Source organism: Jatropha curcas, chromosome 9 (assembly GCF_041381405.1).
Source record: "Jatropha curcas cultivar XTBG-Jc1 chromosome 9, XTBG_Jcur_1.0, whole genome shotgun sequence".
NCBI classification, from domain to species: Eukaryota; Viridiplantae; Streptophyta; class Magnoliopsida; order Malpighiales; family Euphorbiaceae; genus Jatropha; species Jatropha curcas.
In genome coordinates, this window is record NC_143159.1 from 24,537,967 (window position 1) to 24,610,055 (window position 72,089).

Sequence of the window (72,089 nt, forward strand, 5' to 3'; positions counted from 1 at the left end):
AAATTAATATAAGAAGAAGACAAGCACATAAAGACACACTGAAGATGGCTAAATAATTAAATTTTTCATTAAAAATTTTATAGCACTCTAAATTTTCCGAGAGATGTATTATGTGAATGTCATTTTTAAAGTCCTCAAAATTTAGGGTTTTCACATTGAATTCTTATTTCTTTTACATTTTTTATTCATTAGAAGTTATATATTCGGAATAATAATATATGTTATAGTTCTCTTCTTTAAATTTATTATAAATACTTTAATATGAATTGAATTGGAGATTGAAACATTTAAATGCAGCTTCAACTTTAATCACTGTCTTAGAGGGTGAACATAAATTGGTTAAAAATCAAATCAATAATAATTATTCACTTTGATTAGTTTAATTATATTTTTAAGTCGTTTTAATTTTTGATTTTTTGGCTCAATTATAGAAATAAACTAAATTTTCGCAAAGTCGAACCAAATTATTTAAATTGAATCAATTTAATTCTATTCAATTTAGTATATACTTTGATTTTTGACTGTGTAGAAAAAATATAATGCAATTTTCGGATTACCGGATCGGTTAGGTTGAAAATTATTTTCACAGCAAAAGAAGAACTAATAAAAATTATATTGATAATCGTTTAAAAATGTTAAAAATCTGCTTTTTCTTTCGTGGAGAAAATATCAAACTTTGTTATAATCATTAAAAACTAAATAAGTGGTAAGCAAATATTTTAATACGTGATATATAGTCAACGGATGATGTGATTAAAAACCGAAAATACGTAAATTCACCCTGAAACTTTTACCAAAAAAATCTTAAGGCCTCCTCAACTTTCAAAGTGATTTTATAGCACCTTAAATTTTATTTTTTATAATAATTTCATACCTTATCATACTCACAGAAAGTTATACTGGACAACGAGTGTCATGATGTGTACAATTACACCCTAAGTAATCAGATAATCAAATTCCAAGACCTTTAAGATGGATAAAGCTAAATTCTATGAAAAGAAATTCAATTAAAATATAAAAATACAAAAGAAATTGAAATAATAAAAATATCAGCCAAAAACAATTGAAGATATGAAATCCAAAATAGGCAATATTGCCCTTTTAGTAAAAATATTGCTGCCACTTGTTTTGCCTCCTCCATGAGGAACAAACAAAATAAATAAAAAGGGGGAAAGAGAATATCAAATTAGTTAGGATGAAAAGTTAATCTAGGAAGAAGGTTTTTATGAAAACCTTCGTCTCTTAATCAGATTTTTCATGAAAATCAGTTCCTAAAACCATGCAAAGCCTCAATCTTTTGTTGAAGTATTTGTTGCGTTTTATCAAGAATTGCAGAGAATTTTTTGATTCCTAAATCAAAAGTTGTAGCAATATTTGAAGAGAAAACGTGAATTTTTAGAAAATTGAGACATTGAGAGACCTTGAGAAAGAAGAGTAAACGAACAATTGTTGTAGAGGAAGAAGGGAGAGAAATTTTCTAAGAGAGCAGAGAGAAAAAGGTAAGTTAAAATAATGTTTTTAATTAGTTTAATAATAGAAATATATAATTTTAATTACTTAATTAAGCACTTATCTAATGTGTATAGATGTGTTATTATTACAAAAAAATAAAATTTAAGATTTTTTAGTAAAAGTTGAAGGAAAAATTTATGTATTCAACGTGTGTTAAAATCAACATTATCGAATTTATAATGACTTGGTCCTGCTTTATAAATTAGGAATAGTTTGACGTGTCATTGTGATATGTAAAATGTTATAAATCCAAGTACTAACGACGTTCATTGCAGCGTCAACTCCTAATTAATTAACATAGGTACAGTTATTTATTCATAGGGATCCAAATCAAAACCTTTTGATCCACTTAAATATTTATTTATTACTAGTACATAACGAGAGAAAGAGGAAGAGAAAAAGGAAGAATAAAATAAAGAAATTTGTTTGTATAGAAGAGAAAGAAAGGGCTCGACAATTATGTAAGTAGGTATACATGTGTTCCTTCTTATCACATTAACGCTCCGTTTGGTAATGATCACCTGATATGTTCTCTAGTGCAGCAGAAGAAACCAGATTAGTGACTGAATGTTTGTTGGTCACTGATTTAGTTAGATCTACTGTAGGAAAATCAGGTGCTACTACTAGGTTGGTAAGGCCAGGACTCTCCACACGAATTGTTTGCAGCAAGTTAAGCAAATGGCTATACTAGTCTGAGGTCAATGCCACATTTGTGCTCAATCTCAAGGCTTCTTGATTTGCAAAATTCACTGAATAACCATTGTCTCGAGATGCAGAGGAGAAATCTACAGTATTAATAACATTATTTGCAGAGACTGTATGAAGCTTCTGTTTAGAGCCATAACTAGGTGGAAACCTGTGCTTCTTGCTTCTTGTAACAGGTATCAATTGTGTGTCTAGATTGCCCATAGTAGGTGCCAAACCTATTATCAGCAGTAGATCATTTGTAATTAAACATCTAAAAAAGGTTGTTTTGGCTTAGGAAAGCTTTTAGCATCAATAAAAAGAACCTTGTTTATTACTGGGAGAGGATCAAGTAACAAAATCTGTGATTTAACTGTATTGAATTGATCATTCAAGCCTTTAAGAAATCTAATAATATGATCATTCTCTTGATATTGCTTAATTTTGTTTCCAATTCCACAAGTACAAGGCTTCTGACATATACAAACATGTAGAGCTCTAAAATTAGGAAGTTCATCCCATAAGATTTTCAGTTCTGTGAAATATTCAGCAACTGACTTCTCTCCTTGTTTAAGAGCATAAATCTCCTCTTGTAAGTCAGAAATTCTAACAATATCTCCCTATGAAAACCTTTCTTTGAGATCATTCCAAATCTCAACAGCTTTGTCTAACCACAAGACACTTTGTATAAGTGAAGACGATAAAGAATGAATGAGCCAAGAGAGTACCATAGTGTTGCATCATTCCCAAACAGGATAAAGCAGATCTCCTACAGCAGGTATTATAATCAAAAAACTTCGATTTGTTCTTGGAAAGAAGCGCCATCTTCATAGTGCGAGACCAGGTATGATAATTTGCTCCGTTCAAAATCGGTGAAACCAGAACAAGAGCTGAATTCTCATTTGGATGGAGCTAAAAGTGATGCATTGGATCTTGTGTTGGACGCAAAGTTGGAGTCGTCATCGAGTGAATCAGTCAAATGAAATTAAATTGACAGAGGCAATCTCTTAATTTGTAGAGAAATCAAAGATTAATAAAAAAAAAAATCTGAAAAATGGCTAACCAGATTATGTTTGTCAAGCAAGAAAGAGAAAGAAAATCAAAGGAAGCGGAAGTAAATCAGAGAAAGAGCTCTAATACCATAGGAAGTTTCAGAAAAAAGAAGAAACTGAATTTGATTATGTGTAATAATGAACCAAAAAGAATAATTACACTGATGTTTATTTACAGCTATATATCGCGTAAATTACAAGCTACCGTCAACTAATTTGTATTAATGAACCAAAAAGAATAACTGACATTGGTGTTCTTTTTCCTTTTTGATTGCTGACTTGGTTTATCATCTAACAAGTATAAATAAATTTAAAATATAAAATTCATTTACAAATAAATATTTCATGTTTAGAATAAATTTAAAATTGAAAATTTATTTACTTTTATTTTGTAAAATATTCTTAGTATAATAAATTCATAAGGCTAGGGATGAATAGTTTTCCCATAAAATTTTGGGTTATTTAAATTTGTGGAATTCACTTGGAAATTCTATATTTTTTATAGAATTATTTGTTTAGTTATATTCAAATCCATAAAATTAAATTCGTAGAATTTGATTCTTCGTTTTTTCTCACACCTTATATGAGAATTTAGATTTATAAATAAATTCCATAAAAAATTTTGTGGAATTTATTTATTCTAAACAAAGGCTAAAAGTGAAAAAGTTTCAAATTAGATATGAATTAAAGAAATCATTCAACCATCTCAGTTTGAAAAAAAAATATAATTGTCTAAATTATTTTTTATTAATTTTTTAAATAATTAACGCTTCTTTAGTGAAAATACCAAGAGATAAAATTAAAGTTGAAAACAAATAATTAATAATTTTTTCAATTTTTTAAAATAACACATAAAATGATACTTAGAATTTTACTGGAACTTATTTGCACAAAAATTCATGGAATAAAATGAGAGAGGTGTTGATCAAGGGGCTATTTGTTTTAGGTTAATGACAATTTATTCTTTTGAATAATAGAAAATAATCTTGTTCCTACGAGCTATCAATTAATTGTTTATCTTAAAAGTTAAATTTTGTTTAAATGAAAAATATTATTTTTAATCTAATATAATAAACTATGTAACTTATTGAGTGAAAAGATAAAATTGCCAAACAATTTTAAATTCACGTTATATATTACTTCTTAATCATTTAGCGATTAGCGGTTGATATTACTTTTTAATCATTTAATTCAATAAGATAATGATTTAAATTCAGCGTGTCACAATATTTCAATCCAATTCCTTTTTGTTATTTCCAATAATACAATTTTGTTTTCTTTGTCTATGTCATTGCAGGTGTGGGCACGCGAAAGCTAAATGCTAAATACATAAATTCACTCCTTAAGTATGTAATTTTAATTTTACGGCACTCTAAACTTTATGAATAGTCTATCGTGACTTAAATTTGCAAACTTTAATAACATTCCACACTTTTTCATATTAATAGCAATAGTTTTTAAGATTTTTGATTTTTATATACAAAATATTGATTCGATGTGTAGTTAGCATAAATTTTGAAATAATAATTTTCACATTTTTCAATTATATAATAAGTATTTAATTTATCCCAATTTGAAAATTAAAGCGTCCAAGAAAATAATTATGTAAGTTAAAATGTTTAATAAGTATAATTTTATAAGTTCAAATGTTTAAAAGATCAAAATAAAAAATAAGAATACTATAAGATTAAAATAATAAAGTTTATGGGTGAATTTATATATTTTGTGGAAAGTACTTATTCTTTTAACTCAGAAATTTCATTAACATAGACCTATTTTAATTAATAACTTTTCAAGTTTTTCAATTTAAAAAAATTGAAAAATAGTTATGTTCTCTCCTGCTCATTAAATAATTCATCTATAACGTATTAATTTTCAACTTATCTTCCAAAAGTTGTTGAAGAGCAAAGTTGGACGAAAAACATTTTCTTAAAAAAAAAAAAGAAAAAGAAAAACAACCTTGAATAGTTCAATTGAAAAAACAAAAATTGGGTCCACCACTATAGTCCCTTCCTTTCAACATCATGCGTATACTACAAAAATCTAAAAATTTTGTCAATGCATCCATTTGTATACAACTTCATGTCAGCACTGTGTATATATATATATATATATATATATATATATATATATGAACTAAGAAGCAGCACTAATACATACACAGCAACAAGCATGGAAGACAAATATTTCTATTTGGTGTTCTTTGTCCTTCCTTTCCTCTTTCTTGCCTTAAGAACAACAACAAAACAGAAAAGAAAGGTACCGCCAAGCCCATTTTCTCTTCCAATTATAGGCCATCTGCACCTCATCAAACTTCCCATGCATCAAACACTTCATAATCTTTCCCAAAAATAAGGTCCAATCATCTCTCTCCGATTTGGTTCCCAGAAAGTAATGGTTATATCATCACCATCAGCTGTTGAAGAATGCCTCGCTAAAAACGACATCGTTTTTGCAAATCGTCCCCAGTTTACTCTATCCAAGTACATAAGTTACGACAACTCTACTCTCTCAACATCCTTTTATGGAGACCATTGGCGCAACCTTCGCCGCATAGGCATGCTTGAAGTTTTCTCCTCGAATCGCCTGAATGCGTTCTCGGCATTCGACGAGAAGAAATCAAGATTTTCCTAAAGAAACTGTATGATATCTCAAGTAATGGTTTTGCTAAGGTAGAGTTGAAACCACTGTTGATGGAGCTAACGTTTAATATGACTATACGAATGATAGCCGGAAAACGGTATTATAGTGAGGAGACGACAGGAAAGGAGAAAGAAGAGGCCAAGCAATTTAAAGAAACGATAGAAGAGACTTTTGAATATGCAGGAGCCTCATATTTGGGAGATTTCTTGCCTATTTTGCAGTGGATCGATTATGGGGGATTTTTGAAAAGAGTGGAAAGACTTGGTAAAAGAACTGATAGGCTATGGCAAAGTTTTATCGATGAACATAGAAAGAAAGAAATAAAGAACACCATGATTAGCCATCTGCTTTCTTTGCAAGAATCAGAACCAGAATATTATACAGATGAAGTTATTAAGGGTCTTATTCTGGTGAGTGATTTTAACTAATATTTCTTTTTTTTTTTTTTCTGCATCCATGTTTTCTTGCTTTTAGGTTTATGTGAAGCCATTCTCATTAGTTTTTGCATTGAAGACTTATACCATTCGCATGCATAGTGTTTTTATTAGTAGAAATTTACTTGCTTAGACCGTGTACACGACGCATTCATTTAGCAAATCAATGAAAAATAAGTTGAGAGTTTCATTATAAAACATGGAATTTACTTACACAATAACGAATCAATGAAAATAGAATTTTTGTTGAAACGATGGAATTTCTGATCACACATTACAAAAAAATGATAAAAAATGAACAATTTTTAAAAATTTTCTATTTTAATTGATTTTGGTTTAGGCAAGTATTTTCTATGAAATATTTTTTTTTATCAGCAAAATAATTAATTTTATTATTAATAACTAGGAAAAACTTAACAAATCCAAGGAATCTAACCCAAGCCATCAGTCTTAACTTGGAATCTGCAATCTGCCAAGCAATCTGCAAAAGAGTTTCTCTCTTTTATGTGTCTGAAGCTAACATGAACCATAGAAGAAATGAGAGATTCTAGTTTATCGGAGTGTTCCCACGGCCTCCAAGGGCGTTTTTCTTTGTTTAGCACCCAAGATAAGGGAGCCTTTGAATCTGATTCGATCACCGAAGGTAAGAGTTTAAAAACATAATTTATCGATAAAACACTACCTCTTAGCATTTATCTAAATTCGGCTAAAACACGTAACAGTACTACTAAATAAATAATATTAAAAACATAATTTAATTTTTTTTAATATAAAATGTATTTCTTAGAATATAGATAAGAAATATATAGAAAAACAAAACAATTATAGCATAATTGAAATCCTAAACAATAAAGAATTAACTAAACCAGCATATACATACAAAAGGAGCACGCCAATGTCTGTACTCACATATATAATAAAAATGATTGATGCAAGTTGTTGAAATTTATTAGTAAAATATCCTAATTATAATAAGTTAAGCACAATAAACAATATAACGTTGAGTCACACTCACATTACTCATACATAATTTGATCAAAGTTTGAATTTTTTTTTTTTTTTTTTATATAGATTTATTAGCCACCCCATGGCGGCTTATGTAGTTTCATATACTACAGTCGAAACAATGACGTACATGCTAACTATCAACCCCAATTACTGGGAATTAAATATTGCTAATTCAAAACAATAATTTATGTACTTTGGTGTTTAATATTTTGGTCATATACACTTAGGTTATGGGTTGAATTCAACACTCAAAAATCACTATATATATAATCAAATTCGAGTTGTAATTGATTTGATCAAATCAAAACCGGTTAATTTATAGTTCAATCAACAGGTTGAATCGATTGATCTGATTTGAATTGAAAAACTAATCTCATATTACATGGAGAGAAAAAAATACTGGGATAAAGTGAATGGATAGTTTGGTCATAAAAATTAGTTATTTAATTTTGTGTAATTCATTTCGAAATTCTACCTATTTAATAATTGGCTTTTAATTTAGTTATATTCAATTTTATAAAATTTTTAGAATTTGAAATCTTCATTTTTTTTTTCAAATATAAAAATATAAATTTTCAAATGAATTGCGGAAAGACTTTAACTTGAAGTCTACAATTTTAACGAAATTCATTTATTACAAACAAACAATGGAGTGTTTTTAAGTAAATTTGACTTTATTAGGGGGTTTAAATTCAAAATTCTCACTTCTAAAGATAACTCGAGTACCACTTAGTTAAAACTCATTGTTTAATATGTATGTAATATTTAAAGAATATGCACATTTATTTATATCACACATTTTTTTTATAGTTTATTTTGAAAATCAATAATATTTTAACTTGTTAATATGTACCCAAGTACATAATTTTCTTTCTTCTTTCTATAATTAATATCGTCAAAACTTTTATGCATTACAATTTATGAGATTTAATTATCATATGTTACATTTATATAATAATTGATGATAAATAAATAAAATTTTAATTTAGTATAATTTTGTAATTGGCTCTACTATATGATGGATACTTATATTTTTTTTATGATTTATTGACATGTTTATTGGATTGAAATAATATTGTGCTACATAAGAGGATTAACCCTTCCGTTAGCTTATCAAATTGGTGAAATTAACGTAAACAAAATGACTCGAACCTAAGACTTCTTACATTTATAAGAAAACTAATTAGATCACACTTAATTAGTTAGTAGCTATATTTATATAACAGAGTTATTAAAATTTCAATTGTAGGATATTGTATTTGGTGGGACTGAAACTTCAGCCATTACAATAGAATGGGCAATGTCAAATTTACTTAATCACCCTGACGTTCTGGAGAAGGCAAAGAAAGAGTTGGACACAAAGATCGATGATAAAGAAAGCTTGATGGATGAAACTGTCGTTTCTCAATTACCATATCTTCAAAGTATTATAACAGAAACTCTAAGATTGCATCCACCAGCTCCACTCCTTGCTCCACATTTGTCATCTCAAGAGTGTAATGTTGGAGGGTACAGTGTTGAACCCAATACAATGCTGCTTGTTAATGCTTGGGCTTTACATAGAAACCCTAAGTTATGGGATGACGCAGCTAAATTTGAGCCTGAGAGATTTGAGAGTGGAACTAATCAAGGTATTGAAGCCAACAAGTTGTTGCCTTTTGGGTTAGGAAGGAGGTCATGTCCTGGGATTGGTTTAGCCAACCGGGTTGTAGGGTTTGGTTTAGGGTCTTTGATTCAGTGCTTTGAATGGAGAAGGTTAAGTCATCAGGAAATTGATATGTCTGAAGGGATTGGACTCACCATGCCCAAAGCTCAGCCATTAGTGGCCATGTGCAAGGCACGTGATATCATGACGAAAGCCCTATCTTCTTCTCCATGAAGCTTGACTTACTTCTTGGAATGTTGTGATATAAAGCAAGTTCTTGTGTGTTAATTTGTAATAATGACTTTTATATTATGAATGTTAAGATGTATGAGTTCGGTTCTCGCATTCTTCCTGTTCAGTTCTTATTCTCTGTCTTTCTATTTTTCTCTTATTTATTCTCACCCTCTTTATAATGTTAATTAAAAAATATATATTTTTAGCTCTCTTTGCATGGTTTGATTAAATTCGAAGGTTCGCTGGATTACTATCTTCTTTGTCACTTTGTGCACTGTCTGGCTTAGAAGAAACAGCTTGGTGTTCAACTTAGAAAGGTTGGATTGTGAATCTGTGGCGGAAATAATTAAACTAAGGAGCTTCGATATCCTTGCAACTAATCACTCTTATTTACCATATTCTATTAGCGATTGGTTTTCACGACCAATGTTAGTTAGCACTTATGTTCGTAATAGTTTGAACTCTTTCTCTTTTCCAAGATCTTTAGTATGTTGGGAAAATCCAACAGATGGGATATTAAAGTTTAATTGTTGAAATATTCGCTTTATAATCAATAATATCAAGGCTATACTTTAAAAAAAATTTAATTATTGATTTACCTATTAATTTTTCGATCTATAAAAGTAAGAATTCATGTTTTTTATTAGAAGCACGTCTTCTTTCAGTCTGATTCCTTTCTCTTTTTTTCTTTTATTTTTTTTGGCGTAAAGCTTTTCTTTTTTATTCATTAGCAAGATCAATAGCTTGAAAATAACATTGTCTACTAACAGGGGATATAGTCTTCCCCTTGAACTAAGAAGTAAAAATAGTTTATGGATAAATTTCAAATTAACAAATTTAATAGGGCTAAAATTGCTAATAACTATATATATAAGAAAAACAATTGTGAATCCACTACTTTGTCTGGCCACTGGCTCCATTCTTTATTTCTAGTGGGTTTTACTTTCAAGGGGAAAAAATATTTTCACGGATGGGCCTGCTAAGAAAGGTGTAGATGCATTAATCGCTTTTTTTTGGCATGGACTCGAGAAATATGCATCTACCTTTATTGAAAGTTTGAAGGCACAATTGTGTTTTGCATATCTTTGCTTTGTTTTATAAGACATCAGTTTTCTATTTATGCGAATCTCATTACAGATTCCAGCCTATCTGGGAGGAGGCTAGATAGTTTATTTTCAGAGTATACAGCTACAATTTCCTCAACATCTATTTCTTGAAATCTTCTTTAAGTTCAAAAAAATCTGCTACCAGAACCATCTTGAAAGAAAAGAGCAAGTTCAATTAGCCTCTTACCTGTTCTATCGATTAAATGCTTTGAAGTAGTCCCAATATCAGTTCTTTTCAGGAGTTCAAGAGCCCATACACTTTGAGAACCTAAAGCTTCCATCAAGATGATCCATTGCATTCCATTTCTGATTTCAAGATCAACTATATGTATCTTTTTTTAACCTGCCACGTGCTCTAGAATAGCCTGGATTCCTGAAAAAATGGGCAATTCGACAGAAGGGAATTGCTTGGTGATATGCAATGGCGGGTGAGCTTATGGTTGTTATTGCTTCATGCACATCAAACGACTGCTTTTTCTCCACGATTCCTAATTGTGCATCTATTCTCTCTTGATGAGCTTCAGGGAAGTAATAAACGACTCGTTGAACTGGATCTAACGGAAAAAGGCCATGAATGTTTTTTAGCAATCTCCCCCCACTGTAAAACTGTTGATTGCCCACTTTCTCAGCAGAAGCCAGGAGGCATTGCACGAGTTCTACGTCTCTGATTGCTTTATCAGAGAAGCCCAAGGAAATATGAGAAGGATTTTTAAGCATGTGAACAACATCTATTGCCTGGGAAGAGGACTTGAGAAACCTTGCTCCTGCAATTCTAAGAATTTCTTCTGTTGACAATTCCTGGCATACCGCCTTATTATTACATGGTATATCTTTTTCTTCGATCTTCAATCTTTTAAACCCCTTATTGTATTGTCTTAATAGTTCAAATGGAAATGCATTTCCTTTCTTTGACTGTTCGAGTTGTCTCCATATGTTTTCTTGATAGATTCTGTTATCAGAGCAAAGGGAATCAGGATCAGAACCTACAGATTCTTCCAGTTCTTCAGATTCAGAAAAAGGACTTTCTACTCTTTTGTTTGCTGCTTCCTCACTCTCAGGATAAATAAATAAATAAAGATATAAACATTTGGAGAAAATTTCCAGTAACCATAAAAAGTTACTTAAAATTTCGAAAGGAATTAAAGAAACCATTTCAGTTAACAAAGAGCAGATAAAAGCAGCGTACATCGATTTAACTATAAAATTCATTTGCAAATAATAAAATTTAACTTAATTATATTAAATTCTTGAAAGAACTACCAATATAGAATAGAATAAAAAATGCAAGACCAACATGCTTCGTTTTGTATTGAAAAGCTACGACTTACCAGTTCTTATAAAATCTAATTGATTGAAATTCCATCTAGTAATTATAAATTTCTATCTTTGAGTGAACATTCAATCAACAAAAAGAAGATAGTATTTAAAGAGCAACAACTATTATTAGCATTCCTTTCACATCAAATATAATTGTAAAAACGAAATTCCAAACAAAAATCAAATACAAATCCATAAAATTCCAAACACAGTCTCACTTGTACACCAAAAAGAACAAAACGAAAAAAGAAAAACCTTAAACAATTGAAAGAATCGAAAATCTGAATTGAAAAATGAAATTTGAAGGGAACTGTTACTACGACACTCCCCCACAGTAGTATCCAAAGTGTTTCACGTTTACCAGGGACCACAAATTATATGTGGTCTTCAAAAAAAAAAAAAAAAAAACATGAGGCAAGGAATAAAAGAAAAAGAAAAAACTCTAAAATAGGAACAAAAAGATCATAGTGTGTATAAAATATACCAATTGATTTCAAGAACACCTTGAATCAGTTGTTCTAAGGCAAGACGCAAAAAAACTGATATTGAGCAACTGTAGTCTTATGTACACAACCACCCTCTCTCCTCCCCTACAGATTCTAAAACAGAATTTTGAACAACCAAATTATCAAATAGTAAGATGGGCTTTGCAGAATCTCACCCACCAAAAATTCAGTGTATGAATTGTCTATCATCAGTCAGGCCACTATTAATATCTGTAGCCTGAAGATCCTGGTGGTGCAGGTGGCAATCGATTAGGAGTACGACGGCTGCCTGAGTTTGAACCATTGCTTAAATCGCCATTCTGTGCTGAATCATTGTGATGCCGACTGCGGCCATTAGATGTAGACCTGGACGAACCATAGTCCACAGAACCATTTGCAGCTGCATCAAACGCTGTTCTCCAGTCATCACCTGATGGACCATTTGACTTGGGGCTGCTTTCTGCAATTAGGTAATCCAAAATATTTATAGAGCATTAGAATCAAAATATTTACCCAAAAAATGACACCATTAAAAAACTTCAAAGAAATCCTACATCATCAACATATTACAGGCTCTTTCCAACATACCTGCACTACCATTCGACCAATTAGAAGCAGCAGCTGCCCGGTTGTCATGAATGCTGAGTTGGCGTGTTAACTTAGAGAGCAGAGAGGACTGTTTCTGGTAGCGCTCTCTCCTGCGTTTTACATTCTGATCCTCTTGAAGTAGCTCTTCAATTCTCGCCGTGCTTTGAGCACTAGCCATAAATCAAACAGAAAAGATGTAAATAAGAACAACTTTACATTTGATCCATCTGCAGAATATGCATAGGACATCTATATAAACTATAACAATGGAAGAAAAAAAGAATCACATGAAGAGAGAGACAAGGAGACTTGTAACCATAAAATGAAGCCAATAAAAAGCCATGGAACAAGTTCCCAGTACAGCAAAAATGAGTTTCAGCAGTAGATAATTCATCAAACCTGACAGAGCTATACAACTGATTTAGCATATCTTCCTTGGCCTTCTCAACTTGGCAAAGAACAACAGCCTGCTTACCAATCACATTGTGTCATCAAATGTTTTCACAAAAGCTCAATTATAAAGATAATGAAGACCAAAATAAAGAACTATGCTTACTTTGGGAACATTAGCAGCCAAGCTATTCAAGACTGCTTCAACATAACCACGCACTTCCTGAGACATCCATCTGAGCTCTTCCTCAGGGTCTGCAGGTCTCCGAACCATTGTATCCTGCACAAAACCGAAAACCAATTTTCATTTGAGAATTTTGCAAAGCTAACCCAACAATCTCCAAAATCTAGAGTATTTTTATTCCATGGAACATAAAAATTAACAGGTAACCCGTAAGTGCAAGTGACAACTGAAAAACGACAACTGTTAAATAATGAAAAAAAACAAAAAGACCAGACCATAAGTACTCCTACCCAACAGAGCATATAAAAAGGATACTTCAGGTAAAACCAAAATAATTGATAATAAGAAAGTAGAATGGTGGAGTAGCACTCAGTAACATACTAAAGAACCATCAGAAAGACTCTGCCGCATGGTATGACCACCTTCAGGAGATGCATTCCTTGTTTGTCCTCTTGAAACTTGAGCAATTTTTGACATCTTGTTTATCCATTCAACCTTGTCAGCCACCGTCTCAGCCTTCAAGACAACAGCACTGTGGGCTGCAAGATAAAAGGACATTAACCTGAAAGCAATAAGATTTTGAAATAGCACCAATTGAAAAATTCACCTAGCTGAAGTATGACAACCCAAATCATGTACCTTTCAGAACAGTTTTATATGCAACCTTGCTAGTTATCTTGAACACAAGACTGGAAGATTTAGAATCTGGTCCGTTGGCCTTTTTATCCTTCGAACTCTTTGAGGGAGGTGGTCCTTCCTCATCAGGAACCTCTTCAATAGTGCATTCCTGAGCATAGGAAAAAACAACTCTTAGTATGCAATGCCAATATCAAAAACAATTAAAAATCCCAAAAGTAAGCAGCATATGTAAATATGAAGTGCCATCATTGGATGGAGTCAGTTTTAGAGATTATTAGTGATGCTGCTAATAGCAAACCGTAGGCTAACATATAAAGAGTTTTGAACCAACAAACAATTTAAAGTGTGTAATGGCCACAATCTTCAGTTCTAGTAAAGATGTAAATGCTAGAGAACACCAAAATAAATAAATACACAGATAAATAGAACTTAATATACCTTCCCCCCAACAAAGGTCCCTCAATGATTTACACCACCACTTACAAAACATGCTAATTTCCCATGTTTACATTTGTTTCATTGCCATTAGCTGAGTTTCAAAACACATCAATACCTTTTCTCCTTTAATTGTGTTATTATTATTATTCTTATTATTTCATTAGTTGCTCCTTGCTCATTTGATTTTTCCTTTTTCTTTTTTCGCCAAATCCATAATTTCACCCCTCTACTTTCACAAAAAGATCTTGTGTCCCCCCCAGAATTTTAAAAATGACCTTGTGGCCCCTGAACTTCACTTTTTAACCTTGTGACCCCCCGAAACTTATATTTTTATGTACTTGTAGGCCCCTGAAGCTTATTCACTTTTCAACCTACAAGGTGTGAGATACAAAAAATAAAATCCAGAAGCACATAAGATCAAAAAGTGAAGTTTATGATGCCACAAGGTCATTTCAAAGTTCAGAGGAGGCCATAATGCCTTTTGGTGAAAGTTAGGAATAAAATGATACATTCGGCCTATTTTTTTTCATTTGTTAGCTACATAGTGCTAGGTTACTTCTTGCCCCTATCTTATTTTTTTAATTGTTCTTTATTTCATTTTATTAAAAACTTTCAAGGCTTTGCCTTTCTTGATTTTGTTTACTCTTTACCTTAATATATTCTGTCCTTTTAATATCAGAAGCAACAAAAACCTTTTATATTTTTTTAACAGAAATAGAAAAGATTGAATGATGACTTAATTAATGACATATAGTAGTAATTTTATGAAAATAAAAAAAAAAAAAAATTTCCTTTCTAACTTTTTGACTCTTTGATTATAGAAAATAGTTACTCTGAAAATATTTCTAGATTTCTCCACTGGAAAACGATTTTTGGTTACAAATGAACATATTCTCCAAATTTTCTATGTTGTACATAGAAAATCAAAATTAAAGTTCCAATGAAAACTCGTAATAACTGACAACTACTTTCAACAAACAAAGAGGCCCTTAGAGTTTAGATTGTCATATCCATCTCAACAATACAACTGCAATTGACCTTTCACAAGGTTACCACAGCAACCAATTTACACATGCTTTGATACCTGAAATTGTTATATTTTGGTTGACAACAAATCTAGCTTAAGAAAGTATAAACAACTAACCACTATTGCATATAAAACTTTTATTCCATCTCAACAATACAACTGCAATTGACCTTTCGCAAGGTTACCACAGCAACCAATTTACACATGCTTTGATACCTGAAAATTGTTATATTTTGGTTGACAACAAATCTAGCTTAAGAAAGTATAAACAACGAACCACTATTGCATATAAAACTTTTATTTCACATATTATCTCTACTCTTGATCCAAGTTAATTAAATATACTTGGAAACTCCCTACTAATAAAATAAGGGTTAACTTCAGAAAGAAGGGACGAAGCGGGTAGTTCCTCCAGAATAGGCAGTCCTACTCTCTGAAACTTTTTATGCGTCCTATAGCACTAAGGTAATAAAATCTAAAGATATTGAAAGGGATGCCTGAATATCCAAACAGCATAATTGACTGAAATCACAAAATCCAACAAGTGAGGCTTCCCATACCTCCAAAGTGATGACGCCACGAAAATGCCTCTCCTCTTGCTTTTTCGTGTAACCAAGCTGTAGAAAAAGGAATAGATAAGCCTGAATCGTAAAAAATCATATGCATGATAGATAAGATTGAAACCAAAAGTGATGTGTATATTATACAATTATGCCATGGTCTACAGGATTATGTAAATATATATTAAATTTAAATTAAATAAACATTGCAGGATGAAAGGAAAGGCTTGCTTTGAAAATCTTCAGATGTTGATACAACCATAAAAATTAAAGCTCTTTAGTCCCAAACCAAACAAACATCAAACTCTAAAAATTTTCTTGCAGTGATAAAGGACTCAAGCTACCACATATGTAGTAGCTAATTCATGTCCAGTGATAAGCTTTCCTAACAACTGTGCAAAAAGTTTATGAAACTGTTCTAGATTATAACCATTTAAATGAAAATAAGAAAATGCATAACATAACCGCATAGAAGCAGACATTTCGCATGCTTTAGAAAAAGTAAGAACATCTTCAAGAAGACATGTTACAGACCTTCCCAGTCTTTTCATTCAAAACAAACCAACGCTTGCCCCATCCATCCTTTTTTACATTTTTCTTTAGCAAAAAACCTGCAAGATGACAGAAAGTTAAAAATATTACATATCAGGTGGGACAGAAGCTGGAGAATGAGTTACATATGCTTTCATCAAGAAATATTCATAAATATATATATATATATATATATATGCACATCCAAGGTTCAAAGATATTTCTTGAATTTTAATAAAAAGACAATCCAAATTTGTAATCATACAATGTATTTTTTGCATGATAATTCATGAAGGCTTGTTTGCATGAAGATAAAATCACTTAAATTTCCTTTCCAAAATAATATCCAGATGAGTAAATTATCTCTGCTAACATTGTTCAGTTATATTCACAAATCAACTTCTTCATGGTAAGCTAACTGTTAGGCATTTGAGAGCTATGGTGGTTAAAAAACAATTTTAAACTGAAAACTTCATAAGCCCTTATGCAACAAGTCTGTAACACAAAATCCAACAGCAAGAGTGAGTGGGGAAAGAAAACAAACAAATTCCCCAGTTACAAAGAATTTTAATGAATATTTAGCTATCATTCAAGTTCTACAATGCATCAAACAAGTGAAACCATAACGTGGAGGTAAGAAAAGCATCATCTAATTCCAGAAGTCATTGACACAAACCATAACACGGAGGTACAGTTTATATATTACATTGAATGGAGAGACACTATAAAAGACCATCAAACCTGCTGTTATTTCTCCTTCAGGACCTGCAGTCTTCAAACCAGAAGCCTCTTGCACTTCTTTTTCTGCCTGATTAGATTTCTCTTTCATTGATTTCAAACTCCCCCCTGTTTGCTGACCTCCTGTTTGAGGACTAGTTGCCTGAAAAACGAAAATGTAGAACTCAAATGAGCAACCAGTCGAACAAAAATAAAACATAATAGCAACAACACATTTAGGTTGAAGCTACTATCCGCATAAATTATATAAATGAACACCTACCCTATTCAGCATAGCTTGCTCAGCATCCTGTCCTTTTTTAGAAGATCGGTTCTTAAGCTCCTCCTCTCGTCGCTGTCTTTCCATCCTAAAGTAGATTAATTTGAATAAATATCATGTATACATCTAAAAATTCTGAGGTGTAAAATATTTAACACCACAACACTAAAGTGTATCCTTGTAGATACACGTAACACAAACACTAACACACAAACAAATATTAAATATTGAGACTACAGAAATAACACAAGTCTAAAAGGTTATTCCAGCAAATTCCTGTGTCATAGGCAGTGAATATCTTGACATGTATGCAGGCATGTGCCTGTCGGTGTCACTATTGGTCCTGCCATTAGACCACAAACATTTTATGGGCAAAGTGGCAGAAATGATGACTTATTAAATGCTACTCGAACATATTTAGAATACCTCCTTTGCACCAAACGGATGAAGTGTTGGGGAGGTACAAATGCCCGCTCCATATCTACTAGTGCAACAACCATCTTTTTTGCTTCATTCTTAAACCCCTCTAGTGCAGCAGTTGCAATAGCTATGACCTTGCAAAAGATTGAAAACAAATGGGGACTTGAACTATGGAAAGTACTAGCAAAGATAAACAAGTGAAATGAGTAAATGATATCATACCTCTCTCTTGAACGAAGGATATCTTCCTAGTCCTGGTGTGCCATTTGCTGTAGCAGAAACTATCTCTACCAGGACCCGATGTACCTGTTTACAGTTAAGCATGAACTCTATCAGTAGCACATTACAGAACCAGGCAGCAATTATAAACTTTAATAGGGTGAGAGGCTTGTACTCGATGTAGTCATAAAAGAAGAAAATGTGATAAGCATACATCCAATTTCAACTCAAATTAGATCAACTAAATGAAAATGTCAAAATATTTTTTGCGGAAAATTTTTTGAATCATTCATCACAACAAGGCAAAGCATATGCATAAAATTGGTAATGCCCTGATAAAAGAGGAAGGGCACATTATTTGACTGCTCGAACAATGCTTCCAGCACCAAAGACAGTATAGGGTAGCAAACAGATCTAAATAGAACTTTACATGACTCTTACAACAGTAACCATAAACATTAAAAACAAGACATTCAGTACCACATAAATTACTGAGTGAAAAAACTCTCTTTTTTTTTCTTAAGGAAAAGGTAAACTTTCATTCATGGTGATAAAAGCACATCTAAAAATAAAAATATAAGAGAATATACATCACAAAGTACCAAACAATAAAATTTGCAGGCCACAAAACCTCAATATTACAACCAAAGGACGGGGCAAAAAATTACCTCATCTACGCAAAGACGGGATGGTTCTTTAGCAAGCTCCAGAACACCCTTTATTAAGGATCTCAAACCCTTTTCTGGGGAGATTAGATATGGCTGATAACCATCTGCTTCTAATACAATCTAATAGAACATCAATAAAAGAAAAAGTTACATCATACAACTCATGGATGCAATTTAAGACAAACCACAAGTAGAGAACTGGTAAAAGGCAGCAGAATTACCCTCTTGACATTAGTGATATCAAAATGCCTGTCCAAAGGGAGCTGCTTGATCCTATTAGGAAAATTTCCCTCAAAACTAGAAACAATTTTCCAACCAGCACCCTGTAGTAAAATTTTGCAGTCAGCAGCTAATAGGTATCTAACTAATGATTGTCAGAGGAAATTAATTTAGTGCCTGAGTAGTTTTGAACTACTCCCACAAAGGTAGCAATAACAGATCTTATAAACCATAAAGCAAAACAATACACAAAGAGTTCATAGCACCACCAGACAGTGTTTTAAAACAAATAAACGATGTTAACTAAATACAGAAGAAAGAAATCACAGCCATCTTGGCAGCACTTGCTTTATAGAGAAAAAGTTAAGCATCAGGGAGGGGAAAAAGAGGAATAATGAGCCCGAAATCCAAACATCTAGTAGGAACCAACAAGAACTAAAATCTGCACATATCATAATGGCTTCCTTATTGAAAATACTGACAATGTAAGCCACATATAGGCTACTGGCTAGAGATGGGTTTGCACTAAACAAATCATAGAATCAGGATTATAATATTCTGCAGTAGAAATTTCCGAAGTTCGGGCTCAATCCTAATGATCAGACATTTACAACCTTTTAAATCAAAATGAAAATTGTTATTTTTCATTTACTTTCTACTACATCTTTAATTTAGCAAAAAAAGGTTTAAAATTGAAAGATTTAACAAAAGAACAGACCTAACAAATCCACTATTGTGGAAATATGCACAAGCAAGAGCGAACATTAGAAAATATACACTCACCTCACCAGTTGTAATGTGCAAGAGAAATTTATCCTCAAATTCACGGCAAAGTTCTAATGCAATAGCTCTTGTTCCCTCGGCACTTTCAACCATCTGCTCCCCAAGCCTTACTAATTCATCTTGAACTATCTGAGACTTCCCTTGCAACCTGCAAGAATGCAAAATTTTCAGGAAACAACTGAATACCCCTATTGATTTCTAAGGCAAAATCATAAGCTAGCCAAGAGAAAATACCAAGGGCTAGATCTCTCACCCGCTCACCCTCACCCTCACTAAGAGAGGCATGAAAGCTCCTTGAAAAGGTAAAAAGGAGAAAAAGGTCATAAACAATTACCCAGAAAGGAGGTTCGGAAGCCTAACTTTCATTCGCTTGCGAATCTGCTGCGCCAAAGCATCCACCAAAGATATTCTGCCTAGCTTGCTTTGAGGGGCACCAGTCAGTATAGATTTAAGACTTTCACTCTCCGCTTTCCATGCAGTTTCCAAAGAGCTGTCAGATCCAGATTGTGTAGAAGCTATTGAAACTGACTGACCAATTAGAGCGACCCATGGGATATCAGCAGTTTTTGATGGTCCCTGATTTAACAGTAGAGCCTGAACAGCTGCAAGAGCTTTCTGATCTGAAGCAGATTGATCTATTTTACTAATTACACCAACAGTTCTGGTACCTGCAATCAACATAAGAAGATGCCACTTATCACTCAAAAACAAAACAGAACCTAAAAAAAGAAAGTTTCATAAGTATGGAAGGATGTGTAAACAGAATAAAAGAGAAGCATCTTATATCACTTTACAGATTTGATTTTCCCATGAGTAAACCTAATACAGATCTTAGAAAATTTCATAATCAGCCCAAAAAAAAAAAAAAAAGGAATGTTACTAGCGATTACCTTCTCCATCATATTCCTTGGCAACCCTGAGGGCCCGAGAATTTGCAATTTCAGTCGCTTGGGCTGCAGGAATGATAACTAGCAAAATCGCATCATTGTGCTGAGCGTAATCACTAACCTAAGCAAAGGACATTTTGAAGATTATTCCCATACAGTATTTGGAGCACTGTATTAAAGTAACATGAAATAATTAAATAAATAAAACCAGAAAAAGATTTTTTTTTTTTTTATTTAATTCCAAGTATTGATCATTCTGACGATGAAAACTAGCTCCTTGTATTAGATGGAACTGTATAAGCATAAACATACTTACCATAGACTCATCCATGATCCTTTGGTCCAAGCCAGGTAAGTCTATCAATTTCAGGGGAGGCGCTGAGAACAAATCATAGAAAACACATAAGGTGAACTAACAAAAAATTGATTGATCTAAAACTAGGTACAACAGCAACAGATTAAATGAATTCAGCTAACTGATCTCAGAGTGTTATCAATAAGAGGATTTCTAGTCCAAGGAAAGAGGATCACAATGCCCTATTATTAATCGCCAGCACCAAGGATCTCATGCTTAGGTACACTTCAATACATATTACTAGGACTCAAGTATGACTCCAGCATGAATTTTCACACTGATTTCAACTGTTACAGTTTTAAGCCAAAGTCCTGGTTCTTAGTCAGACAATAAGGCACAGAATTAGAGTAACCATGTTCTCTAGCAAATAAGAGATGCCTTAAACAAGAACTACCCTTAGGTAACCCATTCATCGAAGAGAATCTTGTATTTTTAACAATTGAATCTCAATAGCTCCAAGAAGCAGCAGTATTAGCATAATTGCCATTGCACGAGATAACTTCAGATGATCCTTCATTTCATTTACATCCTTCAGCAAATCGATGCTTCCATGAACATTGTTTTGTACACTTCTAAAGGAAAAGAAATTCAGATGGACGTTTCATTTTCTACGTTAATAAATCTTCCGAAAGACACTAAACTAGTAAAAAAAATCGTATTCTAGAAGCATATTGCATTAATTTAGACAATAATAACAATTATAAATCATGAACCAACCTGTACTTGTCCGTAGTCTCAAATATATTTCATCCCGGCTCTTGCCTGAGGATCCTTTACTCAGCCTTTCTTGTAAAGAATGCCGTAATGCACCTGCATACCAGCAGCAACATTAAAAAAAATAATAGCACAAAAGAATGTCTAAAAGCAACTCACGCAAGAAAACACATGTCAATTTGTCAATGATTTTCTACATAAGAGCTCTACCATCACCATCAACTCCTCTGTCAAGTCTGTTTAATTTATAATCAGCTACACAAATAAATTTTATATCTATCCTTAGGCATCTTCAACAATATCTAAAGCAGCAATAGTAATTAAAGTTACTCACTAAATACATTGTATAATAAAATTTCAGGTCGGGGCCATAAACTATGCTCACTATGGAATTTTTAAAACTACAAAGAGTTGATGGTAGCACTTAGGAGGCTAAGTTGAACTGATCCTTAACCATAAACTTAAGCAACAACAAGAGAGAGAGAGAGAGAGAGAGAGAGAGAGAGGAGAGAGGAAATGCCAAAGCAGAATAAAAATATGTACAAGTAACATTAAACCAATCAACTAACTTGCAGAAACTGGCTGGGATTTATTGTCAATTTGCAAAATAATTGATTTGCTGCTCACAGAACTATCCCTCCGTAAGTCAATGCTTATAGGAGCCCGGGTAGCACCATTTTCACCAGTTGGCTGGACAGGGAAAACATAAATTCAGGAATAAAAATAGAGAATCATCTATTGGGTCTGATGGAAAAGGGAAGTAGCATCCAAAGAATAATACAGAACTTTCACAAATTAACTTACCAGAACAGGATGTCCGATTAAGCTGTTTAAAACTGCAGATTTACCAGCACCCTAACCAATATGACCACAAACAGAAAAAGAGAGGGAACAAGGATCACAAAACAGTAAAAACATTTACAGAAAATAGTAAGAACAAAGAGGGCCAGAGTGTACGGTTGACAGTAAGCCTCATTCTCAACTGCCACTCGTGCCACAACCATGAATCAGTTCCAAAAGAGAAATCAGTAAACCAGACAGCTAAGAGGAACTTGTATAATACAAGAAATGGTACTAAATATATATTATCATAAATGGTTCCTTAATGCACATACATAGACAGAGTGGCATGTAAAATTCCCTCCTTACAAAGTGATGATAAAAATAGTTTCATCTAAATACTATCCGCAATACAAGTAATCACATTTAAACTGATAGATTCAATTCCTGATGACTAACAGAAGCCTTCACTAGACACAAAATAGAGGAAAATATTCCTTGTAGCCAATTCCAACAAAATTGGGATTAATTTTTAGTTAAGTTACCGACCACTAATTATATTCAATTGATTTGAACCATTTTTACATCATTTATTAGAAGGATCTTTACTATAAGCTAATCAACTGTCACTTAAAGATAAAAACCAAAAACTTCAAAAAAAAAAACATTAACAGATACAAAGATCCATTCACTTCAAACATAAAAATTAAAAACTTAAACCCAGTACAAACTCTTGCAGACCTAAATCCAACTTCAATCCACTGAATTGAATCCAATCAGTAGAAACAGACACACGCATAGCTAAGATAGATAACTCACAACATTGCCAAGCGCAACAACATTTAGAAAAGTAGAATTCCGTTTAGAAGAGGAGCTTTGATTTTCGTCAACATCTTCATCAGCAAGCAAAGCCGCCGCTTGTCTCATGGACTCAGATAGCTGCTCCAACTCCTCGATCGCCTCCATTTCACTTCCAACAAACTAAACGTCAAAGATCCGGAGAACCAAACGAACTAAAAGAGCCTAAACAGATCGAAATAATTTGAAAGACCCTAGAATTTGACGAGATCTGATGGCGTGGAGAGAGATCGAATATTCAAATTTCAACGATTTGAAAACAGAGGGGGAGAGGAAAGGAAAGGAAAGAGCGTGGACGGTATTTCTAGAACCAAATGTTTGTTTTTTGAACAAAAGGAAATATACAGGAAGAAGAAGAAACCTCTCTCTCTCTCTCTCTCTCTCTCTCTCTCTCTCTCCCACTTTCTTTCTCTCTCTCTTTCGCTTGCGTTTTGAATTTGCGTTTTTGAATTCTTTTCCAATAGTTTTCAATCTTCTTTTAACGCTTCTTTCTTTTTTGAAAAATAAAAAAAAAATAAATATTTTAGCCGACTGTTGTTTTTTCTCTTAAACCTTACACTTTTGTTTCCCCTGCAACTAATTAATAAGTAATTAATTTATGTTGTTTTACTGCCTGCAGTTACTATTTTTTTTATCTGCAATTTTTTATCTGCAACTGTGTTGTACTTATAAGCCAATAATTAATCCATTCTCTTCAGTTTGGATTTACTGTTCATTGCATAACATATTTCTATAGTAAAAACTAATATAAAATTCATTGCAGCAGATGAATACGGTAAAATTAGGAAAAATACTCAATTTGCGAAGAGCGTTCGTTCTACTTTTGTTCTCAAACTCAAAATATTTTCTTTCTGTCGGTATTGTTATCTTCAATTACATGATTTGAGCCTCCAATGTTGTGTTTGTTTTCTTTCTCTTTTTAGTTTAGTAGTTGCATTGTCACGTTCTCTATCCGAAGTTTTTAGGTGGTTTTGAATCTTTGGGTTTTTGGATTTGATTTTATTTTCTACTTTCCTCTATCTAGGTTTTGTTTATTAGATATAAATCTGATTAGAGCTTTTTTTATTTGTTTTTTTTTTTTCTTTTCTTTACTTCATCTTTTTGCTTATTCTTGCATCAGTTTCTTTGATTTGTAAATCTAATTAACTTCTGCTCCCTTAATCTTTCGTTTCAATAGCTATTAAAGATTTTAAATTGACAGAACAGCAAATAGGCAAAAGTAAGGTAAGCAACATAAACGGTGATGGAAATGGTAAGGGTATTTTAGGAGATTCACTTGCTCTGATCTATTTAAAGATAATATAAGTAATTATAAATGAGTTTGGTAGTGAGTAATCTATCTATTATTAGTAAAAAAATATATTTTAAATAAGTTCAAATTTTGATAGTTTAAAATTTATTTAAATGAACTTAAAAATTTTTTAAATACGGATAAAAGTAGTTTAAAATTTACAGGTACCTACTCTGCTCAGACAGTGAATTGTATGTTCAAATTTTGGACTTACTGTTTTAGTTAGTGGGCTTTGAGTGTTTTATTGAGACTGAGGTTGGTTGATTGGGCTCGATTTGTTTGGATTTGTTATGGGTGGATATTTTCCTTGTTTTGGATCATCAAACAAGGATAGTAGAGGCAAGGGCAGAGTCAGGATTTGAAGGATGATAAACTTTTGATATTTTCCGTAGAAATAAAAAGACTTATAGTATTAAAAAACCCTATAAACAACTAGTTAATATGAAACATCAATAATATTATTAATAATAATGAAAATGTGTAAAAAAAAAAAATTACAATTGTTCTTAGTAAGTCTTCATGCCTTGATAACGTAGTATAATAATGTCGTTGTTAATTTTGTCAAAAAGATATATTTTTTTTCAATATATGTAATTAAATAATTAATCATCCATTGATCTCTAATTCTATTATGTAATAGACGCCTCACAATTTTGATAACAGAAAATGCGCTCTCATATGTAAAACGCTAAAAAAGAGGCTCAATTACTTAACCTTGCTCATTCACATAGCGAATAACATTTGTCATTTGCTTTTTAGTTGATAAATCACATGCTTAATCCATTAGAATAGAGAAAAATGCATTACCAAGGTCTTGAATGTTCATACTAGTGGTCTCAATTTCATAAACATTGATAATATCTTTTTGAATATATGAAAATATTAATTTAAAATTTTCAGAAACATTTATCGACGGTAATTCTCCTGATATCTCCATTATATTCATTAAAAATTTTAAAGTTTCTAAACATCTTATGTATTTAATGAATCATAGGATTCATCATATCCAAGAAAAGCTAAGCCTTGTCTTAAAAGAAATCGAACACAATCAATGGAAACATTTAATGAACTCTGATGATCACCCCATTTTTTTTTCTTATTCACAATTATTATGTCTTTGCATAATGCCATAATTCATTAATCAACCCTCATTTTGTTTTAAATACATTAGTTTCTTCTTCTGTACTAGTTTTATTACACTGTTTACTCCTTTCGTTAATATTTTATAGGGTTAATTATAAATTTGGTGTCTTTTAACTTTCGAAAATTTTTTGTTTTAGTATGTCAATGTAAAACATTTATAACTGGGTGTTTCAATTTCAAAAAACATTTTCAATCAAGTGACTCCAGCTTAACTGATAAGCCGAAAATACAAATAGGATGTAGATGTTGTACCAAAAGGGAATATATCAGATCATGTGCAAAAGAAAATTAGTGATTAGTTGTGTTGGCAACCCTTCTCCGTTACATATTTTAACTCCCTTATAATAACGGATTCAGTCCTTCCGCTTCTCTCCCTTTGTTCCTTTGAAACACCACGACGCCACATCTCCACGAAGAGATGACCATCAATCTCATTGATGTGAAGCCTAGAGATCAGATCCTCGATGTTGGATGCAGTGTTGGAGGCCCCATGCTTGCTGTCGCCAGTCGGTTTCTTGAAGATCGAATCTACTATGCAGGTTTAGTTTCTTACGTTCAAAGACTACTCCCAATCGGCACAACTCTTCTTCTGCTGGTTATCTCCTTCTGTATTGCTACTCATATCATCAGGCTCTGATCCCTGCATAGTAGAAACCAAGACAACTTGATTAGCTAAAATTTGGAGAAGATCAAAAATAAAATCTAGAAATAAACTCAAGCTCACTCATTTTCTCACTTGGATCCAGCATTTTAACAAGTACACTTGAGATCTAAAAGAAACCCAGATGAGATCAGTAGGTAAGCTAAAGCGGGAATTGATTAAGAATTGTTGATTGAGTTGAAGTAATAGCAAAAGCTGAAACTCTTTGATTGCAATAAAGATGTGGCTATGGAGGGAAGATATTAAGAAAACAATCCAAAGAGATAAAGAACAAGAGAGAGATCAAGAATCAGTAAATGAAGAAGATAAAGGAATTGATTTTTTTTTTTTTTTCTGTAAAATCCTAAAAGAGAAATGGACATGCAGTAAAGAAGGAGAGTGTGTGCAGAGGTGAAAATTAGAAATCGAACCAACACAGACACACAAGCACAAGGGGATCTCAAAAACAACTCAGCATTCCACCTCAGCAAAATACACATCTTGTCACAACATTCTATGTCCTATTTGTATTTTCGGCTTGCATGGCCAGCCACAGATGAAAATTTTTTTGAGTTTAAACACTTAAGTACGTTTCCACTAAAACATTAAAATATAAAATTTTAAGAAGTTGAGACACCAAATTCATAATTAACCCATGGTTTATACTCTTTTCCGTTTATTAGTGTATAAAATGCAATTACGAGGTAAAAAAATAAATTTTTAGTTATACAATTGCTTTTCCTCTCCATTTTCCCTTTTTTTTTTTGCCATTTTTGGAGTACAATGCATCGGGGGAGAGAATGGAACGGAAAAGGAAAAAAAAAGGGGTAAAATAGTCACCGATCTCGAAAAGCCAATTTTTCTTTTATCTCTGAACTAATAGTCATTATACACTATTTTTAATCTCCTTCCAACATAAAATCATCAAAAGGTGAGGAGTTTTAGAGAGGAAAGCTTGAAATCCATGGCTGACACATAGATTTTAGAGAGAGAGAGCCCTTGAAGTCCATGACGAAATTGCCATCACTACATTCACTCTAATAAAGCTAACTGCCTGCTCCATTGTCGATCTGGATTGTAGAATTCCATGCCAGTAGCCAAACATGGATTTGGGTTTCTACATCATGTGGACTTCTTTTCCTCACATTGTCAAGATGTGATGGATTAGGTTTATTTATGTTGCACTATTTATTTGTTTGATTTTGTGTAATGGGTTAGCTTAATTTTATTATAGTGATGACCATTTTTCTATTTGTTTGATGGAAATTTTGATCTTCTATAGCTCTTATTTTATGGATTACCTTAATTTGCACCCCAGTTATTCAATGGCTCCACTTGAAAGTCCTGGCGTGTCAAGGTTTTGGCTAACAACAAAGTGAACTTGTTACTATTGCCATTTGTTACTTTTTCATGTTATAATATATAACAGGGAGTTTTAATTCTGTATTTTAATTTTCGCATATTAATTAAATAAAACTTAAAAAAATAAATAATGATTTAATATGATTTCATAGTTATTTCTTAATTTCATTGGAGGCTCAATAAGCCGCTTACTGAATTAGTGAAAACAACCGTGATCAAAAATTAAATTACCATCTGATTGATAATATAATTTCATATTGTTCCCAGGCAATAGATAATAGTTATATAAAATTATACAATTACTAAATTTTAATATACTCACTCTATCCCATTTTATTTACATGGTTTGACACAACACGCATATTAAAAATTTAATCAATAAAAATTATTTTGCCTTTTCATTAAGATATTAAAAGTCCTTCGTCTAATAAACAATTATAAATATTATTATGAAAAAAATAATTATTTACATATCTAAATTTAGAAACTTTCCAAATATTTTGAAACTTTCCAAATATTTTGAGACATCTAAAAAGGAATAACATGCGAACGGAATGAGTATATATATATTTTTTTTCTCTTCCATTGTGAAGCTCATTTCAATTTTGGTATAAGAAAATAAAAAATAGATACAAATGTTGGGTTTAAAAGGAATAGTCTTTGTCCTACAAAAGGTAAGCATAAACAACCATTCGTACCCCACTACCATAATAATTCAGTCGTACTGCTCGCATGCAATATTGCCCCTTCCTAATTTTCTCAAGAACCCTTATATATCTACATTGTTCATGCAAGTACCAAAAAGAAAGTGGCAAGTGCATTTAGAAACCCATCTCAATAAGGATTGCACATGCATAAATTATTATCCAGTACATTCATTCACAGGACCACAAGGCCTATTGTATAAACATGGCTTGTGTATTTTCTATTGCACAACATTCCGATCCCTCAAAACAAAACCAAGAACTCATCGCAGAAAACACAATCAAGTCTCCCCACCAGAAGCTACACCTTTCCTTCCAAGGGAAGAGTATCATGGTTGCTTGTCACTTGCATTGTTGAGAGAGAGAGAGAGAGAGAGAGAGAGAGTAATAGATAGGGTAGTGGTGTGTCATGGTGATGCATGGTCAAGCGACGGCAACTCCAGCAATGCGAGGCCGTGTTTCTGCTGCACCACTCTCTGGTATCAAGTCCAGCATGACTTTTCTTTTTGTCCCTGTCTTGGGTACAGGTGTTGATGGCCTAGCATAGCTTCTCAACTTCTGAATGTCTTTTCCTTGAAGTGGTTTCCGTAGAAAATCTTCAGCACCATTTGCAAGACACCTGTAGAGCACATAAAAACAATCAAGCACAGCATCCAGGAACCTTGCAGAACTACCATCATGAAATCTACCATCACGCAAATCCCAGGCATCATGCATTTGTATTACGTAATCTACTGTATCATCATGAAAGACGATGCAATGCAATTATCAACAGATATATGCTAGGCTGGCATCAGGAGATATCAACCTTCAAGTTGTAATCCAACATCCACAGGTCAAAGATTAAGGTTCTTTATTTTTGGATATTGTTTACCTAAAGATGTTTAGTCCAAATTGAGGATATTCAAGATTAAGTAGAGTATTTGGTTGTAACTAGGGCTTATTTTGTTTCACATAATGTTCTGACTTCGTACAAGTTTCCTTAGCGTGCTCCTCCAAGAGATCATAGTGAATTGAATTGAGAAGGATTAAAATGGACTTGATTCATCTTCTTACATTCCAGCTGCTATTCCTCTTATGTCTTCTCTTCTGGTGCCTGGTTTCTTCTTATCCTTCTTCTCACCCTTCACTAGTCTGCATTTCCCATTTGAAATTCTCCTCTTATATATCTCTTTTCTTTTCATTCTCCTTTTAGTTTCTGTTCTCCTCAAACACAATCTCTATTCTGGTTTTTCATCAATGAAACAAGTAGATGAATATCCAGTTTAGTAATTTAATAGATCTGACATTCTGCAATTAACTGCAGACAGCTGCTCAAAATTTTATCTTCGCTCATTTTAATTTATCCATGAACTTTAGTGAAATTTTCTAAGAAATGGATCCAAATTCATACAGAAGTTCCTACCTCAATAGTAGCCCTGCAAAGCTGCATCAAGTTGCTAAATTTCATTTACCATTTCCAGATAGCTAAAATGGGAGAAGACTGCAAAATCTAACTGAGCGAGGAATCTTCAGGTCTGAACTAAATTTAAGTTGGTAGATGGATCAATTCACTCTGATCACTACATTCTGGTCTATGTAAGGTCAAAAGTTTAGTAGGACATCACTGAAATTAGCATTTATGCAAAAGAAAAGAGTTTTGCACATTATTCCATTTATATCCATGCAACAATAGTAAAAAATGATCTGGCATGTTATATTCTGGCAAAAACACCCAAGATTTTGTAGATCATATCCATAAAATATGACTAACTTCAGGTAGTTATAACCATGTTGCTCTAATAGAAAAAAGTAGAGAGAGAAAAATACCTCTTGATTCTCTGTGGATCATATTCAGATGATATTATCACAATAGGAATGGATTTCACATTACTGTTCTCCTGGGAATCAAGAAAAAAGACTTGTTAAGGAAAGTTCATAAACCAGAACAGAAGAGTTATTAACATTAATTTGCCACTACACGACATCTGGATCAGTTGAAAACTTAAGCAATTGATTAAGAACATCAAACGCTTCAAATCATATATCAGAAAATTCTGATCTAGTGATTTTCACAGGTAAGATAAATTAGAAGCTAAAATTTGTGCTCGATACCCAAACAATCCATAACTTACTTTGATATACCATCATTAAGTCAATGTCCAAATTAAGAAAGAAACCAGAGTTGGGAGTAGGAAGGGGAGATGGGGTGGTGGCAGAATATATGTGACAGCCTTTTACCTTCACAGCCATGAGAAGATCATAACCATTCATCTCAGGCATACAATAGTCAGTAAGGATTATGTCAACCTTTTGGTCCTGCAAAAAGGTGAAATAATGGATGTCATAAAACAACTTAGAAGTGAACTTAAAAGTACTCTTAAGACAATTTTATATAGTTAAATGCAGTAGCTATAATTTCTCTAGAGAACACCCATAAAATGGACAATAAAATCAAAAGATAAAGAAAAAAAGTGTCTCCCTCTCCCCAAAAAAATAATTAAAAAAAAAAAAAAAAAAAAAAAGAGAAAAGAGGAGACAAACCATGCTAGACACAACATTCTAGATCAAATAAAACAAAGTAATAATCCATTATCAAAAATCTAGTTATCAAAGTACTTTTCCATGTTCAGTAATCCTTCTAGATAACTAATAATCACCAAATTGAATGCAAACCAAGAAATAGCAGTTCTAAACCCTTAAATTTCCTAAGTAGAAAATCCTAAATTGAAAGCAACATTAAAAACCTAGAAGGGAAAATTACAAGAGAATCTAAATGCTCAAACTTAGGAGTTAAGTTGAAAATAGTGCCTACATCTGCTTTCTTCTTTACTTCATCAATCATGCTCTGTCTTTTTTATAGCAAACCCGAAATTGTCTTTTTCATATAGAATCAATAGAACAGGTCATGCCTTTCAACAGGTGGTAAATAAATTCTGGTCTTTATGCAAATCTTTCAAGTTCAAAACTCAAAACATTCAAAAAGGAAACATAGTTTTTGTTTGAGCTGATCTATCACATTACCATCTCATTCTTTACACCAAACTCTCTATCGTAATCTCTTTAGAAACAGAATTAGTACCATCTTTATTGTTCATTCATTTACCAAGCATTGATGGAATAAATATGTAGCATTCTTTATATTGCTTCAAGCCCTCTATACCGATCTATAAAGGACTCATAGTTCATTCATGAATGCAATAATCAGAAATCATTTAATGGTACAAGTTAGAAGCAAGATTATCTTCGTAAAAGAAATAGATAAAAAAAAAAAAAGATAATTACACGGTATAATTCGAGCAAAACGCAAAATATGCTGCATAATATGAAGCAAACTGTACCCCCACCAAGGCACCAACCACCACCATGACAAAAGAACTTTTGTCATTTATAACCAAGAAGTGGGCACTCCATTGTCAACAGTACACTCAACAGTATGCTATAGAACTAGCATTATGGGCCATATAATAGAATCAACTTAGCACTATCCTAAAAGTTAAAAACCAAAAAGAGAACCCATTCAAGCAATAATTGCTTCTTGTTTCAAAATTAAATTATTAGCTAAACAAAGGTTCAATTCAATTAGCTAAAGCTTATTACTACAATAATAACTTTACTATTAATTCGAATCAACATATTTAAACATTGATTTCAGATTTCAATTGCTGGTCATACATATAGCAACAAATTAAAGGAATTACTTACATCATTACTAGCTTTCTCCGCTTTATCTTTACTCAATCCAAGAAACTCCAATGCCTTCTTTCCACTATCAACACTAGTAACTGGATTTGAAAATCAATAAATAACCATTTCTAATCTCAAAACTCATGAACTGATTATTCAAAAAAAAAAATGCCAAAAAAATGCAGGAAAAAGAAAAACCTTTAAATGATGACTTATTAAGAAGCTTCTCCACAATTTTCCGGTCAAGAAAACAGTCGTCAACGGCCAAGACATGAATAGGACTGCCACTGGAATCACAAGCACTGCTCGGCTGCTTCTGCCACTGCAACGTCTCCTTCTTCTCCTCCTCCCCCATGACCGGCTCAGCCAGTAACCGGTGAGAAACCCCTAAGAAGAGATAAAAGGAGTGACACGAGTAAGTGGGAGTTATTTATATAGAGTTATATAGGAGGAGAAGTGGAAAGTGTTCGAGAGTTAAGAAGGTGGAAAGAGAGAGGGGAAGAAGAAGTGTTCGAGTTATATGCAAGACTGGGGTCGAGAGTGACGATAGGATAGACAGTGAGGGTTTGCCGAGAGAAGAGAAGAGTGGAGGGGAAAAAGCGATACTTTCATTAGATTGCGCTGTCGGGAATCTTTTGCTTTGGACCGTCACTCACCTGATCTTGACATATTCCTGTCCCCATCTTCCTCCAACATTTTATTTCTTTTTCTTTTGAAAGTAAAATTTCTTTTATTTGTTTTTATATTTTATTTTATTTTTGAATACTTTACATTTTAAATTTTTAGAAATAATAATTAGAGTGACTTTCTAATGTTCTTTTCATTATTGATTAAAATTAAATTATTTATTTTAAAATAATTTATTATTTTATTAAAATATATAAAAATTAATTTTAAGTTTCTTTATTTTTAAGAAATAACTTTCTTCATGTTAGTTACCTATTATAATAAAAATAATATTACTTTACCGGTATGGTCTGATCCGTCTTCTTATAGTTCTCTTGAATACAACTTTTAAAGATATTATAGTCTTTTATCATACTTGCACCGTTGGAGTGGCCGGCACAAATTATGCCAAAAAAAAAAAATGTTTTTCGAGATACTTAAGTATTACATAGTCAACCGAAAAAAAACAATTATATCTAGTATTCTTCATAAGACATTTATTGAATTTATACAATAATTTTCACAAACTACAAATATATTCCAATGACAATATTAAAATTAAATTTCTTAACATGATCATTATTATCATCATCGTAATCATAATCAATAATGAAAAATTAAATTTTCCAATAAAAAAGACAACCAGTAAAATTAAAAATACTTGATAATATAATTATATAATATGTTTTAAAGTATAATATACTCCAATAAGAAATGTAATATCTATTGTGTAAATAATTTAATATTTATATTCAAAATTACAAATAGAATTAAATTAATTAAATAATGCATAATTTATTTATGGGTGGCATCAGGTCTGCGAGTTTATCTAGTCAACCGGTAACCAACTCAACCCGTAAATTATAAAAATGACTTACCCAATCTAATTCATTATATCTTGAGTTGGGTCGGATTATAATAGGTGATGTGCAGCCCTAATGTTGGAAACTTGATTTTATTCGATTTTTGATAAATTGTTTAATAAACTAAAACTTTAGAATATTAAAAAAACAATAAAACTTTAGATTTCCTCTTGAAAAATAAAATAAAATTTTTGATACACATGTGGACTGATGCTCCCACAACTGGAAGAAACAAAAATCTATGGGACCGATTTAGATAAGCGGTTGGATCATTTTTGGTGTTTGAATTTCCAATCAATAATTAATCCAATGGTTGGAACAATTTTTTAAAATTTAATAATTAGCAATTTCAACACCGAAATGTTAAATATTAATATCTAAGTATTCCAACTAAAAATTTAAAAGTAAAAGTTAGAAATTTCAAAGGAAATGAGAAAATAATTTATTGAGTTATTTTATTTATTATTTGAGGAATTAAATTTCAATAAAAAAAGATTCTAACAAGTCTTTTAGATGTTGATGGAATTTAAATAATGAAATGTATACATTTTCTAGGTATTTATCAGATTCCTTCATTTGGTTTAGAAAACTGATAGGTTCTATCCCAATTCTATTATTTCACAAAAGAGAGAAATCCAACATTAGAAGTGTGATTTTCTTAATTATGTGGTTTGTATTAATAATGCAATTTAAATAATTTAATTTTTATTTCGAACATATCTTCCAAATTAATGAATTGTTTTTTTTTTTTTAATTTTTTTTTTGTTTTCAACTTAAACCCATAGATTCAATGTGATATTCAAAAACCCATGGACTTATAAATTTCACACTCAATCTATCCAAACCACCTCTAAAAATTACCCATTGATTTGAAAATTTTCTTCTTTTTTATGATTTTGTAGGATTTGAAAATATACTATTTGAAGTTTTAGACTAAAAGTAAGAAAGAGAAGTATTTCTAACATAAAATTGACTAATGGGGAACAATTTAAAAATAAAATTACAATTTTGTAAGAAAAAAAAAATACAACTTAATTGTATAAATTGGGCAAAATATATAAAAATACTTTCAACTTTTCGACTTGTTACAGAATCACTCCATTTTGACTTTTAGATATATTAACATCTAATTGTCAATTGATAAAAAAAAAAAAAAGGGCCACATTTGCTATAATGTTGCATGATTACAACAAGTCTGAGATGTTGCACTTAAAGAAAACATTGAACTGTTCAAAATATCACAAAGCACAAAGATTAAAGAACACCAATCATGCAAATAAATAAAAAAAAAAAAAAAAGAAAGAAACTCAATCAACTTGTATAACAAATAAATCCTTGGCCATCATTATCAAACCTTAATTGCAGGCTTTTGTGTAGTGTACAATTACATTCGTTCATCTAGTTCTAATTGTAATATACTATTATCAGATTACAGGTAATCTTTCTTGTCTTTCATTTTCTTTCTGTCAATTGATAGCTACTCTATTATTATTGTATTCTTTTTCATTCTTACTAAGGTATACTTATTTTGTTCTTTCCATTCTTGGCTAGATTTTTTAGTAAACTTGTCAAAAATCCGATGAGTACAATGCCAACCTACCTAGTACCAATTGTTTCCGAAATCTTTTTTCTCTACAAAGGATTATAAATTTATACACAAATGATATTGATGTTATCAAAATTTTTGGCTGTCTTCATCATATCTACGTATACCTCTCAATATCAAGTTGAATGTATCATTTCAGCTCTACAAATTTTTTCCTTGCAGAATTAAAAGGTAAGCATTGATAGTGAGAAGGAATTTAACTAGCTTAGTAGAAACCTTGCAGTCTGTGACCTATGTTCCCATTTCAGACATCAAATTATGATGATTCGAACTATTCTACATTCCAAGATAAGTTCAGTTTGACAAATGTAAGTTTCTATAGTCTTGATGTAGAGAACATAAATACAAAGGGTTCTTTTTATGGAGTTGAAGAACGGGGAGAGTCTGCAGGAGTTGATACTATTTCTTCTGTTAATGGACTCTATCAAGATAATATATGGAAACAAGAATTACCCATCCCCAAGTATGAGCAGCAAGAACAGAAGCAACAGTCATTTTCAGATTATGAGCAGTTTGATGATTTGAGATTTCCAATCCTGTCTTCCCAACTTCAGACATGTAATGGAATTGAAGAAGTTGGACCTGAGAAGGAAAAAGCTTGTCCATTTTCTTCACTTCAGCTGCTAAAAAGTCATAGTAATGGGTTCAAACAATTTAGTAGTGGAAGAGTAATCGAGCCAAGCAATTATACTCATTATTCATCCAACAAGGCAGTAGATGAAGGACTGTCCACTGAACAGATCATGCGAATAGCTGGATCAAGGTTTATCCAATCCGCTGGACAGGAAGTTGATGTTGGTTTCTCATTCAACCATCCTTTTGATTCTTTCTCCGGCCTTTCTGATGAGGATACAAAAATGGTTGAACTTGCAATATCCCTTTTGGCTTCAGCAGAAAACATTGGCAATCAACAATTTGATCGCGCAGGCAGATTGCTCAAACAATGTGATTTATTTGCTTCTAATATTGGAAATCCAGTACAGAGAGTAGTTTACTATTTTGTTGAAGCTCTTCGAGAGCGAATTGATAAAGAAACAGGAAAAACCACATTAAAAGGCTTAGGGAAGAAACAATCATTTGATATTGATGAAGCAATGATGACTCCAAATCTCGCAGTTATGGCAAGTCATCAGTTAATGCCTTTTGGTCAGATTGCTCAATTTGCAGGAATTCAAGCAATTGAGGAAAATGTTGGTAATGCAAAAAGAATCCACATAATTGATCTTGCAATTAGAAATGGAATTCAATGGACAGTTTTAATGCAAGCTTTGGTTTCTCGAGGCGAATGTCCTCTCCAACTTCTCAAGATAACTGCCATTGCAACTACTTCAGCATACTTCATCAAGAAAACAGGTAAAATGTTAACAAGTTTTGCAGAAACCATGAACTTACCTTTTTCTTTTAATATAGTCGAGGTTTCAGACTTTTCAGCCATTAAAGAAAACTTGTTAGAGGTGGATAAAGAGGAAACTATAGCTGTCTATGCTGAATTTATGCCAAGAAGCCTAATTGCATTGCCAAATAGGCTAGATTCAGTCATGAAAATGATCAGAAATGTCAATCCTTGTGTAATGGTATTTGCTGAGGTTGAAGCTAATCATAACTCACCAACTTTTGTGAATCGTTTTATCGAAGCCCTTTTCTTCTATAGTGCATATTTTGATTGCCTTGATGCATGTTTCGAAAGGGATGATCAAAATAGGATGATTATGGAATCAATGTATTTTGGTAAAGGAATAAGGAATACTATAGCAGCTGAAGGTGAAGAAAGAATTATTCGAAACGTAAAGCTCGAGGTTTGGAGGATGTTCTTTGCTCGTTTTGGCATGGAGGAGACTGAATTGAGTTCATCATCTTTGTTCCAAGCAGAACTAGTAATTAAGAAATTTTCATTTGGGGATTCTTGCATGCTTGATAAAGATGGGAAAAGTTTAGTTTTTGGATGGAAGGGTACACCCCTTCATTCTCTTTCTGCTTGGAAGTTCAGATGAATAGAAAGGACTTCAAGAGTTTGTATTTTTTGAATTCTTCTCAAGTTACCTTCTTATATCAGGTTTTGATCGATTGAAAAAAAAAACAACTTTGGTTTGTTATTATGGTGTACTAATTGTTGTTATTATTACATGTAGAGTTTTGAATATGCATTTTTTGATGATGTATGGGGCATATTAATACTTACATATTAGTGTGATAACCTTGATAATAGTTATATGTGGCGAAAGAACTTGAAATATATAGTTTATTGTGGAGCTTCAAACACTGCATCCACTAGATGACGTGTGGAGCACAGCCAATTGAGTTGATAGGGATAAACATTAGATTAGTAAATAATTTTAATTAGGAATTAGGTTGGAAAATAGTTTTATAAAGAACATTAATTTTGTCAAAAGATCTTCTATCTCCGAAAATTAGAGTGAATTTAGAACAAGGCAGAATGTACAAAGAATTTATTTAGCCGACCTCAGCTGATTTGAGATTAAAGCTCATATATTATTGTTATAGAGCATACTAATTTTTAATAAAAAAAAAAATTCAAATTTTGCAATTAGATATGTCACAAAAAGCTTTTAAAAATGAAAGATGGTGAATATCAAACAAATGGAAAGAATGAAAGCATTACTAGAAATGTCGATTTTAATATATTATTACTATAGAAAAAAGGTTAAGCTTTAGTATGACTTTGCTCTTCATATGCACAAATCCCAGCCAGAAACCTTACAAGCTTGTATGGTTCTCCAGCAAACTCTCACCACCTAACCATCCCCTTTTTTCCCTTTTTCCCCTGTGGATAAATAGATATTTAAAGGAGTAGGTTTTGACAACATTATAATGATAATATTAACATAATAATACTGCAGCTCAACAGTAACAAGAGCCAGGAAGAGCTCATCAAACAAAATTTCCCGGACTTCTCTGTTCTTTGAACACTAAAAGCATTATAAACACTCAGCAATATATCTACCAATATTCTCGCAAAAGCTAAAAATCCAAAAATCAAGCATATGAAGAACACCGCTATACCCTTATTTTCCATTGATTTTTGTTTGTCTTGAACCCCTTCAACCATTGACCTGCAATAAAGTTGCAATTATTAGTATGAGAATTATACAAGACTAAGAAAAACTTGAACAATTAAGGATTGAGATTGTGCCCTACAAAAAAAAAAAAAAAAAAAAAAAAAAAAAAAAAACAAACAAATGGAGACACTCAGAGGGAAAAAGATTTGTGCTCAAAAGATGAAGCCATAACTTAAAAGGGGGATAAACAAGGCTAATGACTTCAAGAAGCAACTAATTAATCCCCTAGTATATTCCATCAGCAACCAATCCACCTGGTACAGGCCAAAAATTTATATAATTTTCTATTAAATGTATTGCCTACATCTAAGCATGGTCCACCTTGACATTGGTCCACCACTAGGCACATGTGATGGCCGAGCAAAATAATGAGATCGAACTGGAAAATCTACAAAAGAGGCATTTTGCATGGCATAAATCAACTAACATCTGTAGAACCGTTAGTTTTATTAAGTAAATGTATTGTATGGAGTCAAATCTGATCCATGCAGACAACCATATGTACAGGCATTTGCTCCTTTCTCAGCAACTATGTAGATTAGACCAACAATTCCATACCACAATCAATGGACCATTAATCACTGTTTTCTAAACAGGCCCCCTAAAGATCCCACTAAGTTATAAGTCATACTCTAACTTACATGTGCCAACCTTTAAGTGGAATTATCAAAAAGCAAACAAGATCTTATACCAAAAACAGTTCGGAGAAGTTTAAAATTGAGAAATGGAAGCAACCTGAGAGCACGATTATCCTCGAGGATATTATCCATTTGTGTAGAAACCAGGGATTTCCAAGAAGAAAGATTATCGACATCTTTAGCCTGCAAAGGGCAATACAGAATCGAAATTTTGAGTTGAGAAACACCAACTAGAATCAAATAAACTAGCAAAAGCTAACAAGGTGAGAAATTTACATACTATGGCCTCTTGGCTGTCAAGGAGATTCTTTATGTCAGATCTAATCTTCTCTAAAAGTGCATCTTTTTCTCCTAAATCTTTGTCAAATTCTTTAAAAATATTTCCATATCTGTGATTCACCTCCTCCAAGTATCGTTCCAAAACAGACAAACTTAAGTCCAGAGAACGAACTTTCTTCATCAGTATTTTAAGAACAGTATCCCCAGGCATTCTGCCTCCTTGTTGATGACGAATTTCTTCCACTGGATCTGGCACATCATGCCTCAGATTTGAGTTTTCAAGCGAAGAGACAGATTCAGTTCCTAAGCACAGTTCTTGATCACAATCAACAACTTGAGGAGACTCTGTTTTGGAGGGTAATTGTTTCTGCTCACTGGTTCCCTCTTCTGACACAAGAACTTCCTTTTCTCCAGAGATCAAATCTTCCAGCATTCGATCAACAGCATCAATTCCATAAACTTCAACAACACTTAGAGTACAATAAAACTCTGAACCATAATGGCTGAGAAGATTCAGCTTCAGATATCTCACCCACTGTGGCTCTTGAAGAGTAAACCTTTGAGCAAGCTTAACATTGGCAGCTGTGAAATTCCCAAGCCTGAACCATGCATCTGTTGGATAAACCATGCTGCCAAGCAACTCAAAATCTTTTAAATTAGAAGAATAATGCTCAAAATTTGCAACTTCGATTGTATCTACTAAGGTTTCTTCTGAAAGTTCTATTATAACAAATTTCTCTTCAGCAGAGCATGGATTTCGAAGGTACTTATCCTTGTCTCTGCCTAAGATGTTGGAAGCTCCCTTTGCTTCCTTGTTAAAAGCTAATACCTTTGCTCCCTTTGATGCTGAAGCATAATTGCATTCTTTACCCCCAGGCTCTACTCGATGAACCACACCTCCAGCTTGACCATTTCCTGATTTACTTTTAAAGCTGAATGATCTGCTTTTGAATTCATCGAGGCTAAGGGGTACAGAATGAGATAGTCTGTCAGTCTTTGGAATGTTATTTTCAAATTTCACATCCGAACCAGGGCTTGCCTCAGGTTGCTCGGAAACAAAGGCATGATTGATGTTTGAACCGTTATTTCCAAATTTTGCATCTGAACCAGGGTTCGCCTCAGGTTGCTCAGAAACAAAGGGATGATTAATGTTTCCTTCTCTCCCAAGTACCTCATAATCATAGACGCCAGTTTCAGCACTCACTGTACAAAAATTTTCATCTGAATAGACAGAACCAATTTCTTTTAACAGATTCTTGTCCAAAGACTTGGAAAGTTCACAATGTTGCAAATTCTTTTCACTCGAAGTTGATATGCCAACTGGAACTGCTACAGGTTCATCTAGACCAAACAAACATAAAAGACACTGATTAGAAGTTAGGGATACACCGGAGTTAAACATGAGTCCTGCCAAACATAAGATGGTTCAGAAATATAAAAATAATACCACTACTGCCCTAAGGAAAACCAACTTAGATTCAGAAGTCATGTTCAAATATACATATTATAATTTCAGAATTTCCACTGAGAATTGCACTCTCTATAAAAATATTTAGCACTAGCAGGAATGTGCCGTCTTTATAAAATTCAAGAAAAGAAACTAAGATATGAAATCTTTGTAAGAAAGCATACTTGCAATCAGAAAAGGGAAGGGGGAAAAGACTAAGGTAACAAACACCATAACATAATGTGTTATATTTCTGAGTCATGATTGGTACTAAATGTATGATAAGTAAAAGCCTTCTCCTAACAAAGGTCCTTTAACATGAAAATCATTTTGACAGAAACAAGTAGATACTAAAAACTTACCGCTGTAACCATCACCACGACTGATCCATGAGCTGAAGAGAAAGAAAAGCCCCCACAAAACAAAGAACAAGGAAATTGAAACCTTGCACATATAAGTTCTACCACTAATAGCCTTCCCAAAAGCTCTTCTTTGTAGAAGAGCTCTACGTGATCTTTGCATTGCACATGAATCCAATACAAAGCTGACAGTTGATTAATTATAAAAACACTGGAGCACCCTACAACAAAGAAACACAAGAACCCGCATAAATTTCCATGATTCCAACATATAAACTACAATTTCAAAAGCACTGATCCAATATAAATATAATAAGCTCTAATGGGTATTCTTCAATTAAAGAAAAAGTAAATTTAGCTTATAGATTCAGCTATATCACACATCAAATTTAACAAACTGTCACTATGCATTCTTCAACAACAAAAAGAAAAACTTGATAGGCGGAAAAAGGCAAGAGGTACGCTGTAAGTAACCAGCAAAAAACAATCTCCAATGAAATCAAATAGCAAAAAACTATATCTTCAAAAATTAGGAAAATAAATCTAATCTTTAAAAAACATCCACACATCATCCAGCTCACTATAATGGGGTGTCTAGATAGTGGAAATTAAATTCACCTTAACAGCAAAGCAAAATACCAATTGGACCAAAAGAAAACACTGCTTCACCAAATTCGATTCTGAAATGACCCAAACTACAGTAAACTGAAAACCCAGATTACAATAACCAATCTATACGCATACCCCTTGTTGTTGCAATCAAAAATTTCAAAATCCGAAATTGCCACCAATCAATGAGAGAAGCTAAAAACAAGGAGGAAATCTATCAAAGAAAAAAAACATAAATAGACTAGATCCAATTGAAAAGCAATAACTAGTTTAGAGAGAATCAATGGATCACCTAGATTTGAATTTTTAAATAAAGAGGGAGAAAAAATCAAGAAAATTTCAAGATATTCAACCGGCCAATCCAAAGGAAATGATGGCATTAGAAGAGGAATTGAGATTTTGAATTGAAGAAGGTGAAGTAACATGAAAACGGCGTAGTTTTAGGCGACCGTCCACGTTGTCTTGTCGTCGCTTTATTGGTCTCGTAGCCGTTTTTATATTCATACTGTCTCTCTCTTTTGCTAACGGTTATCTTTCTTTATTCCAACTTTGCTTTCTCCGACACTGTTTATATGCGTCTGAATTTGATTTGAGCTATTTCGCCGTTTCGCCGTTCCGCGTTTCGAATTAGACAGTTTTTTTAAGCCATTTACAGATCGTTTGCACGAATGTTATTTAACAGGTTTGAAGAGTAAAGTAAAGTGAAGGGGTTATTTAGTGGGTTGTAAAGAGAGTTTGAGGGGAAATATGATTTTTTTTTTTTTTAAGTTGTTTGAAGGGTTGACAAACCGCATAAATATCCTAATCTTCAACACTTCGAATTGAGGTGTAATCATAGTTAAAAAATTTAATTTTCAAAATTATTTATAATTATGTTTATAAATCTTTCGTGATAAAAGTATTTTCATAATATTTATAATAAAATCTTTATTAGATTTATTTGTTTCTGAATTTATTATTTAATATAAAATTCAAATTTTATTAAATGCAAAAAAGATTAATTATAATGACAAAAATAAAATATCACATCATCACTTTTATATTTTAAGATGTTGCCACGTAAATATTTATGCTTTAGAAATTATATATTTAGATAGATAGATGACCAACTCTAATAATAATTAACATGAAGATTATAACTTTTTTTTTTTGTTATAAAAAATTCAATTTAAATAGAATTAAATTAGTTTAGACTGAATGACGATTTTCAAAAAGAATCAAATTGAATTGAAATTATGTAAAAAAGAGAACCAAATCAATCAATTTAACCAAAATTCATTTCATATTTTCTATAGAAGCTAAAATCAAGGTTAGTAGTTTAAAAGTTGAACCGAATCAAATTGAACGGATCAATTCATTTTAATTTGGTTTAATCAAATTGTGCCTAGTCGTGTTTTTAATTTCTTCACCTAAAAAAAGAACAGAATTTTTATACATAGATCTAAATTTACAAATTATCCCTCAATGAGATTTAAATTTGAGCTTCCTCCTTGTAAAAATGTTTAAAAAAAATTTTGGCTAGATATTTTTGCTGAGGATAAATCATTTTGCATTTTGAATTTGTAGAATGAAGAATGAAATTTCATAAAAGGTAAAAGAAGTTTGTGATTTGTTTCCAACGGTTAGAAAATTACAATATTATTCATTGCCCTTCAAAATAAAATAAAAAATTCATTCTAAATAATAAATTAAAGTTATTTTTTTAATTTAATGATTTTTTTTTTTTCAATTTGGATTTAAATAAATCCAAAAATAGTAATTTAAAATTTGAACTGTATTATTTAAAATCCAACTCAACCATTTCAATTTCGGAATATAAATTTAGAAATTTACATATTTTTTCCATGCAGCCAACCAATTTAATTATTTTTCAGTTATGGGCATTTTAAAATTATTCAAAATACTTTGAATTGGGACATAGATGTTAATTGCAGGAATGGAGTGAGCGTTGTGGATGCCAACTAAGCATTTAGGGAAATTTTTTTAAAAAAAAAAAATCCTCATTATTTTTAAAATGCTTTTTACCTCCAATCGAATTTTATAACTTGTTATTTAGATTTTAATTATTAGAACTCAATTATAAATTTAGAATATACTCTTAGAGAGGAAATTCTCACTTCAAATTTACCTTTAATCAATTGCATTTAATTATAGGTCTAAATTTAAATTCACCGACTAAATAAATAATTTCATTTTTTTTGCAAAATATAATTAATTTTTCATTAATAAAATTTTATGTTTCACATTTTGAAAAGATAAAAATTAAAAACTCAAAATAAAAGTATATAAATAAATGGTTGCAATAATAGAATGTATAAAGAATGAAAAGTTCTCTATATATTTTCAGAGGGCAAAAGCGTAAATTGATATTCGAATTTATAAGAAAAGTTTAATACTATGTTGAAGTTTTATGTTGATGATACTTATTAAATACTTGAATATATAGAATTAAACATATGGAACATTTTTAATTATAAAATTATATGTATTGGATAATTTATAAGATAGTAAAAAATGCAAAACTGTTATTAATAATTTATGATGAAAAATGCATAGATAATTTAAAATGTGTAAATTTATATTTAATAGATTTAATTTATGAGTTGAATCGTAGAAACCTCTAATAGGTCAAATTAAAAGTTAAATGCTATAATATTTTTTTGAATTTAAGTAATAATTTGTATAGTAAGTCAATTTTAATATGGAAAATATTTTTGGCACAACTCTTTATTAGAGATGACAATTTTATTGAATCTGAAATTAGTGGGTTCAGGTAGTGAATAAACGGTTTGGGACGGGTTCATATAGTATTTTTACTACTGGTATTAAGTTCGAATCGGGTTCGGATTCAAGTACTCATATACCCATTACCTGTTACTCATTCAATAAATATTCAAAAGATATTTAAAATAATTATTCTTTTAAAAGAAAAATTACATATATACTCCTTTTTTATTATAATTAATACTATAATTATATTTAACATTTATATTATATTTTTAGTAAGCCAAAATAATAAATGTATAATTTTTACGTACTTTTAACTTTTAAAAAATAAAAATAAAAATATTTTTAATAGTAAACGAGTATTTAAATGTATTCAGGTACTTAAACATGTAAGTATAATTGGCTCTGTGACGGGTTCGGTCATTAGCGATAAATTTTTGAACGGGCTTGAGTATCTAATTTATAATAGGATTCAGATTCGGATGGTGCATTTTACCTGAGTACCCGACCTATTACTATCTCTACTCTCTATAGGTATTGGGATGAAAAGAGTGTAATTCCCTTCAAAAACTTTTAAGCACTCTTACAACCCATTTGGAATAAATAAATCATGGTTGTAGAATTTATTTGTAAATGAATTCCAAGTAGAATTCATTTGTAAAAGAATTTGTCATGTTTGATACGTTACAATTTAAAATAATGAATTCAATTGAATTCCATAAAATTATATTTGGAATAAATTCTTATATGAAAATTTATTTATTTTTATTTTTTATAACACCTTTGACATAATAATTTAATAAAAATAAATAACAAACACCAATTATATTTATTATGTAAAATATAATAACTTGTCATTTTTTTATTAAAATATAAATAATAAATTTCATATAAATAATTACACTAATATTCCACATCAATTAATTAATTGTATAAGCAGTAATATTCATCATAATAATTATTTTTAATTGATGTAAAAAATTTTGTTGATTTAAGTAATTAATTTAGAAATTAAAAAAAAATTAAGAATGTTAGTATTGTTTTTAATTGCATTTGAAAACAATTGTTGATGCTCAGTTTTTATAGTTTCATAGTAATAATAACTATTATTATTACTAGATTTCAAAAAAAAAAATAACATTACTGGTTTGAAATTTTTCAAAAAATAAAAATAAAAAGGAAACAAATATAAATAGTCAGTATTGGATTGAAAAAAAAAACATTGTTATAGTTTGGAATTTTTCAAAGAAAATAAATAAAACGGAAAAAAAAAAGTAAAAATAGTTGAGTTTTATAGTAGAGGATAATTTTTCAATAAATATTTCAATAGTCAATTTTGTAAAATTTATTTACAAATTTCATCAGTAGAATTTGAGTTAGGTATACTCAATTCCATAGAATTCAATTCGTAGAATTTAAATCTGTATTTTTTTCATTCCAAAATAATATTTTAGATTTTCAAATGAATTCCATAAAATTTTATAGAATTCATTTGTTCCAAACGGACTATTAATGTTGTTGATGTCATTGTTAAAATTTAAATGCACTTTTACTGTTAGTGATATCATAGAGCAGTTTTAAAATTTGAACTGATTGATAGGAAATTAATGGACTACTGTTGGCCACTATGCAAAGTAGTCGAAAAATTGAATCATCCCATAAACTTGCCACTATATATCAAAACGATCAGAATTTCATTAGATCCTTCGTTGTACTAATAATTTGTAGAAATTTTATCAATTTCAACAAATCCAATTTTGATAAATTCAGTCCCAAATTTCAATTCATAAAATCTGTCTACCAAAATCCTTAAGTTAATACAAAATCAAATTTATTTTATAGAAAACTATGAATTCAAACTTACCTCAACAATAATTACAGAATAACAAAATCCTATTGGAAAATTCAAACAATAAAACTTGAATTTCTTAAGCCGCAAAACTAGGAACTCGATCGATCATACAATGATCAGTAATAGGTTTGCCATAACCAGAGGAGTGTTTTGCCACCTTATTCTCGTTAAAGGAAGATCAGAGTTCAATCAGAGAAGGAGAGGCAATAAGTCTCTATCATACGTCGCAAAAGAAGGGGGAAAGGAAAAAGAGGAAGTAGAAAAAGTGATTTTCTCTCTCCTCTCAAATTAAATTTGGATTGGCTCGATTAGAATTCGGTTTGATTTGAATTATAAAAGCTTTTTATTTATTTATTTACTAGCAGTTTAACTTGTACTGTTATAATTAAATTAGATTAAGAAACACATGCATTAATTAATTTTACATACTTTCCCTTAGTCTCTAAAACACTTTCTAATATAAAAATTAGGTATAATTCTAAGAATTGAAATTCAATACCTTAATTATCATATGTAATTAATAGATGTCAAAATATTTGAATAGTATTCATTTATGACTCTCACTTCTATTATACAAAATTGCTGAAAATTAACAAAAGCCAAAAGACTCTAAATTTTTAACCAGAGCCTTTTATTCTTTTCCCCCTTTATTTTCTATTGTTCCTCTTCTTAATTATGATTACCATACATTGAAATATAATTACAGCCTATTAAATTTTAGCTATAATAATAATAATAATAATAATAATAATAATAATAATAATAATAATAATAATAATAATTTACAAAATGAAGGGGAAAAAAGAATAAAGGGTCTGAATAAAAATTTAGAATATTTTTACATTTGTTAATTTTTATTAATAATTTTGTATGATAGAAGTTGAGGGCATCAAAAAATGGAATCGTTCAATTCAATAATTTGAAACATCTTGAAATTGATGAATTACATATACTAATTGAGGTATTAAATTTTAATTCCTAAAATTATAGATCATTTTTAGATTGTCATCATTTTAATAGATATAGAAAGTGTTTTAACGACTAAAGAAAAGTATTTGAAATTAATTAATGCATATATTTCTTAATCTAATCTAATTATAATACTACAAATTAAACTACTAGAAAACCAAAGAAATTAAGGTTTTTGTGCTTCACACTGAACCAAACTAGAATTGGTCAAAACCGAACTATAAATAGTTTAAGAAGAGAGAGAGAATCCTATTTTCTTCTTTCTTTTCTTGTTTGCATTGCGCGATAGAGGCTTATTAACTCTCATTCTCCAATCAAACTATGGTCACAATTTAACGAAAATAAGGTGGTAAATCACTACTCTGGTTATAGCAAGCCTATTTCCAGTCATCGTTTGCTTAATTGAGTTTCTATTTTTTGTGGACTAGGAAGCTCAAGTTTCTATTTTAGATTTGAGTGGGATTTTGAGTGGAAGTGCGTTTTTAAATTTATTTTATTAATGGATGTGTTTCTGAGTTGATTTTAAAGAAGTTTTACTCTTTGAGTCGAATTTGTTATTTGACATGTGTTTCTGGGTTTGAGGTTTAAATTTATGGGATATGACAATATATTTTTTTCATTTTTATTTTATTTTTTAAACTTTTTCCGAAGAAAATTTGTACTGTGGACACAGGTACAAGTCTTTGTCTCCGTAAGTCAGCGATTGTCATTAATATGGATTAGTCATTTCAATTGTTTATTTGTTATTCTTCAAACAAATTATATATTTATTCAACTTCCACATCATTTTGAGCCATGGAAGCAATTTTTATCCAAATCCAACGAATTTTACAACATGTCATGGCGATTTTCATCCGATTTGGACTTAGGAAGCAACATAGACCATAGACATTTAATTAAAAAAAATTATATGATTTAAATACTTGATTGCAAATATTTTCCATTCAAACACAAAAATAAAAAATTTTCAAAAATTTAAATACTAAAGTTATAGTTATCCCTAGAAATTGATAGCACAGCTGAGACTCTCATGAAATTCTCATTTTAATGTATAATTAGCAGGTTTCTGGGTTGATTCGATTTCCTAGCCACTATGTGGTTGCATCCTCACAAAATCAAGTCAGTTGATATCTAGCCCTTGAAATTTGCATCAAAGAAAGAATATTTCTCTATTCTCCCTAAAAAAATAATTAAATACATTAAGAGTATTATGAATAATTTAAAGGAGTTATGTCATACACTACCTGTAGCATTAGCATTGCTCTTTTACTATCATAAACATTTAAAATACAATAGCCTAATGCATAATTTTTCAATTAAATATTGTTATTTGTCATAGTGGTTTTCTAAATTTTTAAATATATACTATCGAAATTCTGTAATAATAAATTCTTCGATAATCATGCTAATCGTCATGTAAAAATTGTAGAGCGTTCATTTGATCGGATTTAGGAGAAATGAAACCTATTTTTTTTGCTAGACAAATTGGACTATTTTTTTTTTTTTGAAAATAAATTGGACTATTTAGAAAATTAAATTTATTTTAAACTGTAATTATTATAAGGCTTAAAGTTTGGGGATGAAATTTATATCAACGCTAAGGAAAATTTAAGATATTTTTCAAGATGGATCAGGATTCTCATAATTGGTTGTTAGTGATAATTAATGTGCGTAGCGTAGGGTGCGCGTGGCTCCAACCAAGGCGTGTCGAAAACGAAGGAATTTTAAATTCGCGAATAAGAAACGTGGACCAATGGACTATCAGCATGTATGTGACAGCAAAGGAGGCAATCATTTGATCCTCCAAATGCAAGTAAATGACATAAAAATTGATTTTAAATGTTGTCTCACTACGTGTCCATCGATGATTGGCCTGAGAATCTAAACGCTGATCAGTGTTACTTTGCTTGTAATATGCCTGCACGTGTACACGTCTTCGACTAGTGTGTGCCAGATCATGCGGGTCCACTTGGTTGACTATCGTTTCCTTTGTTCAGGCCGGACGTTGTCCGAGACAGTTGTAGAGGAACGGCCAAAAATCGATGGACCGTCTAAATTACTTCGGACAGATTAAAAAAGATTTTTAATTTATAAAATTTGAAAAAAGTAAACTGCGGTTTTCTCTTTTTTAAGTTTTATGTTTTTTTCCTTAAAAAAGAAATCAAAATGTTAAATTTTTTATAATTATTTTTTAATAAATAAATAACAATTGACTATATTATCAATCTAAAGAATTATAATAATTAGGATTTTTCATCAAAATATAAATAATATAAAATAAAATACATAAAATTTTATTAATTTAACTTTTATGCTATGCTTAGTGGCAAAACCAAAATTTTAAATTAGTAGGACAAAAGTTTTGTAGATATTTTTTTCTCATTAAGAATTAAATTAGAAATAAAAATTTTATCGTCTCATCTCACTCATGAAAGTTGCACGTGTAGCTATTTCACAGTACAAAACTCATCCATGCTTATCTTTTATAAGAGCTGAAAAAGCACACCCAATAATGTGCTGTTGAACTAGAAGTATCTAAACATGTTTAACCAACCTATCAGTAAGATGATAAATTGACTTCATTGATTAAGTTAAATATTGGCACAATTCAAAGTTTGGATCTCTGGATAATTTTGAATATCAAGTTGAAAAGCTACACTTCATATCCTAACTGTAATTTTTTTTTTTCTAAAAGATCGTCAAAATAATTCATTTACTATAATATTTATTCAATTTTATTATAATTCAATTGTATAATGTGGTGCATATATAATGCTGGCTATGAATTAATATTATTTAACAGGAGAGAAAAATAAAATACAAAATTATTAGGAGAGCTCAAACATTTTAAACTGATTGAAATAAATTATACTTTCTCTATCACAAAATATAAATCGTTTAAAATCTTTTTATAAAGATTAAGAAAATAATTAATTCTCATAAATTATAATAAAATCAAGAGTAATTAAATTTCTCTTTCTCTTAAAACTAAAAGTAACTTGTGAAGATAATTATTTTATCTAATATAAACAAAAGTAACATTGAAAAAAATATCATTTATTACTTATTAAAATATTTAAAACGATTTATATTTTGAAATAAAATAAAAATCTAAAAACAACTTATATTTTGGAAACAGGGGAGTACAGTTTTGCATTGAAAATAGCGAATTACATCTAGTTGAACCGTTCCTGTCACGACCCATTTCCGCAGGCCGGACCGGCACTAGGACCTAGATGGGCTTAAGACCCCCGAAGCCCGTAGTAAGCCTAAATTATTTAAAACTCATATGCTATTCATAATTGTGGATTCAGGCCCATTAAATCATTTCACCAATGTATTAAAAATACAATCCATAATAATAATATATGTACTCTTATTATCCAATTACAACCCATCTAGAAAACAATTGCGGAACTCTACCTTTACATTTACATCATTATTTAAATCATTAACAGTCTTCTACAATAAGTGTTTCAACTCCATAAACCTTTCCTTTCTTTCTATTACCTTAAAAAAATAGGTAGGCAGGGGTGAGCGCCAAACTCAATGAGTAGGGTTAGATAACCCTCTCACCCCACACAATCACACAGATGCTAAAATATTTTTATCTGGTCACTGATTAATTATATGATCATGCAATTTGACACATAAATGGCAATACAACGGCAATCACACTTATTATCACCTTCATATAATCATATCAAGTGGAAATTAGTCAGTGGACTCACCTAAACCTGATGAGCAGTCCTCCCACATGGCCCATCCACTCACATGTGCACCAGGGAGCCAATCCCCCATTCTGGCTGACCGGTATAAGCCTCACACTGCCGGTCCTCTGATTATTATTCCAGTCTCTCTCTCTCTCTCTCTCTCTCTCTCTCTCTTTTTTTTTTAAAAAATACCAACAGGAGGCAACCCGGTGGTCTCCATCCAGTCTAGATCATCAAGTGCTCACAACAGGAGGCCACTCTGCGGGCCACTCTGCGGGCTACAATCAAATCTAGAATATCAGGTGCCAACAACAGGAAGCCATCCTGTGGTTTTCGGTAACGGTAACGGTAGGTGCACACGGGGGCGCCGATCTCCCATTTACCCAGCTAATCATAATCAGGATCCATATAATGATAACGGTCTCACAAACCCATGGTGACCCACTTCATCTCAATTCCACACAAACAAGGCACAACAATATCACATCACAAGTAATCAAGCAATATTTAATATCAACAAATCGTGCATCACACTATGGCAATAATGCATGATAACATTTAGCCGTGAATGTATGAATGCAGGCAGATGATACTAGTTATTTGTCAAGACCCGATTCTACAGGCCGGACCGGCACTAGGGCCCAGATAAGCTTAAGGCCCCCGAGGCCCGTAGTCAGCCTGAAACACTAGAATCTATTATCTCGGTATAAATTTCAACATTCAGCCCATATGATTATGAAAAATAAACCTCAATATTTTATTATTTCTCGGCCCAAGTTTATCTCCTACAGCATTCCATAGTTCGGGCCCAATTTACAATACATCACATTCTAATATGGGCTTACAGGATTAATTTGTCTATGTTAATACACGACTAAATATATGTAAATCTTACAACTGCGGAGTCACTAACTGTTTGGTATACATGGCTTTTTATACACATAATTACATAGTAAAATAATTATGGAACTAGGAAAATTTCTCTATTGCCCTGCGCCGAAGAAACATAGCCTAAATCGAATTAAAGAAAAATTTACTTCCTGAAAAATCAAACAAGACATGTGAGTTTTCTAAGGAGTAATAATTATTGCACAACACACGCAGTCACACAAATATGTAAACATTTCAATATAGTCATCCGACTAGTTATATGCTCACGCAGCCAGTCATACAAATGGCACATACTAGCACTCACACGTAATGTCACCTTCAAGTAATCAAGCAAGTGGTAATTAGTCAGTGGCACCACCTGAAACCCCAACGAGCCGTCCTCACACATGGCTCGCCCTCTCGTACATGTGCACTAGGGAGCCGATCCCCCATACGGCCAACTGGTCTAATCCTCACTGACCAATCCTCTCATTATTTTTCCACTCTCTTGTTTCTTTTCCATATCAACAGGAGGTAACCCGGTGGTCTCCATCCAATCTAGATCATCAAGTGCTCACAACAGGAGGCCACCCTGCGGGCTACAATCAAATCTAGATTATCAGGTGCGCAACAACAAGAAGCCATCCTGTAAATCCCCATATAATCTATATCATCAGGTGCACAAGGGGGCGCCGATCTCCCATTTTCCCGGCCGACGGTCAAGTATCATATTGTATTCAGGATCCATATCACAGACCGTCCTCACAAACCCATGGTGGTCCACTTCATCCCAATTCCACACAAACAAAGCATGGCATTTTCACAACGCAATTAATCAAACATTGCAATCAAATGCAGACATATTGATCAGTTGAACATCGTAATGCAATGCACAATTAGACATCCATTCTCAAATGCAATTAAATAATTAAATAAATACCGTTAACAATAAACAACAACAATAAAATAAATGATAATAATAAACAATAACAATGAAAATAATTAAATACTTAAATAATTAAATGAATAATAAAGACAATAAATAAATAATTAGAGCACTCTATTTATTATGCATTAGGTTATAGAATTAATCTAAATAAACTTTTTAATTATGTTATTAATTAAAACTAGTTTAAGTTCTAACGAAATTTCGGCAGTACCTCCCATATAATTTGGACTATCCACCTGTTTAGATAACACAGTATTATTATATATTTATTAATCAATACACACAACCCATCCGTCGGGCAATCGATCAAATCAAATACCCATCCGCCTCCAATAGTATATCACCAATCAACCATAATTTACAAATTAAAATACCTTCAACTAATCTAGGAATGTTATCAATAATTCTTTGCTTAAGTTATATAAAATATCATTAAACATTTATTAAAGTTATAAACTAACTATTAAGAACTGACATTTCAATTAAATTACAATTTAATAAATACTTCTACTAGATAACCCAGCTCGAAACTTAAACATATAACTAAAGCTTCATAAATTTCTCCGTCTTGACATAAAGATACCACTTCTAGATATAGCTAAAGAGTTTTACAATTGAATCGTTAAATTTGCAAGAATATTGCTATCAAGTAGTAACCAACACTAACCAACATAAGAGTATTGAAAATATAAATATATATACATACATCTGTTTCCATACCAATTATTTAACATGGTACGAAGTACCTGAAATAGCTACTGCGCCCAAGAAAAATATATTTTTCCTTAAACTTGAGCTCATATCGCATTAAGAACTTAGTTTATGACTTCGCATATTCATCCCAAACACTATAATTCAAGAAATCAACTAAATAATTACTGCTAGCTCAAGGAATTCAAGATTTCCTACTTAGTACCCATAATATATCCCCTGGTTTTGCACATTTTTTTAATAAAAATTCAATTTATAACTCATTCAAATTGGAAACAATTCAATTCCTCCTTCCTAGGATATCGAGAACTTGACCATATAGCTAACTAGTTATTTTTAACCTAAAGAATGCTTAATTCTTCACAAGGATTTATAATAAACGCAATAATCTAACCATCTCAACATAGGAATCATTTATATACCGATTTCAAGAGCAAAAATTCAAAATTTCTATTCACATTCGCCTAAACAGTAGCTAAATTTATAAATTCCTGCAATAGATCAAGTACTAGCGATAATGTTGCTGTCATAATCATGCTATATCTATTCTTAACTAAAATTCCCTTGTTTATGCTAAACTTATCCATTAACTTAACTAAAATTCCCTTGTTTATGCTAAACTTATCCATTAACTTAACTAATAATTTAAACTAAATTAGAGAATCAAATTTTTCCTAAAAAAAAAATGTATGACAGTAGGAGCTAGGGTCTAGATTTATGCAATAGTTTTATTCACGATTCAAAACCTCCATCTTTGATCAAGGAATTCATAAATTAAACTGATGAATGTTGGGGATTGACTTACTCAGCTGGAAAATGTCGGAAACTTGAAGGTGAAAGCAGATGACGCGACTGTCTCGAGTGAAATGGAATCGCGACTCGCTCGTGATTCCCATGCTTCGCCAGAATCAGAGACGAAGAAGGAGAGGGAGAAGCTCGCTGTCGATGAAGGGCAGGACTGGAACCGTTCGGTGGTGACAAGGTCGCCGGAAAATCAGTGGAGGGAGGAAGAAGAGAGGAGGGTCGCGCGCGCTTGCCAAGGGAAGGAGAAGAAAAGAGGAAAAAAAAAAGAAAAAGGAAAGAAAGAAAGTATGTCGGTTTTCTAGATCATTCAGGTTCGATTCGAACCGGTTTGATCTGATTCAATGATTTGGCTCAATTTGCTTGGTTTTCGAGTTTTTCGCTTGGTTTTTGAAAAAATCAAATTGGTTTACGGGTCCAGTTTAGCAATAATAAAATACTAGCTGGTATAATTTCATTGGTTGAAATAAAAAATTTAGTTTTTAAATGAAAATTCTACGAAATTAAATTTTCGGGTCGTTTCATTATCTAACACTACTCACAGTTCTTTATTGTCCTCTAAGGGGACTGCTTTTCTAGCCACATGCTTCGAGCCTTTGTCCTTGCATTTCGGAATTTTATAAACCTTTAACATAAACAATAAAATTCTAAGTAAGAATTTTAATTCGAAAGATTATATTTCATATTCGTTCATTAGTTTTGATTATCAGTTATTTAATTCACTTATTAATTTAAATTATATATATATTTATAGACATATATTGGGTTTCCTTATTTATTTATCCATTCTAATGTATCGCCTTTAAATAAAAGGTTTAGTTATTTGTTAAGTAAGATTTTATGATAATACTAATCAAAATATTAATATTACTAATAATAATAATAATAATAATAATAATAATAATAATAATAATAATAATAATAATAATAATAATAATAATAATAATAATTTTAGTCGGTATTTAATTTATTAAACTATATATACATTCGTTACTCTTGTTTATTTATTTATTTGTTTGTATCTTTCAGATAAGTGTTGGTAGTAAATTAATGTTCCATAATAATAATGATATTAATAATATTAGCAGTATTAAAATGAGAGTAGCATAATTAACTAGACTGGTTCTTATACCACCTATGTACTATAATTATTAATGCCCTTTTATAATATAATTAATTATAATTAACGATATTTACGTATTAATTTGAATTTAAGCATTTCTATTTTCGGTGAAAATCTTTATTATCCTTTAACTACCTAGAAGTCCGATTCTATAATCGATGTTCATAAATTTCCAATTTGTACTAATTCAATTAATCTTATATTAATTTAATTAATTAATTCAAGTTTTGAAATTTATACCGAAAACAAGCAACTAGGCCTTACAATGTACCGATCAAAAATCGGATTTGATTTTCGTGATCCGCGCGAAGAGGAGATCATTCTTCCTCTCGGAGTCCTCGCCGGAGTTTCGCCGGAGCCTCGCCGATCCGCCGCCGTTCACGGTGGCCGGAAACGTCAAATCGCCCAGAAATTCACAACGATCACACTACTCGACTCAAAATTCACCAAGGATTCCATTTCTAGTGTTAATTTCGTGAGATCGGTCCTCTAATTGGCCGGATCGGGCCCGACAGCAACTGCACCTCCTCCGCACACGATCACTTCTCAAACCTCGATGAAATTGCAAAGTTATGGAGGGCAATTACTCACAGCGTCGTGGAGAGTCGATTGGCGCTTGTCTCCTCCACTAGGACCGCCGGAAACGGCATGGATGGCCATAGATGAAGAAGAGAGACTGTCGCAAGGAAGACAGCTCCATTCGCGCCGCTGCAGGTCCGATCGGCGTGAAGGGAGGCTAGAATCATGACCACCGACGTCAGACGAACCGATCGCCACTCCGTTCCGATCGAGTGGTGGCCGGAAGCGTAGTGCAAGGGGGAGAGGAGCCTGTCGCGCGATGGAGGAAAAAGGAGAAGAAGGAGAAGGAAAAGAAGAAAAAGGAATGAAAGGAAATTGGGCTTTTGGGCCATTCCGGTTCGATTTGAACCGGTTTCGTTCGATTTAGTGATTTGGTCTCATTTTGTTTGGTTTTTGAGTTTTTCACTCGGTTTTCCTATTATTCGTGTGGTTTTCGATAAATCAAATTGACTTTTAGGCCTACTTCGATTTATTTTGATTATTTAGTTCGGTTCTGTAATATTTTCTCCATTTACTCAACAAAATAAAATAAAATATTAATAGTAATGATATTTGATTTTTCGATAACTAATTTATATAGTAGTTACATACATTTACATAAATTTATAATCATTTAGTAACTAGAGTTCCATTTTTAATTTCATCGAAAATTTTAAGTGGTCCAATTGAAAGTTCCAAACAATTTGTTTTTGGGCTTGGGCCCAATTCAAAAATTTGGGCTCAAATTGAGACTGCATTCCAATTGCAGCCCACACGGCCAAAATTTCCGATTTTTGATTTAATAAAAATTCGAAAGTTTCGAAAATAAAAATTCGTGGTATTTCAGTTCCATGCTAAAATTGAAATAAAATTCAATCCAAAATTTAAAAGTTTGATTCTTCAAATTAAAAAGTTATCTTTAGAAAAGTAACTTATTAGAAAATATTTTCGAAAATTAACGTTTGCGTAAAAATATTTTTCAAATAACTCATTTTTCTTTGTTTGATTGCAATATCTACAATTAATTAAAAATAGTAAAAATTTAACTTAAAAGACCATAAAAATATTATAATTATAAATGATGTTAGTGGTTACTTGTGATTGATAAATTAAAAATATATATTTATTATAAATAAGCATGTCAATGTCTAGAAAATTTTTCTTTTAGAAGAAATCAAACTGGAAAATTCATGAAGGGGAATTGTATATAGATATGTAATATAGTCAACATGTTTCTATATTTTTGTGCATGAAGTGTAATAAAAAAACCCCTCATACAAAGAATAAAAAAACACAATTTTAATTTAAAGTACTCGATCGAGTTGACATAGTATAATACATGTCTTATAAGCAATCGCTCGCTTCATTTGCTGGCCATTCATAGTCACTGTTTGACTCTATAATCTTTTGAAAAGTTTGATTTGATCATCTTCAAATTTCTTCTTTCTATAGAAATGAGATCGATCTATAATTCTTTTTATATAACTGTCTAAATAACAAAATACTATAGACAAAATCACTATAATAAAGGATAAAAATAACTTAGAAAGTGTCAAGCTAACTCAAAACAAAATCTCAAGATCTAAAAAAAAATAATCATAATATTTGGACAACAATAACTTAGACCTGTATCAAAAGATGCAAATATAAAAATTATTCAAAAAAAAAAAAAAAAACAATAGAAGAAAAAGAAAAGGGATGACCAACGTAAGAGCTCACTGATAAACTTCCATGGAAGAAGAGGACTATTAGGTTTTTGAGAGAGAAAGAGAGAGAATTATGTAAAGAGTTTTCCGAAATGTGTTTTCCCTTCTTGAAAATAGAAGTTTTCTTTTGACTAGAATAATATTTTATGTTTGACTGATTTCATGAATAATCTAAATACCGAAAAATCTAAAAAATATTTTTCCGACAAATTATTTTTAGAAAGAAATGGAGCCTAAAAATAATAATTGGCTTAATTACTCTAAGTTGGTCAATGATGAAAAAAGATAAAAGAAAACACAAAATTATTAAAGATTTGGCGTGAAATATACGGTGTCTGAACTTTGTCGATTTTTATTTTAGTGTGAAATTTTATAAATTTGTATAATTTTAATTTCTCATGTTTTAGTTATTTTCTGTCTCTTTTTTTTTTAAATTTAATTTAAAAAAAGTAGTTAATAAGAAAAAAAGAAATTGTTGGTATTTTTTATTTTGAGAAAACTTTAAAGCAAATGAAAATAGTCTATAGAAAGGGAGAATAACAGCTATAAAAACAATATCTAAAAGAAGAAAAAAAAAACTAATATAGTATTTTCTTTTTTAATAAAAAATAATAGAACTATTTATAAAAAATAAATTATTTGAATGTACAATAAGTATAAATAACATGCAAGCATATGAATATAAATCTTAATATTGTTATATATACTCGGCTCTAATTTATGTCTTTTGTAGATTATTACATGATGATGTCTAATATTTAAACTATATTTAATTAATAACTTTAAAGGCTAATATTTATTATAACAATAAAACAACGAATATTTTTAATTCAATTAAGAATTCTATAAATAAAAATTAATAACAATATCACTTAAAGAAATTAAATCATGAGTGCTTGTGGGTCCCATTTTATATGGCACAACCCAAGAAGGAGGTGAATTGAGTTTTCTAAAAATTTAACTTTTAAAACTTAAGTCAGAATTTTAAAGTAGTGGAATTAGAAAGACTTTGTGAAAGACAGTTATCACGATTACGACTTTTTCACAAAGTTTATGAAACTTAGAAAACTGATTATAATTCATATTTTGATTTCTTCTTAATGTATAAGCATAAATTAGAATTTAGAAAAATCACAATATAGAAATTTAGAATTCTAATAAACCACAAAGATAAAGCTTTTACACTTTTAGCGTTAGAAAATCATCAACAACTTTGCATTTCTGAAAATATAAACAGATGTGTAATTATAATATAATCAAACAAGACTTCAGAAATTAAAAGAAGAATAACAGAGGATTTTATAGTAGTTTGGCACTAACTCGCTTACATCCACTCTCCAGGAATCACCTTAACCCACTAAATTTTCAAAGGTTCTAGTTGATCTCTACCCTTCTATTTTATAGAGAACAGAAAAACTCAGAACCAAGGCATTAGAATCTCAGTAGAGAGAAGATTGCTTGATAACTTTTAAAACATAGCTTTTCAACCTAAGCAATACACAAATATTTTTCTTTGAAAATCTCTAGCCTACAACAGATTATACGAATCTGTATAGATAAAGAGAAATGCAACTTTAAGTATAGTAAGAATAGAAAATAGATTTGAAAACAGAAAGTAAGATTAGAACTGTTCTTCAAAAGAGTTGTTACAGAACTATAAAGAATATTTCTAGAAGAATGGAGAAGAAAAGAAGCAAAGGGGGGGGGGGGTTGAAGAGAGACATTTGAATGAGTTGAACCTCTGAAAAATGATCTCTTATTTTTGCCCAAAATTTTTTAGAGAGAGAGAAACGTTTTTATAACAAAAGGGAATGATATTCCTGTTATCAAATAACGTTAGACTTTACTTTAAAAAGTAGTGAGTATTTCTAACATGTTAAGTTAAAAAGGTAGTGCATGAGATATATTTAAAAGTTGCCAGACCACCTTTTCACAGATACACACGCAAAGCTTGGAGATGGAGAGGCTGTTTTTGAAAATTGTATTGCTTTTCATCAAAAAATGTTAGCTCTATCTGAAACAGGACTACTTTTGTAGAAAATACATTTAATAGCCTCCAAAGTATTTTTTTCAAAAACCTTTTTCATTTGGATTATTGTGAAGAGCAATGATTAAAACTTTTTCCTTCTAAGATATTTAATTAAAATATTTCAAAAATGATTTTGAAGGAGATAAAAAAATATTTTGTGCTTATAATAATATTATCTCTTTATCCTACAATATTCCTAGACTCATAAATGTATTAACCAATAAAAATCTTTATGGTCTTAATAAAGATCTTATAGTTGTAGGAGCTTGAATTCTTCAATAATTTTATTATTAAAATTCTGCATAAAATCACTTTAGCACATATAAAATATTAAATTTATTTGGTTTGTTTAGTCATCAAAATCTTAGAATAAGTAACCTTGAGCCAACAGTATGTTAAGATAAGTTTTTCTATTGGTCTAGGACTGTTTTACTTATTCAGAATAATACTGCTATGTTTTAGGACAATTAGATATTTAATCAAGTTTGTTTAGATAGACTATCTCTTTAGCACAATCTCAGCGATATTGAGACATGTAAATTTGAATTTATGTTTTGTATTAGCTATTTAAGCAAGGTCGTTTGTCATTTAATAAAGACTCATTTGAGCCACTGTTGAGTTAACATTGTGCTTTTATCTTGTTTATGTCTGACACTTTTGTTTTACCTCTGTTTGTTTAAGTTTCTTAACAGTGGTATCAGAGCCAGAAAGGGGCCTCAAATTGAGAGGAGAGAAACACTCTGAGTGTAGAGAGAGAAACAATGTGAGTATAGAGAGAGAAACACTAAGAGTGTATAGAGAGATGCCCAATGAAGGGCAGAACTTGTTGAGTATTCCCAACTTTGATGGACATTATGAATATTGGAGCTTGCTCATGGAAAATCTCTTAAGGTCCAAGGAGCACTAGAACCTAATAGAGACAAGGTATAGAGGACCAACTGAAGGAGAAGCCATGACAGCGGGTCAGAAGAAAATTCTAGATGAGTTGAAGCTAAAGGATCTGAAGGTGAAAAATTACCTACTTCAGTCCATTAACAAAAGTGTACTAAAGACCCTGCAACAGAGGGAAACATGTAAGCAGATATGGGACTGCATGAAGGTCAGATATCAAGGAAATGCTAGAGTTCAAAGAGCACAACTTTAGATTCTTCAAAGGGATTTTGAAGTCTTGGAGATGAAGCTGGGAGAAATAGTAGATGACTACTTTGGAAGGGTAATGACAGTAGCCAATGAGATGAGAAATTATGGAGAAGACATACCAGACATAAAAATAGTTGAGAAGATCTTGAGAATGCTCATGAAAAGGTTCAATTACATAGTTTGCTCGATAGAAGAGTTTAAAGATATCAATGGACTCTCAGTTGATGAACTACGAAGCTCTTTGTTGGTACATGAACAAAAGTTTTGAAAGGATGGAGGTGATGAGCAAGCACTTAAAATCTCATATGAAGCTGGCAATCGAGGAAGAGGACGAGGAAGTATGAAAGGCAGAGCTGTAGCAAGGGGAAGAGACAGAGGTAGAGTCTTTAACAAGGCATTGATTGAGTGTTTCAAATGCCATCAGTTAGGACATTTTCAATACGAGTGTCCTCAATGGGAGAAAGCAGCAAACTATGCCGAGCTAGATGAAAAAGAAGACTTGCTTTTAATGGCCAACATTGAAAGCAACAATGCAAGTCGAGAAGGTATGTGGTTTCTTGACTCTGGTTGCGGCAACCATATGATTGGGAATAAACAATGGTTTGCTCAGTTAGATGAGAGTTTTAGACACTCAGTTAAACTTGTAAATAGTATGGGAATGACTATAATGGGAAAGGGGAGTGTGAGATTGCAAATTGGAGATGTAAAGCAAGTGGTGTCCGATGTGTATTACATTCCTGATCTAACAAACAATTTATTTAGTATTGGACAATTACAGGGGAAGGGTCTAGCTATTTTGATCTAAGATGAAACTTGTAAGGTTTATCACAAGAGGCGAGGTCTTTATCATGGAAACAAAGATGACAACTAATTGAATGTTTGTAGTATTTGCCCTCATAACAACCCAACAGTCAGCCTACCTCAACACAGCAACTGAAGACATTATGGATTTATGGCATCAAAGATTCGGTCATCTGGGCTACAAAAATCTTCGAACCTTGCAATTTAAAAATCTAGTGGAGGAACTACCTCAACTCAAAACTGCTAGTAAAGTATGCTCAAGTTGCATGGTTGGTAAACAACATCGAGATGCAATTCCGAGAAAAAGTCGGTGGAGAGCTACAGAAAGACTTCAGCTCGTGCATGCTGATCTGTGTGGCCCAATAACACCTACTTCAAATGGTGGGAAAAGGTACATCATGAGTCTTATTGATGATTATAGTAGAAAATTTTGGGTTTATTTTCTTACTGAAAAATGTGAAGCCTTTTTAGTGTTCAAACTGTTTAAGAGTAAGGTGGAAAAGGAGTTAGGATGTTATATTCGTTGTCTTAGAATAGATAGAGGTGGTGAATTCACCTCAAATGATTTCAACGAATTTTGGGTAAGTCATGGCATTAAGAGAAAACTCACAACTGCCTACACACCTCAGCAAAATGGAGTAGCAGAGTGGAAGAATCGTACCATTATGAATATGGTGAGATGTTTGTTAACAGAAAGGAGAATGCCAAAGAATTTTTGGCCAGAGGCAGCAAGGTGGGCTGTGCACATCTTGAATCGAAGTTCTACTGTAGCTATGAAATAAAAAACTCCTGAAGAATGTTGGAGTGGCTTGAAACCTAATGTTGATTATTTTAGGGTCTTTGGTTGCATTTGTCATGTGCATATTCCAGATGCCAGGAGAACAAAACTTGAAGATAAGAGTTTTAAGGCTGTGTTACTTGGAGTCAGCGAAGAATCAAAGGCCTATAGACTCTTTGATCCAATTAAGAACCAGATTGTGACTAGTAGGGATGTTGTATTTGAAGAAAACAAGAGTTAGGACTGGGAGCGAAGTGAAGAAGAGGTAGTGCTTGATGTGCTGACTTGAGGAGATGATGAAGAAATCGAAAATGACAGTGAGGTAGGTGAAACACAGGAAGAAATAGTTACTAGTAATAACAAAGCAATAGTAGATGGACTCACTTCAAGTCCACCAGAAGAACCTATTCAAGAAGTGAGAAACAGGAGAGCTCCAGTTTGGATGGTGGATTTTGAAAGTGGGGAAGGACTCTCGGAAGAAGAAGATGTGGAGATTTTGGCTGAAAATCTAGGAAACTTGGCTTTATTTGCTTCTAATGCAGATCCTACGAGTTATGAGGAAGCAGCTAAGAGTGCCAAATGGAGGAAGGCAATGGACCTGGAGATAGATTCTATAGTCAAGAATGATATATGGGAACTTGTTGATCTACCTACAGGGGCAAAGAAAATTGGAGTGAAATGGGTGTTTAAAACCAAGTTTAATGAAAAAGGAGAGCTTGACAAATGTAAAGCGTGCCTAGTAGCTAAGGGATATGCCAAAAAACATGGCATTGACTACAATGAAGTCTATGCTCCTGTGGCTCGTTGGGACACAATAAGAATGGTGATAGCTTTGGCTGCTCAAAAGGGCTGGACCGTATTTCAGCTTGATGTCAAAAGTGCGTTTTTGCATGGAAAATTAAGTGAATCGGTGTTTGTGGATCAGCCCCTTGGTTACATAAAGAAAGGAGAAGAACAGAAGGTTTACAAATTAAAGAAGGCGTTGTATGGTCTAAAGCAGGCACCGAGAGCTTGGTGCAGTAGAATTGAGGAATACTTCAGCAAAGCTGGCTTTGAAAAATGCAGCTATGAACACACACTGTTCGTGAAGATTACAAAAGAAGGTAAAATTCTGATCATTAGTCTCTACGTTGATGATCTTATTTTTACCAGTAATGATGAAGTTTTGATTAAAGAATTTAAGAGTTCCATGATGAGTGAGTTCGAGATGACTGATTTGGGATAGATGAAAAATTTCTTAGGAGTAGAAGTGAGCCACAATAAGAAAGGTATACATTTGTGCCAAAGTAAATATGCCAAGGAAGTACTCGACAGATTTGGAATGGCAGATATTAATCCGGTGAGAAATCCAATTGTGCCTGGCTCAAAGTTGTCAAAGGAAGAAGGTGGAGCTGAGGTTGATGGAACCCGATACAAACAACTCATTGGCAGCCTAATGTATTTGACTGTCACTAGAACGGATCTTATGTATGTGGTTTGCCTCATCAGTTAATTCGTGGCTCATCCTAAAGAAGCACATTGGGCAGCAGCTAAAAGGGTTCTGCGATATCTTAGAGGGACTGTCAATATGGGGATGTACTATAGAAGAGAAGTGCTTGATGACTTGGTGGGTTTCTGTGATAGTGACTATGCTAGAAATATCGATGATTCTCGAAACACAACTGGTTTTGTGTTTATGTTGAGTGCATGAGCAATTTCTTGGTCATCACGAAATCAACCTATTATAACTTTGTCAACTACAGAAGCGGAGTATGTGGCTGTTGCAGCTTTTGCCTGTTAGTGTGTGTGGATGCAAAGAGTTTTTAGCAGTCTTGGTTATGATAAATGTGTTACTTTATTCTGTGACAATACTTCAACAATTAAATTAGCCAAGAATCCAGTTTTTCATGGTCGTAGCAAACAGATCCATGTAAGATTTCATTTCATTCGAGATTTAACAAAAGATGGTGTTGTGAAACTTGAGTTCTGTGGAAGTAATGAGCAGCTTTCGACATATTGACAAAACCTCTAAAGTTGGAAGCTTTTGAAAGACTTCAAGGGATGCTTAGAGTTCTGGACAAGAAGGAAGCAAATTGAAAGCAGTTCAATTTAGGGGAAGGATTGTTAAGATAAGTTTTTCTGTTGTTCTAGGACTGTTTCACTTATTCAGAATAAAACTACTATGTTTTAGGATAGTTAGATATTTAATCAAGTTTGTTTAGATAGACTATCTCTTTAGCACGATCTCAGGGATATTGAGACATGTAAATTTGAATTTCTGTTTTGTATTAGCTATTTAAGCAAAGTCATTTTTCATTTAATAAAGACTCATTTGAGCTATTGTTAAGTTAACATTGTGCTTTTATCTTGTTTCTGTCTGACACTTTTGTTTTATCTCCGTTTGTTTAAGTTTCTTAACATAGTAATAATAACATATGACCCACGTATACTAAAAAAACTAATAAATTTATAAGTTTAAAAACATTACTCATTAGGTATTTGAACGACAATATTTCAATTAATGGCATTTGGCTAAATTAATTTTCAGAAATTAAATAAATAATTTTATTCATATAATAATAACAAATATTAATATCTATCCAATTCATCTCTCTTCATTCATTTTTTTTATACTTTTTATTGAGTTATAATTCGTATTTCTTAAAAAAGTATAATTTTTTTTATAATTCTCTTTTTATCCCGAAACAAAATAAAAAATAATGAAAAAAATTAGAAAAAAGCGCAACAATCTCGATAAATGAATAAAGTGCATAAATAGGGTAAATTAAATAATTTATTTTGATTTTCAATCAGAAATTTCGGCAAAATGCATTGAATTGAGAAGGAAATATTAATTTAAACACTTGTTTGATAAAAAAAAATAATGGATAAAATTCAAATGCTAAATTTAAATTATCCAAATATAAATAGTTTTTCAATATATATGCTAATTAAATAGTTTTTCAACATATTTGATCTTTATCATATAAGTTAATTGAGTAGATTTTTTACATTAAGGGGATGTATTGGATTAAGAGTCTGTTAAATTTTAAGATTTTAAAATTTCAATAGTATTCAATTTAGATTTTTTTGGAGTCTATTAAAATTTTGTAGTATTCAATTCAGTCTTATATCCATAAAAATCTGATGGTATTTTCAATTATAACTTTTTGAAAATCCATATAAATTGATGGTATTAAAAAAAATTGTTGATTTTGAAGGATCATATAAAATTATTGATTTCATTGGATTTTAAAGTGCTAAATATGAAAGAAAGAGTCATTCCCAAATCCATCATCCAACCCAAAGATTTCAAAAATATTTTAAAATCTAACAGAGTCTTAATCTAATACACCCCTTAAATAAAGATGGAAGTGGGGACGGATACCCACGAATTTTAAACTATCTATATAGATATCCATTTAAAATTTTACTACTAATATCTGTTTTAAACCGGTTTTAAATACCCATCTAAGTACCTGTATTCGAACCCGTTTAAATTTTTACTACCCATATATGTTTAAAACCAATTTAAAACCCATTTAAAGTATCTCTTAAACGGGTAGGGTACTGCAAATCTTAAACTATCCAAATTTAAACTTGTTTAAAATACATTTTTTTACTAATAATGGATAGAGTACTTGTGGGTACCCACTATCGAACTTGTTTAATATAAGAATTAATGGGTAGCGGGTATCCAAAAGATCTGTACTTGTATCCTACCCGTATCTGTTATGAGTAATAATTTCATTACCCATATTTGTTACGGATAGTAATTTCACTATCCATATCCATTATAAACTCATTTATAACTACTTATATCCTCTTTAAACAGATTGGAGCAGAGCGTGTATCCTAAAATACCCGTACCACTTCTGTCTCTACCCCTTAAGGTGTAAAACAATGTATTAATTATTTGATTAGTTCAAATTAATTCGTGTGTTGAGAATTTGATATTTGGACAAAAATTAATATTAATGCTGAAAAAAATTTTTCAGAATTAATTTGATTATTTTTTTAGAATTTTTATGGATTGATTTCAATTAAATAATGATTCAATCAAATAAAAAAAAATTGAAAAAGCTTTGAAATGGTCGAAGAACTGAAAAATACAGTTTGTCATTATTGTAGCCAGAATGCTAGGCTCCGTGAGCCACAAGCAGCGGGCCGTGCGTTGGGCCTGTCTCGTTGTGCGCCGGCTCTTTGCGCGAGCTCTGGCAACTGACGTAGATCCTGGCTAGCAGTGATTGTTAGTTTTCGATTTAAATTATATATATATATATATATATATATATATATATATATATATATATATATATATATATATATATATATATATATATATATATATATATATATTATTAATTTAAACATGTGATTTTCCGATGAGATGTCACTATTCAATCAAGGGACAAGAAGCCTGTGATCTTCCGATCACATCGCGACTGTTATGAGAGCACGAGATAGTCGGCGGCGGCGTTGGCCATTGCAGGCCTTTCACAGTCAGCACTGGTAAGATTTTAATAAAGAAAAAAAAAAAGATTTTGTAGAATATGACACATTTTACTTTTTAGTCCCCCATTATTTTTTAATTTTTTAATTGGCCTCAAAAATTTTTAATTTATTCAATTAGTTTCTAAAATAAATTTTGATTGGATATATGAAAATCATTGTAATTCCATCAAAGTCAATCAAATCTATAAATAAATCTCACTAATTCCATAAAACTCGATTTAGAATTCTAGTGGAATTCTTGAAAATCTTAGAAAATCCTTCAATTCCGTTAATAATTCTTTTAAAATCTAACAGAATCCTAATCTAATACACTCCTCTAAGATTGCGAAGTCTCGAGTTTGAGTCTTCTCTACTACAACGGTTTTCACAAATTTAGTAAATTCTAAGCTACAAAAATTTTAACCAATTTAATAAATTAAGGAGAGAGCTTGTATATAAACAATCCATAAAAAAACCATAAATAATAAATAATTTTTTTTTTCAAAGCGCCCTTGATAAATAATTTAATAACCAACTCCTGTTATCTTTTCAACGTTTTCAATCGATATCGTTCTTCTAAATTAAGAAGACGGTGGTTGCTACCACCTGTTTGAAAGACTTTGGAATCAAAATATTGTTTAGATTAATGCATTGATATAAAGTTTTAAAGAGTTTAACTAGAGATCAAGGAATTAAATATTAAATATAATTCTGTTAAACATAAAATTGTATTTATTAAATATTATTGACTTATTTTTTTATTTTAGTTGGTAAACAGAAAACTTAGATACAAATTGAACAACTACAAAATATATCGACGTTAATTTTTAAAAATAGTCTTCAACAGAATGCCGGGAATGGTTTTAATTTCTTAGGCAGCGGCTCACCTTCCTCGTGATCAGACATGGAATCTCTCTGCTGATCTTCCTGATTACAGACAGAATCTCTAGAACTTTGCTCATCTTCCTCAGATTCAGACGTGGAATCGTTTTGCTCCTCTTCCTCGTAATCAGACATGGAATCACTTTCCATCACCTGAGCACCCAGAAAATATGAACTTGTTGCTTCAATTCTACTCTCATCTTCAGCGCACACCAGGTGAACCCCACAACTGTACTCTTCACCTTCATTTTCACAGTTGTACTTTCTGCTTTGAATTCAAATGAGGCTTCATTGACTCTATAACAGTTCCGTATGAGCCAGATACTTAGATCTCGAGTGGTTCGGTGGTTGTACCAAAGATGCACATAATCTGATTCAAAGAGAGAACCGTAATGACGTATTGTATGAGGGATGTGATACTCTTTGTATCCATTTGTGGTTTTGAAACAACATTTACACGTAACCATGAGATAAAAAAAACGATATTCCCAGCTGTTGATAGCAGGAATCTCATACTCCACAACAATGCAAAAAGCAAAATCTAGAAATGTAGAAATAAACCAACGTGGAAGGAGCATATCAGCATTTAGTGAAGATCCTTGGCTTTGAAAGCTGAACCACTCTGGAGTTTCACTTCCAGATAAAGTGAGATCAAAAAGAAGAAAAGGGTTTGTATTATATCGACTCATTCTGACATTATTCCTCTGCTTGATAACAGGAAAAAAAGAAAGACAAATTAGATATTTATATATATTATTTACTTGGATTCTGGGAATGAAAAAAGACAGATGAAGAGGCTCAAATGCTTACCCAACAAATAGCTAATTCTTTAATTCTCAACTCAGCATCTCCCATGATATTGCCACGTGCATTTTGATCCAAATTGAAGCAGTTCATAAAATCAAATTTGAAAGAATACGGTTCAGGCTTTATGGGTAAAATGCATGAAGTTCATGCTGCAGTTTTCAGCAACATACAGTTTTTTACTTCAAGTACTTGTAATTGGCTTGGAAGCTCTGGCAGACCTTTGAGTTTATTGCAGTCGTTTAGATACAACATTTTCAACGATGATAAACAGACTATGTCACTGGGTATTTCTACAAGTGCAGTGCGGTCTAGACGAAGTTCTCTTAAAGAGCACAAACCATGTAAATCAGGCAGTTTGCCAAGCTTTGAACAGTCACTAAGATTAACAATTGTAAGGGATTTCAATTGACAAATGCTGCTCGATAGACTCTTGAGCCTTTTACACCCTTCCATAACTAACTCACGAAGAGAAGAGAGACGCAAAATTGTTGATGACAAATCTTCTATCATAGTATAACTTAAATCTAACTTTGTTATATTATTTCCTATATTCTCTGGGAACTTACTAAGACTTGAACAACCCTTAAGACTAAGTACCCTAATAGAATTCAAACAATCACTACTTGGAAGACTTCTAAGGTTTTTGCAGTTCTGTACCTCTATGACTTGAAGATTGCAGAAAAGTCCATCCTCTTGGAACCACTCTTCTAACCCACATTGCCCTAATAATAACATCTTTAGTCCTCTTGGAACATCAACAAGCATCTGCAAATTTGAGCACCATGAAAGATTAAGAATCCAAAGAGAGCCCAACTGAGCAAGTCTTGGAAGACTCCTCAGCTTCTCACAACCTCTCAGATCAAGAGCATCAAGGTTGTGCAGACACTGAATGGATGAGGGAATTTGGCTCAAGGTTTTACAATTTGAAAGACAAATCCTCTCTAGGTTTGGAGCCGAAGAGAGATCCGGGAGTGTTTCCAAGTACTCGCTTTCAGAAAGATCAAGATATTTTAACCTTTGAGGACACTGCACATTAAACCAATTTCTTTTTAAATGTCAATTGTTAAAAGAAAAAAAACTCACACACAATATTTTGTATTAATATAGAATAAAATATATCATTTAACTATTAACCTCTAATAGTGTATAGTACAACCTGTACAATAGCAAATTATATACTTAAATCATACCTTATTTCCATTCCATAGTTGCTTGACCTTGCTCCCTTTCATGTTAAGTTCAACAACATTTTTCATGAAAAAATTTGATGGCAAAGATTTGTAAGGGTAGTCTTCCCAATGGAATAAACTTATCTTATTAGGGAGAAACTGAAGCTCTTTCGTCTGACCAAGTTCAAATATAGAATCTGTGTTTGTGTCCTTTATGCGAGGGCAAGACCTATAAAACGGAATCAAACGTCAAAGATGAGTTAAATATTATATTAAACATTAATGGTGTTGTACCAATTTAACCATTTTTTTTTACAATGCCTATTTTACCCTTCTTCTTTGTATCGGTCACTTGCAGACAAAACGCTACTTCACAGTCTCTAAATTCCAGCGACCACAATCTCTTCGTTTTCCACGCGGACTTCACCTTCTCTTCTTTTCTATTTCTATGAACTACTTCTAGATTATACGTCCTTTTTTTTTGGTAATGTTCTTTTTTTATTTGCATTTAATTCTCTTTTTAATTTGTATTGTTTTCTTTTTTCTTCTGTAAGAAACTTAAAAACACTTGGGGCAGAGATTTCGGGTTTCCTTCTTTTCACAATGAAATTGAAATTAGAGAAATCAATTTTTTTCTTTTGCTTTGCATGAAACCCATCTCTACATTTCTTGCTAGATTTTATATTTGAAATTACTGCATATCCTCAATATGTTCCTATTCATTGATTCTGAGTTAATTAGATTCTTTGAATACTTATATTTAATTTTTCTTTGTTGTATCTTGATGCATTTGATGGCCTAGAAATGAGAAAATTTTAATCTTGAACTCACACTAAGGAAGCTTAGACCTAAATTTTAGTATTCAGGGTTTTAATTATCTAAATTATTTGTTATGGTTTGAAATTATAAGTGTATGTTTGTTTGGTAGATTTCTGTTTGAGGATTTGATATTTGTAGTGAAAGTCTGTTTTGTTTGGCTATTGAAGATTTTTTCTTGAGCTTTTTATGACTGGAGATAATTAGATTTGTTATTTCTTCTAATTGGGTAGTTAGGCAACAAATTATACAAAGTTTACACAAATCATGCCTAGAGACATGTTGCTTGAACTGCAGAAATTAGGAGCAGCAGCAGTTTCGTGCCTCCCAAAAACAAAAAAGTAAGTGATGTAAAAAACAAAATTAAAAAAGATGAAATTTTTATGCTTTAAATAATGAAAAATAAGGTCCATGACAATATTGGTTGCTGCATCTTTTGCTTTCTCTTTCATATTTCTTTAGTATATACTATCTTTGCTAACTCTAGACTTGGCAGTGTTTATGCCATTCATGTTGTTACTGTTGTTGTGATATTTAAGAAGCATAGTACACTCTTTGTTTCTTTGATTATCACAATCCAGGTATTCTTTTAAGATCAAACCAGCTGTTAAAAGCATTGAGGTATTCTCTCTCTGTCTCTGAAACGTATTTGGTTTCTAAGAAACTGGAAAAAAGTGAAAGAAAGTTTGTTTTGACATTGGAGTTCTTTGTTTTTTTTTTTTGTTGGATTTTGGTTGCCAAAAGGTTTAAGCCTGACAGTGGTTCCACTGGAAGTGTTTATATGGCAAATTTGTTTTGGGTTTTTGAAGTTATAGTTCAAATAATAAATATTTTAAATTTGATTTCATATTCTTTTGATTTCCTGCATTTTCTTATCAATCAAATGGGTATTCCTTCAACTTTTTTTGTTCTATAATGTCCATCAATTTTTTTTTTTTTTATAATCTTTAGCTAAAAATTTAGATTTCTAAAGAATCAATGATTCTCTCATTGTTACCTTCCTCTCCTCTCTGTCCCTCCCTCTGCAATTATTTCTTTTTGGGTAGTTATTGAAGAGATAAAGAAGGCAACTAAAATATGTGTTTTCAATACAGTCAAATAGAACTGAAATGCTAATGACAGCTCCCATTATTTATTTTGTTCTTCTGCTTTTTTTTTTAAATCTGATATTTTTTGTTTGTACATAGTTGAAGACATCAAGATCACTCATGACCTTAAACATGATTTCATAATTTATTTGAATGAAAAACTTTTACGTTATAATTCTGGAAATCTTATTTTTTTTCATGGCTATGCAGAGTCTAGATGTGGATATCATAGACTGTGTTCACATGACTCATCAACTAGCTTTTGATCATGCTTTCCTTGACCACAAGATTCACGTCCATCTCCTCCTATATATTTCTACTTTTAGCTATTTTAAGTGATTTTCTTTGTTGTTATCAATTTTTTTTATGGATAAGCTTATTAAACTGTATCAGCATTCTT

General features: G+C 31.7%; 4 protein-coding genes, 2 long non-coding RNA genes and 2 pseudogenes across 9 annotated transcripts in view; 4 read left to right on the top strand and 4 right to left on the bottom strand.

The window, feature by feature from the left end:
* Positions 1 to 5,420: 5,420 nt before the first annotated feature.
* On the top strand, positions 5,421 to 9,235 carry LOC149493876 (cytochrome P450 81Q32-like; annotated as a pseudogene).
* A 2,822-nt stretch (positions 9,236 to 12,057) lies between these two features.
* LOC105642416 (dynamin-2A) lies at positions 12,058 to 23,825 on the bottom strand. Its single transcript, XM_037639483.2, has 22 exons — positions 23,339 to 23,825; positions 22,544 to 22,594; positions 22,309 to 22,429; positions 21,743 to 21,835; positions 20,987 to 21,048; positions 20,674 to 20,791; positions 20,118 to 20,451; positions 19,784 to 19,931; positions 19,003 to 19,104; positions 18,782 to 18,901; positions 18,117 to 18,200; positions 17,901 to 18,028; positions 17,478 to 17,562; positions 17,219 to 17,357; positions 16,481 to 16,557; positions 15,947 to 16,003; positions 13,922 to 14,069; positions 13,664 to 13,821; positions 13,265 to 13,378; positions 13,108 to 13,175; positions 12,709 to 12,878; positions 12,058 to 12,580 (listed from the first exon to the last, which is right to left on the bottom strand). Exons 1-22 carry the CDS (start codon positions 23,483 to 23,485, stop codon positions 12,345 to 12,347), a joined length of 2,760 nt encoding a protein of 919 aa, XP_037495411.2. The 5' UTR covers positions 23,486 to 23,825; the 3' UTR covers positions 12,058 to 12,344.
* A 2,250-nt stretch (positions 23,826 to 26,075) lies between these two features.
* LOC110010410 (uncharacterized) lies at positions 26,076 to 26,921 on the bottom strand. The gene is made up of 2 exons (XR_002285383.3): positions 26,548 to 26,921; positions 26,076 to 26,451 (listed from the first exon to the last, which is right to left on the bottom strand). It is a non-coding gene; the product is annotated as an uncharacterized LOC110010410 (long non-coding RNA).
* Positions 26,922 to 28,633: 1,712 nt separating this feature from the next.
* LOC105642417 (two-component response regulator ORR3) lies at positions 28,634 to 32,706 on the bottom strand. The gene is made up of 5 exons (XM_012227235.4): positions 32,382 to 32,706; positions 32,202 to 32,281; positions 30,738 to 30,815; positions 30,327 to 30,397; positions 28,634 to 29,136 (listed from the first exon to the last, which is right to left on the bottom strand). The coding sequence occupies exons 1-5, from the start codon at positions 32,536 to 32,538 to the stop codon at positions 28,941 to 28,943; spliced, it is 582 nt and encodes a 193-aa protein (XP_012082625.1). The 5' UTR covers positions 32,539 to 32,706; the 3' UTR covers positions 28,634 to 28,940.
* A 2,199-nt stretch (positions 32,707 to 34,905) lies between these two features.
* On the top strand, positions 34,906 to 37,861 carry LOC105642420 (DELLA protein RGL2). Its single transcript, XM_012227240.4, has one exon. It carries the CDS (start codon positions 35,552 to 35,554, stop codon positions 37,307 to 37,309), a length of 1,758 nt encoding a protein of 585 aa, XP_012082630.1. The 5' UTR covers positions 34,906 to 35,551; the 3' UTR covers positions 37,310 to 37,861.
* Positions 37,862 to 38,131: 270 nt separating this feature from the next.
* Positions 38,132 to 42,391, bottom strand: LOC105642418 (Galactose-binding protein). 3 transcript variants are annotated; one of them, XM_020682602.3, is made up of 5 exons: positions 41,863 to 42,391; positions 41,122 to 41,339; positions 39,314 to 40,653; positions 39,131 to 39,216; positions 38,132 to 38,389 (listed from the first exon to the last, which is right to left on the bottom strand). In XM_020682602.3, exons 2-5 carry the CDS (start codon positions 41,279 to 41,281, stop codon positions 38,143 to 38,145), a joined length of 1,833 nt encoding a protein of 610 aa, XP_020538261.1. In that variant the 5' UTR covers positions 41,282 to 41,339; positions 41,863 to 42,391; the 3' UTR covers positions 38,132 to 38,142. The 3 variants fall into 3 exon arrangements, with proteins under 3 accessions (XP_020538261.1, XP_012082628.1, XP_012082627.1); XM_012227238.4 differs by having other exon boundaries at positions 42,020 to 42,390; XM_012227237.4 differs by having other exon boundaries at positions 41,737 to 42,390.
* Positions 42,392 to 60,537: 18,146 nt separating this feature from the next.
* LOC149493877 (uncharacterized) lies at positions 60,538 to 61,143 on the top strand (annotated as a pseudogene).
* Positions 61,144 to 70,083: 8,940 nt separating this feature from the next.
* LOC149493878 (uncharacterized) overlaps positions 70,084 to 72,089 on the top strand; it is a 2,046-nt gene continuing 40 nt past the window's right edge. The window contains exons 1-2 of one of the 2 annotated variants that reach the window (XR_016322655.1): positions 70,084 to 71,222; positions 71,900 to 72,089. The exon at positions 71,900 to 72,089 is cut by the window's right edge and continues 40 nt beyond it. This is a non-coding gene — a long non-coding RNA (uncharacterized LOC149493878). The remainder of the gene's footprint in view (positions 71,223 to 71,899) is intronic. The other variant, XR_016322656.1, reaches the window with a different exon arrangement.

Bases quoted from the DNA above. Each gene is read 5' to 3' on its own strand.
- LOC105642416 (XM_037639483.2), bottom strand. From the start codon at position 23,485: ATGGAGGCGATCGAGGAGTTGGAGCAGCTATCTGAGTCCATGAGACAA. The intron at 22,595-23,338 runs GTGAGTTATCTA...CATATTGGTTAG, and splicing joins TTGTTGCGCTTGGCAATGTT to GGTGCTGGTAAATCTGCAGT. The intron at 20,452-20,673 runs GTAATCGCTAGT...TGTTGATTGCAG, and splicing joins CAAGGAATATGATGGAGAAG to GTACCAGAACTGTTGGTGTA.
- LOC105642420 (XM_012227240.4), top strand. From the start codon at position 35,552: ATGTTCCCATTTCAGACATCAAATTATGATGATTCGAACTATTCTACA.
- LOC105642418 (XM_020682602.3), bottom strand. From the start codon at position 41,281: ATGCAAAGATCACGTAGAGCTCTTCTACAAAGAAGAGCTTTTGGGAAG. The intron at 40,654-41,121 runs GTAAGTTTTTAG...TGTTTGGTCTAG, and splicing joins TCGTGGTGATGGTTACAGCG to ATGAACCTGTAGCAGTTCCA. The intron at 38,390-39,130 runs GTTGCTTCCATT...ACTTTATTGCAG, and splicing joins GAGGATAATCGTGCTCTCAG to GTCAATGGTTGAAGGGGTTC.
- LOC105642417 (XM_012227235.4), bottom strand. From the start codon at position 32,538: ATGGGGGAGGAGGAGAAGAAGGAGACGTTGCAGTGGCAGAAGCAGCCG. The intron at 32,282-32,381 runs GTTTTTCTTTTT...TTTCAAATCCAG, and splicing joins TAATAAGTCATCATTTAAAG to TTACTAGTGTTGATAGTGGA. The intron at 30,816-32,201 runs GTAAGTAATTCC...ACCTTTTTGCAG, and splicing joins CGGAGAAAGCTAGTAATGAT to GACCAAAAGGTTGACATAAT.